General features: G+C 32.9%; 2 protein-coding genes across 4 annotated transcripts; one reads left to right on the forward strand and one right to left on the reverse strand.

Moving 5' to 3' along the window:
* Positions 1–11,086: 11,086 nt before the first annotated feature.
* LOC130640798 (adenosine receptor A2b-like) lies at positions 11,087–22,749 on the reverse strand. 2 transcript variants are annotated; one of them, XM_057447355.1, is made up of 4 exons: positions 21,227–22,749; positions 13,963–14,351; positions 12,803–12,968; positions 11,087–12,234 (listed from the first exon to the last, which is right to left on the reverse strand). In XM_057447355.1, the coding sequence occupies exons 2-4, from the start codon at positions 14,279–14,281 to the stop codon at positions 11,268–11,270; spliced, it is 1,452 nt and encodes a 483-aa protein (XP_057303338.1). In that variant the 5' UTR covers positions 14,282–14,351; positions 21,227–22,749; the 3' UTR covers positions 11,087–11,267. The 2 variants fall into 2 exon arrangements, with proteins under 2 accessions (XP_057303338.1, XP_057303337.1); XM_057447354.1 differs by lacking the exon at positions 21,227–22,749 and adding an exon at positions 18,163–18,967.
* Positions 22,750–33,213: 10,464 nt separating this feature from the next.
* On the forward strand, positions 33,214–55,464 carry LOC130640799 (putative leucine-rich repeat-containing protein DDB_G0290503). 2 transcript variants are annotated; one of them, XM_057447356.1, is made up of 18 exons: positions 33,214–33,851; positions 33,987–34,099; positions 34,281–34,567; positions 34,647–34,893; positions 37,239–37,354; positions 39,595–39,912; positions 40,355–40,744; positions 43,592–43,732; positions 44,395–44,693; positions 45,074–45,167; positions 46,740–46,909; positions 47,034–47,118; positions 47,257–47,328; positions 47,489–47,557; positions 47,922–48,019; positions 48,098–48,155; positions 48,999–49,109; positions 49,688–55,464. In XM_057447356.1, exons 1-18 carry the CDS (start codon positions 33,709–33,711, stop codon positions 49,751–49,753), a joined length of 2,877 nt encoding a protein of 958 aa, XP_057303339.1. In that variant the 5' UTR covers positions 33,214–33,708; the 3' UTR covers positions 49,754–55,464. The 2 variants fall into 2 exon arrangements, with proteins under 2 accessions (XP_057303339.1, XP_057303340.1); XM_057447357.1 differs by lacking the exon at positions 47,257–47,328.
* The last annotated feature ends 16,625 nt before the right edge of the window (positions 55,465–72,089 follow it).

The raw sequence follows: 72,089 nt of genomic DNA on the forward strand, positions 1-72,089 counted from the left end.
GCTCATAGGATTAAACCTTTTTAATCCAGTTAGGAGTTCTTTGCTATTCTTTTTCTTTTGCTTCTGTGAACATTCTAACTTCCTCCAAAAAAATCCTTTCACTGCGTAGCACTGTTGTATTTTTTATAGAGCCATGTTTTTTCGCGAACAATATCAGGAAGAATATTCTTCCTGATATTGTTCACGAAAAATTGGAACTTTATTCAGCTTTACATGGTACACTTATACTACGTCTTCTAAGGAAAAAAATGGCAGCAGTTTTTCTGTAACAGTTTAAAATTTGCAAAATTCCTCCCCTCTTCCTTCGAACGAAACATTTGTTTTGGTAATCGTTACATTAACCTGCGTAAGTAAAGGCTCGTTTCCTTTTGTTTTAAGAACTTGACATTTTGAATGTCTTTTTTAATTATCCAAAGTTATTAAATCTGGACGTTTGAGAAATTTTCTTTTTAATCTCATCTGGATCTAGAGTTTGTTGCTAGGCAGCACGCGCAACCTTTTTGCTATGTCACAATTCTTGATTAAAGTGAGGTGTATTTGTCATCTAGGATACTAATTATTATTATTTAAGTTTACAGAACTTTGATTAGTCTAATAAACTGAACTCGTCATTTTTTCCTTTTTGATATTTAAGTAGCTAAAATAGCTTAAATTAACAAAGACACAAATGCTTTCTTTAGTCCAAGAAAATGCTTAAGATATCAATTCACAATCAAACAATTCTGTGACTGAAAAACCTTGTTGTTCACAAGCTACGCATCCTGGATACACAGTCTATTATTACCCAGTCATAGCTGAAATTGTAGAGCATCCTCCAATACAGGTGTGTAAAAAGCTAGCTACGTTTAAACCGAAATTTGAGTATTGGCTCTTAAAAAGACTATGTAGAAGGTTAAAAAAGATATACTAAAAAGTTACTTTCTACAGATTAAGCGAATTAGGTTAAGGACTCCCTTTTCCAAATGTCATTTGCTAAGGATACCGATCTGTATAAACAATTTCCAAAAGCTTCAGATCTGCCAAGTGAGCACACAACTGGAACTTTTAATCATGTTTGTTACACAAAACCCCATTACAAACAACAGCAAGAATAATAGGTGGCTTTACTATTGTTTTATTGACGCGAAAAAAATCTGGCATTTATTGCTATTGCCTTCACAACACAAATCAAAGGAGATACTAAACTAAAATTCCCGTTTAAGAACTTTTTATCCATCTTTTCCCTATAATTAATTAATCCAAACAGGAACTTCTGATTTCTCAAAATCTTTTTACTGAAATGATGTCGCTTTAACAAAAAAGATTACTTTACTAAAGTTATAACAAATAATTGTGACCGAATTATTATGTAGACGAGGCAATGACACGCGAATATAGAACAATGCAGTTTTATAATGATGCAATTGCATTATATGAGAATGAACTATCTGAAGTAAAGGGAGTGAATACTGAAGTGAATATTACTTCTTACTGCATCCCCAAAATTTGTTTTTTTTACGAGACAAAAAATTCGAGAAAAATAAGATTCAGTTCGATCGAATAATCTATATAAAAATCTCTATAATAATAAGCCAGTTCCGTGTGTCTGTAACAGGCAAAGTTGATATCGTCATTTTCCTTTGATGTCGCCGAAAAAAATCTTTGATGTTGCCGAAAAATGCATGTCTAATATGTTATATTTTCTGACGTTACGGCGCAACGTCAATAACACTACTTTAACGTCAATATCTTATATTAAATTATGAAGCCGTTACAGTGCACTTAAAACTTTGAGGCCAAATAACTTGGAAACGAGGTGGTGACGTCAATGATTTTTCACCGCGTGGGTAACTAGGGACCACCTGGGACCAATTTGGGTAAGTTTCCCAAACCTTGGTCCCTGAATCCATTTCGGAATGGACGGGTTGATGACGTCATCACAAAACCTTCAAACCCCAATATCTCTGCAACTGTTTGTCAAAAGTTCATGTTTCTATACATTTTCTTGATCAGCATTTCAAGATCTATACGATGAATGCAACGGGTGTACGAATTTGTAAAGAAAGTTTTTTTGGAACTTTTGGTAGGGACTTCGCTGACGTCAGCAAAGTTTTTAAGCCCTTATATCTTCTTAGGCGTTTGTCAAAAACATACGATACTATGCATTATTTTGACCAGCGTTTCAACTCTACACATTACAGACAACGAATGACTAAATTTCACCAATTTTCCTTCTGTATATGCACTGCTGATGTCAGCAAAAAATCTAAAGCAACCTATTTTTCCATTGTTCTTCTGCCTTAGTGGATTTTTCCACGGGCTTTATCGACTAGTCTCTTATAATAATACGGAGCTTCTGTCTGTGACTTTTGCAAAGTGGATAAAATTTCTTTGATAAAGTCTATAAAACATCGCCTATAAATTTGTTCTGTAAATTAGCAAACTTTGACGTTAGAGCAATATTGACGTCAAAGGAAAGCATATTAAGATTAGTGAAGCCATTGCATTGTACTTTTAAATTTAAGGCTAAATAACTTGGAAACGGATGGAAATAACTGACGTCATCTCCTGCGTGGGTAACTAGGGACTACCTGGGACCAATTTGGGTAAGTTTCCGAAACCTGGATTCCCAAATCTGTTTCGGGAATGGACGGGTTGATGACGTCACCAAAAAACTTGCAAACCCTAATATCTCTGCAACCATTTGTCAAAAATACGCGATCCTATACATTTTCTTGATCAGCGTTTCAAGACCTATACAATTAAGGCAGCAGGTATACAAATTTCTAAAAAAAATTTTTGGGGGGTTGACTGGCCATTGTTGACGTCAGCAAAATTTTAAAACCCTCATATCTCATTAACCGCTTATCAAAAAGACATGATCGTATACATTTTCTTGGTCAGCGTGTTAACCTCTGCACAGTACAACGAATAAACTAAATTTCGCCAAAAATTTTTGTAATTGCACTGCTGACGTCAGCAAAAAATCTAAAACAACCTATTGTTCCATTGTCCTGCTGCCTAAGTGGATTTTTCCACGGGCCTTATCGACTAGTCTATTATAATGATACAGAGACTGTGTCTGTCCGTAACAGGCTAAGTGGATATCGTCATTTTCCCTTGATGTCGCCGAAAAACCTATGTCTAATATGTTAAATTTTCTAACTTTACGGCGCCACGTCAATAACACTACTTTAACGTCAATATCCTATATTAAATTAATGAAGCCATTGCAGTGCACATAAAACCTTGAGGCCAAATAACTTGGAAACGAGGTGGTGACGTCAATGATTTTTACTGCATGGGTAACTAGGGACCGCCTAGGACCATTTTGGGTAATTTTCCCAAGCCTGGGTCCCCGAATCCGTTTCGGAATGCACGGGTTGATAACGTCATCAAAAAATCTTTGTTTGTCAAAAGTACATGATCCTATACATTTTCTTGATCAGAGTTTTAAGATCTATTAGATGAAAGCAACAGGTATACAAATTTACAAAAAAAAATTAATTTTTGACGGGCCAATGCTGACGTCAGCAAAGTTTTTAAACCCTTATATCTCATTAACCGCTCATCAAAAGCACATGATCATATACAGTTTTTTGATCAGCACTTTAAGCTCTACACAATAGAGGCAACGTGAAAACAAGCGCCGGAATTATGTTTTTTGTGTATGGGTTGCTGACGTTATCAAAATTCAAATAGCGCTTCGTTTTTTCATTTTTATCCTGCCTCAGTGGATTCTTTCACGGGCTCTATCGACTCGTATAATAATAATAATAATATAATAAAAATGCAAATGTCCAACAAGATTAACAAAAGTTACTTAAAATATACTTGCTATATACTTGCTTGCTAGAAGTACACCAACAAAAGCATACCAGATATTAAAAAACTCCCACATCGTCAATTAGTTTTGACAATCTGCAGTTTGTAACACATCATGCCAAACTCAGCTATTCAATCTATTGCATACAGTAACCCTTCCAAATATTTACATAAAATGTAAGAAATCAACAGTCCACGACGCAGAATGAAAATTGAAAAACTTGAATCATTTTAGCATGCTTCCCTTTACCGCAATATTTTAACCCAAAATATTAAAAAGAACGGTTCGCCTTACAGGCCCAAACTCAAATGAAAGGAAAATGTAAAAAACAACGTAATTTCGGTCATATGTCAACCTCTCCCATAAAAGCTCATACAAAATGTACCTTGCAAGCTTAAAATTCTAATTATACCCAAAATAGTTTTTTCAAAAATATTGCATGTTGTCTTCCATAACAAATTTTCAATACAAGTTGTGTTATTACTAAATTAAATTATTTCTACCTTTTATCCCAAAATTTTAAATCTCACAATAAAATGTAAGTGAACTAAAATGAGTTATGTCTGTCTATTGCATACCGGCCTCTGATACAGACGTTTACACAGAATAAAAACAAACATATAGCCCGTGAAAAAATCCCACTTAATTAGGGAGACAAACAGTGACAATTTTTATGACGCAGTTTCTTCCATTGTGTTTAAGTTGAAAGGCTGATCAGAATAAAGCATAGGATTACGTACTTTCCACAAAATGGTAAATAAATATTATGATTGAAAAAATTTTTGATGATATCACGAGGTCTTTCATATACAATTTTTTCTTCCTGTTTTTTATTTGTTTAAAGTTAAAAGAACAATTCCGCGAAACTCTTGTATAATTTAGTGGGTATAAGCACACTTTCCAGCATGTAAAAAGTCAAGCTTGACACCATGCAGAAAATCTTTCAATTATTGTCATACGGAACAGAAATAAAGGTATACTAAGCAATGAACATAGTCACATTTCAGAGCATAACAGGTCAGATGATTGTCGCCTCTTTAACCTTGTGAAGAAAACAGCGCAAATGTTCCATGCGCGATAACAATGTATATTTTTTGAATTTACAAATCAAATGCATTTTAAACGATCGTAAGGTAACATATGTACACATTGATTTAGGTTTGTTTACATTTTGGTATGTTTATAATAACGTCAACAACACTGAATCACTCAACCAGTAGTGTTAAAAACAGTAACAACAACACTAATAACTTTTTATATAAATTCTTCTCTAGGAGAAACACACTGTTTTATGTAAGAATTGAAAAGACTCTTATAAAAGAGTGCGTAAAAAAGCATATTCAGGTTCAGATCTTAAAGTTGAAATGGCTAAAATCTCGTTACACATCTTAATTCATCTTTCTGCCAGTAAACAATAGTGGATCATCTTCTTAATGTTACACCTCCTTTTCTTTGGCTTTCTTAGTAGATAGGTAGCTAGCATTTTCTTGATGAAAGTCTAATCGATTTTCTACTTCGATTACTAAACTTCGCATCTTCCCAAATAAAACGGATTGGAAATGTACACATTTATCTTGGAGAATTTTATATTATTTCCAAAATTTCTCTTTGTGACATTACAACATCGTACGTTTTATTTCTTTAGAAGAGATACTTCTAACCAATACCAAGATTTATACTGGACAACAACAGGTTGTTTTTTTGCAACATTTTATGTCTGAACTATATTTGAATGCGAGTAGCAACCTCGTTCCCGGAACACAAAACTGAAAGATAAAGAACAAAAAAATTAAACTAACCTGGCGATGGGAAACATTGACATGCTTTGTTTAATAGTTTAATTTGAGAACATGAGCACAAAAGATATAAAAAAGAGACTGCCTTCTTTGCTTTGATTTTCTCTTTTTAATCGATAACCAACTTGTTTCCGTGAGATACGGCATGCGGGTAATAACGGCCCCGTACGGCTTTAAAAGAAGCAACAGATTAATCTCCCGTTTTGCGATATTATTAAGTAAGTAAATGTTAGCTTAATGCCACGCTTTGGAGAGACAATGCATGAGCCATAAGAAAGTAACTTGTGATTTTAGTGCCGTGAGCTCACATAGTCCCTTGCCAAAGCGTATTATCACATACACATACTATCAAGTGTGGTACAATATGTAATTATAACCTGTACTGAACTGAATATTACTTATTACTGGATCCCGAATATTAGTTATTTAACGAAACAAGGATAGGATTCGCTTCGATCGGAATATATATTAATACAAGTCGTACATATTTGACACATACCTATATTCTCAAGTCTTGACTGTCATGTGAAGGTTGTAAGATACTTGATTCGTGTGGCTAGCTATCATATTAATACAATAGCAGAACACTCACTAAATTATATGGCTAAACACAAGGCTAAACATTATCACAGAGAAATAAAGTATTTAATAAGATCAAAAAAATGTACCTCTAAGAGCCCTGAAATTGTATTAAATAGCTAAAAATCGCAGAAGGAATGATCATCCTGCATAATCGAAAAGGGTTTCGGTTCTGTCATTTTGACCGCAAACGCAAGTAAATTCAAACCTTTTGATATATTGCGTCAACTTTTGTTTGCTCTTATATTTGCGTCAAAAGTGTTCACACCATCTTTTTCTCGTGTTTTCGTTTGCGTTTCTTACACTTGTGTGAACCAGACAATAAAGTTTAAATGATGCCAGAGCCCGTTAAAAGTCCAACAACATATTTTCATTTCCTAAGCACAACGATGCCGATCTTCTCATCTATCAAAGTGAACACAAAATCCCAACTAGAATTTTTAAACATGCTTGTTGCACATTATCTATTTTTTTCAATGATTAATAATTTCAAACAGGAAGTTCTGTTCTCTTAAAATCTTTTTACAAAACTGGTCTGTGTGGGATGCTCACCCGCGAAGGAACGTTTATATCCTTTTTCAATGATTAATTAATCCAAACAGAAACTTTTGATATTTCCAAACAGGAACTTCTGTTCTCCTAAAATCTTTATAAAAAACTGGCCGTGTGGGATGCTCTCCCGCGAGAGAGTCTCCATTACTTTTAAACAAATTAACTTTTTATGGCAGCGTCTTATATGTTAGATATTAAATTGGCAAAACGGAAAATTCTGTCAGTCAATGTAGCTAAAAATGTTTACTTTTTAAAATTACAATAAGTAATCGAGACCGAATTTTTATGTAGACGAGGCAATGGCTCACGAATGTACCACAATGCAGTTTCTATAATGCTGTAATTACATTATATAAAAACTAACCATATTTCCGTGAAAGAATCCACTTTATCTCTCATTGAATCCACGTGCGGGATATCACATAAAAACAAAGAACACAGTAATTTGGATTTTTTCAATCTGTATTATTCTATATTTTTACCTGCTGAAACAAAGCGTTTAAAAAATATAAGCAGGTACAACAACAAAATAAAAATAAAATAAAATGCCAGTCTGTAATGCATCATGGCCAATCAGCTATTTACTTTATTACATACAGCAACCCTCCCAATGTTTTACTCAAAATATAAGAAATCAATAGTTAACCGCACACAAAAGAGAAATATAAAAACTATCATTTCGGTATATTGTATATCTCCCGTAATATTCTAATCCAAAATATTAAAAAAACAGTTTGCCTTACAGATCCAAACTCATAATCAAGAGAATAAATTATTTTGTTTTTATGTATCAAGAAAACAGCACAACTGTGCTGCGCATGATAACAATGCAGCGTTTTCAAATTTCAAGAATCGAATATATTTCAAACGATCGTAACGTTAAAGTTGTTTACATTTAGATTTATTATCACAACATCAACACTGAATCACCTACTTTGGGTCCATTTTTTTCAACTTAGGAAACAGTTACAAATACTACATGTACCAACGACATAAATTATACAATAATTATTTTAAATATGGTAACTTTTTGCGAATAAATTACTACGATTGCCGCGTTTTATCAGAATAAAATGGCTGAAAGTTGGTAGTCGGAACATAAAGGTGACACTGGAAGTTTAGGTTAGTTCAGCTATGAGTACCACCACTACTACGTTTTCCTTGCTTCCGGAGGAAGGCAAAGAAATTCAGATACAAGTACCACAAAAGACTGAAAAAATGCAAAAATTTCTGAAAATGGTGGGATTTGTGGTACTTGTAGCCAGATATTTTGTTGAAAAAAATACTTCGTAGCGTTAAAAATAGTAACAACGAAAAAAATACTTTTTATATTCTATATAAAGTCTTTTTTAGGATATACACGCTGTACAAATCCTATCATCATTATTCTTAGCATGGTTATGGACTGAAAATATAATAATACCAGAAAAAACAACTTGCTATAAGTTGTTATAAGTTTAACCCGGAAATGTCACCATCCCTCCCCTTTTCCTAATTTATGTTTTTCATTATAAGACCAAATAAAAGTAGTTAGAAAAAGTCACAAAAGTACAACACTTAATTACATGCTGGACAAAAATTATCCCAGTCAAAGAGGCCGTTGCTAACTAGCAATCTTTAAATATAATTGACAATCCTTGTTTGTTCGCGTAAGTCCAAGCTTGATGGATTTAAGGATTTTATGAAGTTTGGAATTTTCAAGATGTGCAAGCTTTTTTCTCTGCGATTATAGTCGTATTTTGTGTGTTCAAAATGGTAGCGCACAGCTTCATCATAGAAAAAAAATTTCTATCTGCGCGAAATACCAATTATAATGTCCGGCTTTTTTGAAAAAACAATCTCAGATTTTTTCGCGGCTTCGACATGCCAACGAAGGAACTTGTAAAACCACGTAAACCATTTTGATTTTGAAAGTAGTCGTGTTCAGCAATAGGTTGGTAGGTTACTATTTGACTTTTTTGTCTTTTTAAGGCTTTTTATTTATGTCATTTATTGTCATGGTTTTTAGCCACTTGTAAATTTTTAACCACGCTAAATTTTTTTATGAAAAAGGTATTACGGTATATACATGTGCGACACGGTTTACCTGTCCCTAACCCTAACCCTAACCCTAACCGGTTTACCTCAATCCAGTTAATTTTTGAACATTCAGGGAATCCTATTTCGCAAAATAAAAGATGTTGGCCGACGGGTTGTAAACTGTGTTTTTATATCTAGTTTTGGGAAAGCCATTTTTTTTAAAAAATATATTACACTCGGAGCACTATAACCTTGTATATGCTTTACTTGATTTACGACGTACTGGACACTGGTACAAAGCGCTCCACCTGGATGTGTGGCACAATTTACGGCTCTTATTAACTGCTCAACCAAACGTTCAACGGTGGGTCACACAGTTACTTGTGGCTTAACCTGCCATATCGACGCCGGTTCCCCAGGCCAGTCTCTATAATAACACCCATCTGTCTGTTTAAAATGTATTTCGGACCCCTGCAATTTGGGTTCTTCATATTTACTGGAGAGCTGAGGCACACATAACACCGATACTGAAAATATGTAATCCCTTGCGTTCTCCCCATTTATAATGGTAGCGGACTCACCTACGAAGGCACGAGAGGGAGATGTCTGTGATTTGATCTAATGATTAAAATAAGTATATCAACAAACTGTGGCAATTTCATCGGCTTGCGATTGGATTTATATATTACCCGTAAGGAGTACCCGAAAATTAAATGTGAATTTATAAATTAAATGCAAAATTCAAAACGCAGAAAAAATGTTAACGTATTCTGGAAACGCAAAACAACGTTCTCTGTTATAATAAATAACAAACAGGAAGGTAATGCTTAGAATAAACATGGTTTTTCTCTTCCATCGCATTGTTTCGGTGCTTAATTTTAGCTAGAAAAAACTATTGGCTCTAATTTTGATCTCTAAGGGAAATTTTTAATTAGTATATTTGCTCTCAGATAATATTTAGATTGATCGCATAAACTATGCACGGCTCCTTCGTTTTATAGCCAAGGTTATATCTGAGATAGACTTAAATTAATTTCACATAGCCTAAAACTTGTAACCTAATTTGCCTAGATAAAAACTTTTGGCGTATAGTGTCAAGTCTTATAAAGAAGATTACACTAAATTTTACTCAGAAAATAGCAAATAACGTTCATATTTTTTGGTTTAGCAGTAACAAGACTTTTGATGACCTTAATAATCAAACATGGACGAAATCGATTTAGTTTCTCATAATCCTGTCTATTTAAAAGTCAATATAATTTTTCCCAGCATGGATTGTTTCACAATATCTATGAACACAATGAAAGTTATTGCAAGTAATACAGTCGTACTCTCTTTTCTAGCTCTCTTTCTCTCAGTTTGGAAGGCAAATCTTTCCCCTTTACAAACTGTACATGAATTTACACAGACTTTGATTTCTAAGAAGGGAGTTAAACTCTTGTAATAATGTGAACCTTATATTTCGTGCAACAAAAGGCCAGAAAAACACAGCTAAGGTACCTAACAGCAATGCTAGCAATACGCCTGGATTATCTGACCTCTAGTTATTATTCTAACTGGCTTGCATTACAAAAGAGTTAAAATATCAACAAATGGATAATTTTTTATTTGGGTCCGCAAGATTCTGATGGCACCTTATAACAAACAAACGTTATAAAAGTTGCGGTGCCTTCAGATATAATAAATAAGTTTGTAGCCACCATACACATACTAAAATAATTAAGATTTTTTGCTGTTCTTGCACGAGAGAACATAGAGAACAATCAATCATGTTGCAAGACAACACCTACACATATAATATGAATACCAATAACATTTATGAATTCACCAATGTACAAATAAAACATTTAAAAGGCAACACCTTCTAATTAAGATTAATAGACAATACCGCGAAATTTTAAAAGCTATAGATGTCTCAGATGTTGATTGTAGATGTTGGTGTTGATACTGAAGCATAAGATATTACTGCAGAGTCAATACTTGACGGTTGTGGCCTTGCGTGCACCGGAAGAGCGGTTGCGGCATTCGCTCGTTAAATGGAGAGAAATGAACGAAGTAGTGAGCAGCGTAAAAGTGAACGCCACGAGATCGGTTGGGCGCTTGTTGTCAACAAAAGACTATGAAATAGCATTAACAGTATTAACGAAACTTTGTTGTGTCATTAGAGAACAGCGTATTACAAGGGGACTTTGCCTCTCCTCCTTTTATCCCTTTGCATATATAACCCTTCCTTCTTCGCTAGCTTAGTACGAAAATAACAAATCATTATTGTTTTGTTAAAATCTATTTACAAAATACAATTTAATGTCTGCATTACTGAAAAACAACGACAGTCTTTTGAATTGATTTAATTCTGTTAAAAAAGAACCTCGAATCTTGTTACCTTGCAAAGATATGGCGATCGATAAACTTCCTTGATTTGCCCACTCTACATGTATAGACTACTAAGTATAAAAGTTGTTTCCTAAAATCTCTTTGCCAGTAGACAAATTAGAAGGAATTAGAAGCATCTAGTGTCAATCAGGGGACCAAATAATAACTGTATTCGCCAAAGAATTTTTTATAGTTCCACGATCAATATTGTTATTCAGAAAAGTTCCTTTAAAATTTTTTTGGTCAAGACTCGTTTTCTTTAGCAAAACCGGAGAAGCACGACTTTGCTTTCGACTGCTGGACGAGTCCGAACATTGCGAACTACCAGTTTGTTGAGAAAATGATCCAAGACTAGATCCGCGAGTGTTGCGGCGAGTGGATTCAAATGATACCGTTGGTACGTCTATCTTTCGCATGAATTTGTTATAAACTGTTCTAAAGCCATGCCGAAATTGTTTATTTGCGAAGCTGTATATAATTGGGTTCACCATTGTATTTACAATTGGTAAAATTTGAATAAAGCAATAGTATAAAAACAAAAATAATGTCTCATTTTTTTGTCTCAGTTTAGGGAAATACGAAGTATTAAACATGATAATAACGTTAACAACACAACTTGGTAACCAACATACAAGAAAAGCAAAGTACACAATCGCTACAGATTTCGTCGCTTTTAATTCTCTTCGGCGTTTCCGTTTTTGCGATTTTTTATAGCGAGCATTTTCGGTATTTGGTACGTTTAAATGTTGCATCAACTCTGGAGATGGAATGGTATGTTCGTTTCGTTGTAAATCTATATGCGTTGCCTCGATCTCCCGAATTTGTACAAGCGCTACATGCAGGATAATAAGATAGGTGACAGTCATAATTACTAATGATAGCAGGTATATACCGATGAAAGATGCAGCGTAGAAATAATAATTTTTATTCAAGCAATATGCCGACAGATGGACGCTCAAGAATGTATTATTAGTTTCATCCTGGCGCCATGTAAATAATCCGCTTATGCTCCAAATTGCAGAAAAAACCCACACTCCTGCAATTAATTTCTTTGCACGACTTTTTGATAACATCGAAGTGTATCGAAATGGCATTCTGATAGCAATGAATCTAAATAAAAATATTACAATTTGATAAAATATAGTCGACATTATCAGAACGATTACGTTGACGTTTGCTACCAAAATACTTGTATTATTCTGGTTAATCAAATTTCCTTTGAAAATGGAAGCCGTTCACATGAGTGCCAGAAATAGACACGAACTTATGTGTGTTTAACGGCAGCAGTAATAACGACGGCAGCAGTAATAACGACGGCAACAGTGACAACAACAGCAATAACAACAACAACAACAACAACAACAACAACATCATCATTAACAACAACAATGAAACAACGACAACGACAACAACAACGCTGACAACGACAACCATGACAACAACAACAACAACAACAACAACAACAACAACAACAGCAACAACAAAATGAATAACAACAACAACATTATAACAACAACAACAACACCAGCAACGACAATGACGACGACGACGACAACAGCAAAAGAACATCATCAACAAAAACAATCAAACAACGATCACGACAATGACAAAGCCGACGACGAAAAAAAAAAATATCAAAGAGAAAATAAAAGTTAATACAAAAAAATAATTTTGTTACCTGTCCACAGCAATAAGGAACAAATTGAGAATGCTTGCTACGTTGCAAAATGAATCACTGATAACCATGAGATAACATGCTGGCATATCATGACAAAATCTCATATAAAGCTTCATGGAGATGTTGAATGGTATTAGGAAGATTGCATATGCCATGTCGGAGCAGGCTAGAAACAAATAGTAAGAAACGTTTTGTGACTAAATACGATAGTTTTTAGTTTGGTTATGTTTTGAATAGGCACAAAGTTAAATAACCAGGGAGTAGGGTTAACAATAGAAAATTTTAGTCTATTTTGTATGAGATGGTGTGCATTCGTAACCCCCATCAAAACCATAGTAGATAGATAGATGTGCATATTTTACATGGCTAGCCTCACAAATATCGAGGGATATACCCTGTCTATTATTTCCAGGAGGGGCCATGGCGTAGATGGAGAGTCCTAGAGTATTTAATGCTCAATTTGAGCTACGCAGACCCAATTAGAGCCCGCGCTCTACTAGACAACTCCCGGCAACATCCAACGGCCCACACAGTGTGCCATCTTTCCAATTTCCCTTACATGGCTTGGGTTAACCCGAGGCTATGGTAACATTCACTCGCCCATGTTGAATCGCCGTCAAGAGGAATCGAACCCCGGTCTCCCGCACAGAGTACGAGAGCTATAACCACTAATCTACGGCGCCACAATTTGGGTACAAGTGTGAATAAGAAGACAAATGCTGCATGTAGAGCGCAAGGAAGTGTTATCCTTTACAATATACACTTAAAGGAAGGGGTTAGATAAGCGTAGTGGAAGGATTTTAGTCTATTTTGTACCCAAATTGTGTAAAGTCATAAAAAATCAAGTTCTTATGAACAACGCATAATTCACAATTAATGGTTAGGCGGGTAGCATAATTTTTTTCCAACGTTTCCTGTGTGCTTGATTGGGCAGTTTTTAAATATTTAATTTTATAAAATGAGCAAGGAGGCCTGTTTACGTGTTCCTCTCCACCTAATAATTGGGACCACATGTTTTTTATTTTAAGTTCATATGTGCTAACAATATAAGATACACATATTTTGCACATTTTACTATTCAGGACACATTCGAGAAAAACCTTAAGCTAGAAAAAGGTTAGTACTGTAAATTATTGACGAGTAAAAAATGCTTTATTTACCTAAACTGACTATGAAATATACAGTCACACGATTTCGTAGTTGCTTAGACAACGCAAACGCCATTATGACCAGTGAATTTCCAAAGATACTTGCAATCAAAACCAGCACCATAAAAATAGCATATGATATATTCTCAGTTGTTCCGGTCCTCGAAATATCACATCCATCTATCATAATGGGAGGCATAAATGTTGTTGTAGTTGTATTATAAAATGTCTCATTTGGTTCAACGTGGCTAAAAAGCATACTTTGTTTACCAAATATTCCTTTTCCATTAGTATTGGCGCCGTCATCGATGATAAAAAGTATGTTGTCCATTTTCACAATTGGATTAAGAAACTAGCATGAATTCTGATTTTCTTTTTTCTTCTTAAATATATTTAACAACCTGTAAATAAATAACAAATATTTATAAACCTCTAGAAACAGAAAAATACGGTTTTTATAAGAATTTTGAGGCGTAGATTTTGCCAGAAACTAAAAACATACTAGGAAAGTGCTCAGCCTGAAAAACATGTATATTATAGACGGTATAAAGAGAAGGTAGGTTACTTTTTCCCTATATTGAAGTCAAAACTTGAAGTGTGGAAGAAACAAACCAATTGCGTTTTTATATTAACGAATTCTTAAGTTAACAATTTTAACAATAAGTGTTGTTGTGGAAAAATGAAACCTTCATTTCTTTATAACAACATTTCATTTTTATCTCACAAATAAATTTTTCCCGCCTACAATGTAAATAAATGTCTACAGAAATAAAATGATGGGAGGTTCAACAGGCGGTATAAATTGAGAAAAAGTAATTGACGTACAGAGCCTAGAATAAAAGTAAGAAACCATTAGAATTTACCTCAACGCAAGGAAAAGTAAAATTTAATTACCATACTTTATTAGTATTATGTCTTTGCAATGAGGTATAGCTAATTACACTGGCCCATTCTCTACCACAGAGCTCTTTGAGATACATCCCAAAAGTACTTTAAGGTCTTGATCTCAAAGAACTCTGGGGACGAAAATGACACTGGCCCTAAAAACACAGTCTAGTGGCTGGTAAAGAAACTTGATTAATTATCACAACATCAACCTGTGGTTTACTGCACATGCTTCCACACATATACAGTAATTATTTTTAAAATAAATATTAACACTATTAAATTATATTCCCGCCAATATTTTTCTAACCATTCTGCAGTTGATCTTGACATAACTGAGTTATTGGACATGTACTTCGCAGTTATAAACAACCACAACTAACTATTAAGTGTCTCGAAAGATACGGATTAGAGATAAATAATAAAGGCACGCATGTGAAAATGACGTAAGCGACACAAGATTATTTTTTTATCCGCCATCTTTATTTTGGTTCGCACATTCATTTGTTGTAATGACCTGCGAAAGTTCCGAGGAGTTGTGTGGTAAATTAGTCAGAGAATCAGAAAATATGTTCTTTCTTATGAAAGACAATTCAGTCAGACTGTAAATGGAAATGTTCCTACTGATTTCTTTTTAGTTGTTATATTACCTAATGAATTGGATGATTACAAATGAGGAAAAATTAACAAGAAAGAACATTTCTTTATATACCTCATATACAAATTATGCATTGATGACTAAAATATCCCCCGACTATTAATTTCTCCCTTCCTCCCTTTACTACTATTAATTTTCCCCGACTAACCTAAGATATGCCTTAGTTTGTGAGTATTCACAGATTTTTTATATATAAATTAGAATGCTAGACCGTGTTTTCCTGCGACTGAAGGCGACATCTTGTGACAAATTTAATGTCGTAAAATAAGTACATATCTGACAATGGTACGAAGACCTTTTTTAATGACTGTTATCATCTTATCGTTCATGCACTGGAGATTGCGCATGTGTTTTGGTTATACGCCATCTTGTTTTTAATGACGTAATCGTAAATAACTGTACACAATAAAACTGCTTAAATAAGATATCATTTAAAGACTAAATAAATATTGCGTTTAAAAATATTTCACGAATTTTGACAATGGTTATCATACTCGAGAAAGTTGTTGAAACACTCAGACATTATTCTACTATCCTTCTTACTTAATTTTAACTCAAAGTGCGTTTGAGTACATAAAAAGGCCTACTTGTGTTCTGTTCTTGTAAAATGAACTGAAAATGTTCTAAATTTGCATAATTGGAAAAAATTTGCATAACATTAGCATAATTAACAACCATAACTAATCATTCTGCTAAGAAAAATTTCGTTGTAATCAGCCACATTATGTACTGTTCACTGAGAATTCCTGACTTTGAATCTGCCCTAGATATTAGAAAATGAACAGGAACATGCGTACACTCCTTGTTGTCCCTGATTGCAAAACAAAAAGGAAAAGTTGGGATAAAGTTTGGCGTCAGTTAAATGACAAGTTTGAAATAAAAAAAACTTCGAATGCACTTACCCTAACTTCACTGCGCAATATTTTTGGTGTACAGTATTTATTGTAATGAGCTGCATCCTCCCCTCGGATGAGCACCTTTTCTATTTTCAAAAATGCACTTATTCAATTAGATGGTATTCGAAGAGTGTGGTTGGTTTTTTTAAAGTATTCATTAAAGCCAAGATAGTACAACAAAATTGATTGATTTTTGGATTACGCGAAGTCCTATAGTTTATATTTTTTTTCTTCAGTTTACTTGAAAATGTTAAAATCATTTTATTACCTTTCCAGACTATTCCTCATAGTAACAAAATTAGCTGATAACACCGGGTATTCGTTTGAATAAATACGGTATAATAGGAGAAAATCTTGTTTCCCTTAGCTGATTTACCCAAAAATTATCAAAGAATACCAAAAGAGACAAAAGCAAAGTTTGAAACGTGCTTTAAGCATTAAGACTACTGCAAAGTAAAAAGCATCGAAACTATATTCTGTTCTGTCTCTAAAAAATATATGTCAGAATTTGCAGATCATGTTACATCTGTTTTCACAAAATGTGTGTTTGCTCAAAAATGTCATTATTTTAGAATTTCCCACAACGAATTATTAAATGTTTTTTTCAGATGGTCCCGGCTTTATTGGTCAATAATCGGATTGGAAGAAGTACACGTTACCACAAACATTTTTTACATGCTTTTGGTTGAATCTACCAGTGTATAGAATTTTCATTATAATTTCACATTTAGCTCCTGCAAATTTATTTTGATAAAAACAATGAAACACAACTTAATATCATGAATTATAACCTATCGACCATACTCGTCAACAATTTTACGCATTGTTTGGGTTAAAATTGTAGAGGAATTTAATTTTGGATGAGATTCACACGTGTAAACGCGGTAGAAAGGAACCTCCCTATTCCACCCGCGAAGCATCATTGGGCGCTAGTGTTTTTTACAGTAAAACATTTACAGACAGTTTTTAACGCTGTTTCTTTTTGTGTCGTGTCGCAAAAAATTAGCCCATTTAAGGGAGAGCTCAAAAACAGACGGACAAATACTTTTGCATTTTTTTTATTTTCCTTATTTTATAATGTAATCCCTGCCAAATTCCTGATAGGAAAGTTGGTTAAAAGCCTTATTAAAGAGAGAAACTGCTTTGCTTTTTTATTCCAGATAATTGAGGACATAGCTTCTATCTCATTAGGCAGAGACTTAACAATCCAATTTCAGTGGCGCTCTTCATTGCAAATGTGATTGTTAAACAAGCAGAACTTAAAATATCACGGGCCTTGAGGCGTTAAAGAATGTCTGTTTTCACGATAGGATTAGTGTTGCAACAGTTGAACGAAAGTATTAAGTAGCGTGTTATTAACATTTTCCAAACTGTCAAAATAAACATACAAATAAAGTTTGAAGAGAAAAATAAACACATACAAGGTATTAAAATAGTTCACTTGTTTCGGTCGTATGGTATCAAAGAGAACGAAAAAGTGTAAGATATTTTTACATAAAATCAAATGTGTATTGTTTTCTTTGCACAACTCGTTGTTGAAAAAAACAAACATTGCGTTAACGCTCAAGCTACAATTTTTAACATCTTATATTTTGTGTAATTTTATGTTATATCTTTAATTTTTTATACCAAAACATGCTTTTTTTATCTACGCCCCAAAGGTATGTCGAAGTAATACGCCAAATTTGACGTTATTACAACTTTTTAAGTCTGTTCAAAATTATTTTGTCGTGATTTGAAGTCCATATTATGGGTTGTAAATAAAAAACTTACCTTTCCACATTGAGAAAAATCAGTTCTACTTCTGTATTCATGTTGATTTCTATACATCTTCCTTGCGTATGTAAGGCTCGATTTCATGGAATGACGTTTTAGCTATGCTCTGTTATCTTTTGCGTTGTTCTTGCTTTCAGTAGGATATACACACATAAAACTTTCTTTATTTGTTTTTCTCATTATTTGGACATGTTAGATCATGTTTTATTACGCAACGAGGAGTTTTTAATATACAACAAAACGGTTAATATTTATAAAAGAAAAATGCACATTAAAAATACATGTTTAAATAAAACAAAATCATAAACAAAGAAGGAATTTAAAAGTACCATATTTTTTTTGTTAGCGCCTTCAACTGCAGTGTTTACATTTTCAGTGCTGCTGTACATTGTCAACTAAAAAGTGAACTTTAAAGGGAAAAAGTTTTTTAAATTTTTTTTTCAAGAATGAAAACACATCTTGACGTGAATACTAGCTGGTAAATGCTTTTAACACTAAAAATCGTGGTATGATTTTGATTAATTAATATTAAGTATAAACTTACCGCTGTCGCAAGAACTTTTTGTCTTGTAATGTAGATAATTAAACATCATAAATTTATTTTAATGATTTAATTATTTATGTATTTAGGCTATTGCATCTTTGCGTCTACGTCATTTAAAACCTATGCCTTAATACTGTTAAATCCTCCTGCTTTGTTGTTCCAAAAGTAAGTGTAAAAAGTGATAAAGTTTTGGTATATGTTGCCATTGCGCGCTTAAATTAATTTTTAAAATGGTTGACAGAATTAGCAAGAGAGAAACAACATTATTTTTAATTGTTGCAAAAAAAAAAAGTGAATATTTATTAAATACAAACAAATGGTTTCATGATAAAAGTAAATCAAAATACTCGTTGGTAGCGTGTTAATATGGCTTTACTCTTGGGGTAGATATTTTTTAGTAAAATTTATTTAATTTTATTGATAATTAAACAAAAATTTTTTCAGTGTCTGTTGAATGTCCTATCCCAATTTTTGTGAACTTTAAAAAATAATGAAGCAAGTAAGCAAGCACCAATAATAGGTAAAAAAAAGTATCGAAAAACAAACAGAGAATTTCAAATGATCTCACTGAAATTGTCTGTATTTCAATACATATCGACAGAGTTATGCCTGCTGCAGCTCCTTTCAGATTTTTAGGACCACTTGTACTACGATATACTTATGCTTACCAAATTCAGTCCAAGAAATTGACAATATTGCTTTGTAGCATAGATCCTTAGCATAAATCCTCTATACTACAAAGCAGAAGTAAGGGCAGCCTCACAATTGATAAAGATCATAGAGCCACAACTGGCACGTCCAGTGGTAGTAAAACTCTCCACCCATTACTCAAACAAATTAGTGAAAATACAAATTATATCAGAAATTCATATGTCGTTCCTAAACTTACATAATTGCTGATTCCATCAAGAATTGTCAAAGAAATCTATTAATCAATGACGCCTTGAATATAGCCTATAATATAGTTTCCTCTGAGTTTATTTTGCGTAAGTAACAATTTCTTTAAACTTACACCTTTTTATATATATATATATCTTTCTTTTTATATAGCTGTCTGGTTTTTGTAATTCTCTTTTGTTTACTTTAGACATTAATTGCAAAATTTTAATGAAAGATTTTGAAATATCTCAAGCCAGAAAAACAGAACCTCTATTCAAACTTAATTTGACCTTCCCTTCTATATAAGCAAAGATTTTCATGAACACGCAAATTTCAAAAAAGAATATAAAATAAGAAAAAAATATATATATATACAATAACAATAAGGAATGATTACGCAAAGCAGAAAAAAATAAAGTTAGCTAGCCTTATTTCTTTTTATCCATACTTCTTTTGGCGGGAATTTGCTCAAAATGGTAATTTCGAAATATAATGTTAGAAAATAATTATTAAACAAAAAAAGTTGTTGGTGAATAATTACCCTATTCTTGTACCAAGACTTCTCCTATTTTATCATACGTAATTGAATATAGTGAACTTTTCAATAGAGCCTTCTAAATTATCCTTCATTAAATTACACCGCGTCGGATTTTCTTTAAAATTTTGCAACAATATAAACAATACTCCAACGCTTTGCAAGGAAACGGGTGCAAAGAAAGAAAGAGACCTCTGGAGGCACAGTTTTAACTAATTATAAGTAATATTTCTCCATTAGAGGCCCCTGTTGTTTTTTTAATAATTTTACATGCATTTTATTACACCTGTTTTTTCAATTATTGTCAGTATAAACCTAATTATAGATCGATAAATTTTGATTGATTAAAGACGGCTATAAAATACTCTTTGTGCGGCTGATATTCATGATTCATAATCCTTGTTTTTTCGATTTTTCTGATCGTTTTTCGGTTTGCAAAACTATCAAAACTTTATAGTATTTTTTATCATAGTTTGTGCCCCCCTTACAAGGATGTATTTATTTATTTACTCGAAATTCTATACCAAGGTTAGACTCTTTAGTTTTTATTGGTACTGCTATCAACGAGGGTCGTGCGAAGGAAGGCCTATTGCATTTAAAGCATCCCATTTGAACTCCAAAACTTGTGGAAGCACAGCAATCGCTTAACTTGACAACCGCCTAAGATATTAATCCTATTCTCATGCTAAATGCTAAGCAAAAAGGATAGATTCACACTTTTAAAATCTCTGAGGTCAGCACTGCTCTGTTTAATTTTTATTTTTATTTTCATCCACAAACAAGTTACTGTAATTTACAGGGAAGAAGTGATTAGTAAGAGGTGCCAATCTCGGAACAACTACATGTGCCAAACAGGTTGTTCAATATAAATACGTCTTATAAGTATCTTGTTTTCTTCAAAAATCAAAAACAAGCTTTTCGACATTTTAAAAAATGGATAATTTTTGATAAAATTAATTTTAGTATTTGCGCTTGTCACTTCTTTGATAAAATTCGGTACTGTTTCTCATGGATCCTCTTACAAAAAAGAAACATGTGGTGCAGTTTTGAATCGCGTATAATTTTTTTTAAAAAAATGATAGCTAAACAAAGAAATTACTTACTTTCATAGAAAACAGAGACTGCTCAATACTTTTTGTTCACAGCAGATGAAATGAATTATCATCAGTCAGGCTTTTACAAAATCTTTAAGAGAAAAAGAAAAACACAACCAGACTACCGTCTTTTAACATATCTTTAACAACGTTACTGGTGTTTCTAATATCATTAGCTACTTATAAAGAAAGATGAGAATATATTGCAAAATATAAAACGTGCTAAAACGGTTAACGTAACAATGTTAATCATCGAAACAGAATGATTACATTTTTAATTGCCAGTTTCGTGCACTATGGCAAAACTAAATCTTTCTTGAGATTTGATACTTTCTCAGCTTGCTGGTACCTTTAAGACTAGAATATTTAGCAGACGATTATTTAATGTTATTTAAGTTAAATATTTGGCAGTTAAGTCAATTTTAACAATGTCTTAGTTTTATCGGGTGGTTTTATATAAACAATTTACGATTGTTTTTGTGTTGTTCAGAGTGCTACTTTCAAGGCTGATCTGCAGTTGCACCAAAGAATTATCATTTGAAAATACAATGCAGTAAATAAAAATAGTTATATTTTTAAGCAAGATCTTTTTGATACGTTTATAAAAAACAACATCCACTGAAAAGAAGAAAAACTTGTATTTTGAATAAAAACCCACCACAATCCCTAGTTTGAAATTTTAGGTGAGGAAAATTGTTAATTAAAGGGTTGGCATATACTTATTATTATTTACCCAAACCAAAGAGGTTTCTGTGAAGGGGGTTCTAGTGTATTTGAGCTGCAGAAGCAGTGAAAGCAACAGCCGCTGAAATAGTCAGCCTCCTCAAGTTATTAACCCTATTCTTAAGGTAAACGCTAAGCAGAGAGGGCCTATTCGTACTTTATAGTCTCTGGAATGAGTCGATTGGGGATTAAACTCACCACTTTCCGCACAATGCTGTACTACAAGGGTGCCCTGCAAGTCGGAAATAGGAATTGGAAAATAGCTTAACTTCCCATCGAAAACTTTGTCTTTGAATATAGGTAGAGGCCACAAAAATGCTGCTTTTTAATTTTTGCTTGTGGTATAAACTTGATAACTGTATATAGTGGGTTAGCTACAGTGGTTAATTCATTCGGTATTAAAAAGTCATTCGGTTAAATACATAAGTAAACAAACAAATAGATAAATAGATAAAAAAAATGATAAACAGTGTGTTTTAAAACTTTACTCACAACCTTGTAGTGTTTAGTTGAGAAAACAACTTTTCGTTCGTGTCATAAAATATTATATCTTTAATTAATGTTATGACTTTTATACAATTTTCATTTTTTCTTTATAATTCTTTTTTTAACGAAATTCTTCAAAAAAGCGCATTGTTCTAGCTACTTTATTGATATTGTAGAATTCTTTACAGAGTCTAGGTGTTAGATGGTTCCATCCCAGTTTGAAAAACCTAAACTACATCACACTTTCATCTTGAAATAGCTACGTATCTACTCTATTTTTATTTACATGTCGATTTTACCATTATTACAACATATTAATATTTTCGTTTTCTTTAGGTTGTGTTACATTTCGAGATTTCAGGAGATTTAAACTTACAAAGAAACGAAACCACCATATTTTTAGCACCCATGACGACGGGATAAACTACTTTAAAACAAGACAGGGAAGGTAGACAGCTCAACTCTAGAAGCTATATGTATTTTTTATCCTCAACAATAAATATACCTGTTATTTTCTCATTTTAACGTAATTCTTAGGCTATGCTTACACAAGCAAATTTTAAGTTGTATCCTTGCCGCTATAAGCAACTTAATATCAAAATTTTCAGAAGAGGGAAATTTTCGACTTTTGCAAAGGACAAGATTGTAAATAATATTCCGTTGCACGGTTATTGCTACTAAAAAGAAATTTAACAAAAGCTTTTGCAGAGTTTTCCGTTTAAAAATTAATTTATAAATCTTTCTATTAGAATCTTTAAAAGCCCTGTTTAACAATATTTTCAAAATAACAATAGACACGAAAAATGTGTTTGTAAACTCAACAGGCCAAATATCATAGAAAATTTGTTTTTGGATAGAAATTAATGTTATGCAGAATGTCATAGAATGGTATTGGTCTTTTTGATTGGCCACACCTTATTGAGCGAGAATTAGCACGAAAATAACAAACATTTGAAATTTTCTGTTCTCAATTTTTACTTATTCAGCATCTTTTTTTGGTAACTCAAAATATTAACATATCTATCTACTAACCGTTTACCGTCCACAATTCACATGCGCGGGTAGAGCGTAAACATGAGTAACTAATAGTGCTAGAAGATTTTACAGTTTCTCGAAGTAGAACCTATACTATATAGAACCTATACTATATAGAACCTAAACTATATAAAACCTATACTATATAGAACCTTTAGATGGTGTAGTGGTAGCGCATTCGGTTTGTAATCATAAAATTCCAGGTTTGAGTCCCCACTCCGGTGCACTTTAAATGTAGTGTTGACAGTCCATTTGGCGCCATCTACTGACCGCTAACCGGCTTGTGTTGCAGGCAAGCAAGTTAGGGCAATGCTATAGGTGGCAGTGGTAATGTAACAAAGTTGCAGTCAGAAGATAAGAAGAGCCAACCGTTAGAATAAAATCCCCAAGGACATCAAAAATTCTCGTTACTTACTTATTACTTTCTTACTTTAAACTTAAACACTCTTTTTTACTCGAACAATAACCAGCCAAACCTTCACTTCTTAAGATAATGTTGCACCGGTATTTGCAAATTAAATCTTTTACATTACTTCTTTTGATGGACGGCTTTGCCGAATCCACAATAGTAAAAGTAAAAGGTAAAAAAAAGAAAACTACACTTGTAGAGTACTATTTACTCAGAAGGTATCTGTTATTGCAAAAGATGCGAGACTAAATGCAAATACTTTTACAAAGAACCAGCTGTGTAAACAATGCTACCCCTCCCGCCTCCGATCTGTGTAAATGAAGTTATTTCTGTATACACCTAATATTGGGAAATTCGTCTTAAATAATGTCGTCTGTTGGTAATTGACGTAAGTTTGATTTGACTTTAAAGAAAAGGAATTTTCGTAAAACAACGAAAATAAACCACAAGTACTTTCTACACAACTTAAAGTCCTAAAACTGTCCTTCCGTCGCTTTTCATTATTTTTGTAGCAGACTCTATAATTACATGCTATGTTCTGCCTGTTTTGTTGATTTCCAAGGCCGCTACGCGGGGAGGAATCTTCAAAATAACCTGATGGAAGATAGATAGATATACATACATATTTATAGAGAGAGAGGGAGAGGGTACGGAGTCCTGACGCTCCTAAGTTCTTAGTATCCAAGCTAAGCATCCAGGCTGAAACATTTGACCCCGGAAACTTCCATTTTTTCAGAAGCCAATGAGGATGCTTCATTTTAATCTCAGGCAATTTAATAAATAGTCAGAACACAGATTGTGTATAGATCCTCATGGACCACTTACGACCAGAGTGTATTCTTTGTTCGGCCTGAACATTTCCATGGCCAAATAACTGCCATGATCAAGTATTTAATTTTGGCCGATCGCTTTGCTGTTTGTTGGTCTTAGCTTGTCAGCTTTATTGATGAAGCTAATGTAGAACAAAGCTTTATATTATTTTTTAAATTTTTTATTTTATCAAGCAAGAATTCTTTAAGTAAAAGTGAGAAACTTATGCTGGCCCATCTTACTTGCCTTCCTTAGCTAGTTGGGTCTACTTTTCTTTGGTGCTTAGTCGTAGCTAGCTGCACAAAATAGCTTCGTATTGTTTATTGTCCCTTTTTTTCAAGGGACTGACAACAAAAAACAGCTTTGTCACGTTTTGCATAATTTTTCCACGGGGGTAGGAACACCCCCTTCTTTTGCGGAAAAAAATAGGGTTAAAAATAATGTCCAAACGATACCTTGTGTGACTACTTCTACCGTATTAAAATACATTCGTCACATAACAATAATCTCTGCGATGAAAAATTACAATTTTCTTTTAAAAAAATTTGTTTCCCTCTTTTAAAATGTGTAATGAAAATGTTTATCAAATCCAATAAAATCCATTTCTATTTGTTTCAACTTGTTATGTGCAATTGTTGAATTTGAGATTTCAAGTTAGATATATTCGACTCTTTGGATTTGATCTTTGGAAATGTATTTTTTATTATGTGTGTTTTTAGTTGCGTGTGACCTTGTGGTTATAAAGTACACGCTTTGTAATCACAAGGTCCGTGGTTTGGTCCACAGCGCGGGAATTGTTAGTAAGTGGTCAACCCAGGTCATGGGAGGGAAATTGGGTGTGGAATGCCTGTAAATATTTAATGTATATATTTAGAACACAGGACCAACCTAAACTGAAGTGGCCATATCCTGTATAAACATTTGGAATTATAATAACAATAATCACTATCAGTATTTTCCAACCATTTTTCTAGTGGGTAGAGATGATGAAATGGTGCTCTACCACGACCAGTGTCGACATTAACTGCATAAGAATTAAATTAAAGGAAATTTCCAGCTATTTTTTTCTTAATTAATACTATGCGATTATGAATGACATTTTTGAGCGTCCCCAGTTTAGCAAAATTATGCATTTACGATATGCCCTCGGAGGTGATCTCTGTTGCCATGTGAATTAGACTGTGCATTAGAATTAAATTGGACATTACATGGCTGGCAGTTTAAAATAGAGTTGTCGTGTCACGTCAGTTGATTAGTAAGTCGATCCTGTAGAAATAATCTTTAAAATTATCGCCGCTTAACTGTTGCAACCTAGTAAGCTTTCGAAAATCAGTTCGCAAAAATCGTTAACAACAGTATTTTCTGTGCGCTAAAATAGGCATATTCCATTGCTTATGGCCTGAGAAAAGTATTCAGGAGTTATATTTAGCTGCATTGACTGTGCATCGCTTTGCCTTTATATCAAAGATAACTTTTTGGTTTAAGCGTTAATTCCAGGACAATTATTTTGATCGAAAAATTCCTGCTAGGAAAAATGTCTACTAGAAAATAACTTGTATGATAAATTTCACAAAAAGTGGGCTCATTTTTTATTCACAAATAAAAAACCAAACAGATTTAAATTTGTAGACAACAAATTTTGATTCCATTTTCTAATTATCGTGGTGAAAAATAAAATGCAAAGAAGAATTTAGAAATTCTATGAATTTACTAGTCTGTCTGTTGTCTATTTTATTCCTGCTCTTTAAACGAAATTAACACAATAAGGTGGACTCTTTATAACTCGAACAGTCACGGAGAATCGAAAACCGTTCGAGTTATAGAGAGGTTCGGGTAATAAAGAGTTTGGAGTTTTTCCAAGTTTTTGTAAAAATTTTGAATAAATGGCCAATAAAAGTCCTGCAATATAAAATACAAAGTATTTTATTTTGTAGGACTTGCTTTCTGCTTTACGTTTTGTCCTAGCAGCAGACGCCATGATTGTAAAACTTCAATACTAAAGAATCGTGTTTACGTTTTGTCCGAATGACATTTAACTCATTTAAGACCCCTCACACATGTAGATATGAAACATTCAAATTAGTTAAGACTCTATTTACGTTTACAGAGCCAAAACAATATAAAAAAAAATACTTGTGGCAAAGTTCTAGATACATTTTGTGACGTTCGAGTTATAGAGAGGAAATACTCAAAGAGACATTAGAAAACGTTCGAGTATAGGGGTTCGAGTAATAGAGAGTTTTTTATGAAAGTTTATTAGGAATTTCCAACCGTGCCATGTTTAACAGTATCAACATTTTACTCATTTGAATGATTTTTTTTTCTTTTTTTGATTTCGAATAGAAGTTAAAATATTGCTACCTACTGTCCAAACATGGAAGGCAAAAAAATATTTCGAGAGGAACAATTTGCGCATGCTCAGAACGTTTTCTTCTTATTTTCTTTTTAAGCAGAGTGGGAATAAGTACTTTTACCCATCTTTGTCCCCCAGGGTTTGTTGCGTGATGGGGGCGGCACTAAGATTAGGAAGTTTCTTCGTCCCTCGCCCTTAATGTCAATCTATCAGCGCAAAACGCCTGAAGAAATTGACCCTTTTTGCTCCTCGTGGCAACTCTTAGCAGATAAATGATCGCCCTAGTTTTACAAATGCGTTCTGTATTATAATACCCTAATCAAATAAATTGGGGAAAGGGAGATCCATTGAACATAATCTACTACTTAATTTTTTGTGCGGGCGGCGCGGCGCTTGCAGGATTCGCGTGGGCTCTCATGAAAAATTCAGATTTGTTTTCACCACGTGACCGTTTAGCGGGAACTTTTCCATATAAAGATGGTATCCGTCTGTACACTACACTGCGACAGTACAGTGCAGAGGTTGTCATGTCATGACAAATGATTCGCTGTATTGTAACCTCAACAAAAATAGTAAACTTTGCTGTCATCAGCAAAACACTTTAAGTAACTGTATTTGACATTTTATCAATATCATCAGACATCAGCAGGCCCAAGACACTTCCTTTGTACGCCTGCTGGAGAACATCAACTGGTACTGATTTCTCGTTTTCAACTGCTGCCGATTGAGAATGAGCGACAAAGGAGCTTGTTAACAACTGGAGCAGTTTGCCAGAGATCCCAAGATAGATAGATAGATAGATAGATAGATAGATAGATAGATAGATAGATAGATAGATAGATAGTTAGATAGATAGATAGATAGATAGATAGATAGATAGATAGATAGATGTGCATATTTTACATGGCTAGCCTCACAAATATCGAGGGATATACCCTGTCTATTATTTCCAGGAGGGGCCATGGCTTAGATGGAGAGTCCTAGAGTATTTAATGCTCATTTTGAGCGACGCAGACCCAATTAGGGCCCGCGCTCTACTAGACAACTCCCGGCAACATCCAACGGCCCACACAGTGTGCCATCTTCCCAATTTCCCTCACATGGCTTGGGTTAACCCGGGGCTATGGTAACATTCACTCGCCCATGCTGAATCGCCGTCAAGAGGAATCAAACCCCGGTCTCCCGCACAGAGTACGAGAGCTATAACCACTAATCTACGGCGCCATAAAGTTTTTTTATTTATTTAGCACATTGTCAACTTTGTCAAAAGCTTTGGCGAAATCCAAATATAAATCTGCATTTTTTTTACCAGAATTCAAAGGCGTCGATTCCGTTCAGCTTTGTTGCCGTAGTGCTGATTGACATTTTGCTTAATTGATGAATCGCATTTGTACTATACATACGCCATCTTTAAAATTTCACTGGGTGAAAACAAATTAGTTCGTAGGGGGGAGAATGCTAAAAAATGTGGAAATAAAAGAATAAGCAGCTAACAAAAGGTAACCACAATAAAAATCTGTCTGAAATGATGCTGAGCTATCTAGATTTTACTCCAAAAAATTGTCTTTGCTCAAACTTCTTAACACTGTTCTTAAAACTCCAAATTGTGTTTAGCTAGCTCTGCACTGTCTTCACCTAAAATACGGAAACTTTTCACCTCCAAAAAAATTGTTATGACGTCAAACTGAATCGCCGAATAGCAGTTGTCAAAAGAAGAGGACCGACATTTGTGTTTGTTTTTCAAAAAGATTTTTTGCCCTGCTGAAACATTTTAGTTTGGTTTTATTGCATAGGAGCTACTTATTTATTTACCAGGTAGTATATACCTTAGTTTCTCACAACGTGTGGGCGTTGTCACATAGTAAAAGTGTGTTGTAGATCGCTTGCCTCAAAAATTTTTTACAAACACATTTCCTTCCCCCCTGTACACCACACAGTGGCTGCTGTTTTGGCGTAATGAACAAACAAAGTGCAAGTTCCCACAATGTATGGCAAGTAATTTCAACCCATATAAATCATGTTATTAGCTCCCAGCTCTAAGCAGTAACATGGGATATAGTGAAAGTTGCCACATAAAGCAGTATCTCCATGATTCACCTCATCAAAGCATTGATAGACGGCTTCCCCAACAAATGAGAGTACTTGCCACAGGACATCCAACAATACCTTCAGTACTAAGACGGACTCCATTATGTTGATGGGGTCATAATGCATGATGATCGTATCGTAACCCCACCTTCGCTGAGAGATCAAATTTTAGACTCGCTACATTCTGCACATTTCAAAATTCATGCCTGCTGTGCAGAAAGAAGAACGTGGACATCCCATCCAAGACTTAAGTTATGTCAAACCCCCACTCTCAAAGATCACCGCACCAATCATCACGATGTCCCAGACTCAACCTACATTAACGGACGAGCAACAACCTACACATGAAGTTCTACCTTTGAATCCTGACACGCCCAGTGACTCACCCATGCCAGCCCAACCGAACACGTCAGGCCCGTCCCAGAAGTTGCCCCTTGCCCTTTGACGGTTGTTAGATCATAATAAGAATAGACTGACAGAATGATCTAGCCAACCTTGACGACATGTTATTTTACCAGATCATAACAGAAAGGACTGATAGATGATCTGGCTTATTTTATTTTGTTATGGACAGTTTGAACTTAGGGGGAAGATAGAGATATATTAATCCAAATCTACCATTTCTTTCTAGTCAAACATTCTCAAAGATAATAGAAAAACTACATGGTTATGTTTACAACTTTATTTACTTCCGATCTTTTTTCACATTTTTAAAAATAATTTATAGCGCTAATATAATCTCCACATTAACCCAAACTGAACAAACAAAATAGAATATCGACGATCCCACCATTAACTCATTGTTTTCATTGGTTTGCAAAATTTGTAAGAAATAGGAAACAAATTCTTCAAAAGATAGCGGCCACTTGAGCTCCTCAAATTCTCTGATATTGTCAAATGTCACAATATTCTATTTTTACATAAACTATTTCATGAAAAATTGCCTGCTTCTATCCTTAATACATTTGCGGTTGACTTCACCCATGCTCAAGGCACTCGGGCAGAGAAAATTGGTTTGATCAATCTCCCTACCTTTAATACTATTTCTTTTGGTAAAAACTCAATTAGATTTAATGCCATTAATTCCTGGAATAAATTGCAGTCTTTAATGACTAGAAAATTTGTCTCCCTTGATTATTTTAATCTTAGAAGTGATCTGAAAAAGTACTTTGTTTCCTCTTACTAATCCTTCCTGAATTGTCAGACTTGGCCATTTGTTTCCCGCATGGTTGTTTATCATTTGACCCACTTTTATGTGTGTGTTGTTTTGTGCGTCTCGTATCGTTTACTGTAATTGTCCAAGGGTGGCCATACCCTTTGCCTTAGCTTTATGCTATTAGGTATGGTCTCCCTTCAATAGCATTATATATTTTAATTTTGTTACCCTGACTAATTATGATATTTATTTTCTTTTTCTTTATATTTATTTTCTTCTAATTTTAATTGTATATATATAACTGCTATTGATAAATAAAATATCTATCTATCTATCTATCTATCTATCACACACTAGGTCGTTAGCAACCTATATCTGTTCTGCATAATACCCCTTGGTCGGCAAATAGAAAGAGAGAAAGCAAATGGTAGCAATTAAATTCACATTATCAACATTTGGTAGACTGCTCATGTACGATCTATTGTGAGTTCAGTAGAAAAGTGTTCGTTTATTTTTAAGGTTTTGAATAAGTTTTCTTTGTTATAAATACAATAATTTTTAATTGCAGCAAAGTTTTGCGTGTGCAATGAATCGCACGCCTAAACAAATCTGCTTGTGTGTGAGGGCGAGCACGTGTGATCGCACGCCTCTCACGAAATGGCCTGACCAGTATAATTTAATATTTTTTATATAAGTCTTCAATTAAAATTAATTGTTTCAAGTTTTATCAAGTTAAAAGGTGTGATAAACGCAATTGTATTTTTACGAAATGTCATTTGTCTGTCGCGATAGAAATTCTTTTTGAGACTGCTTTTTAAAAGTTTAAGAATGAAAAGCGGCGATAGATATATATTTTTTTAGATCGCATTTTAAAAGTTTATAAACAAAAAGCAGTGATAGAAGTGTTTTTTAAGATTGAATTCTAAATTTTCTAAACAAAAAGCAGCGACAGAATTGTTTTTTGCATTACATTTTGATTCAGGAACGATTAAAATCTATTATATAGCTAGCTTTATGACAACAAATTAAAAGAAATGTAAGTAATTTATTTTTTTGCTATCAGTTTTTGATGTTTTACAATAAAGTTATCTATCGTGTACGACACGGTGTAATGTTTAATTTATGTTTGTGTAGTCCACAAACCACGATGTTAATAAACTTTTTCACAGTACTGTAGCTGTAAAAAGTCACATTAGGAATAAAGTATTTAAAATAACAATTTCTTGTGACAAGATTGCTGATTACTGAGTTAAACAGTAGGGGGATGATTACACACTTTATAACTTAATAACATAACTTAATTGTTGACAGCCCCTAATTCAGTTTTTTATGGTACAACAGCAAGAACTAACTAAACCAGACCATGAATTATAATTGTTTGGCTATCTACAAGATTTAATTTCGTGATACTACTTTAATTGGAGAAACTTTCGCGAGAAAAAAAATTCGCGAAATTTTTTGGATAAACTTTCGCGAAAAAAGAAATTCGGAAAATTTTGTGAGATTAACTTTCGCGAATTAAGAAACCTGCATATTTTTCGCGAGATAAACTTTCGCGAACAAGGATTTTTCTGTTAGAAAAAACTTCAAAATTCTTAGCATAATCGTCACTTTCTCTAGCCATAATATAAGTTTTCAGAAACTCTTATATTTTACAAAGATGTTTCGTCATCAAAATCGTCAAATAGATCGAATGCATTGGTATGATGTTCTTCAGGCTGCCATACTTCCTCCTCATCTTCGTAATCTCCGTTGATATCTCTCTGGCTGCGAAATGAATTAAACTGTTACTGGCGTAGCTGACAGACTGCGTCTAAATTTGTTGCAACAGTTGAAGGATTGTTACCCATCAACGGATCAATATCATGAAAAGGATCTATGTTTGGTAATTTTTCGGTGCCTTGCTTTAAAGCATCGTAAATGCCTGCACTTTTCCAACCATTCATGACGACTTTTTTTCCTTCGCCTGACGTTATGTAGTTGTAGAAATCCATTATCCAACCCTCGTGTAGTGGTTTGAAGGTAGAAAGATGCAGTTTGATTTCGATTTCTTCCAATGACTTGCCAGATTCGAGCTCATCGGATATTTGTTGCGAGTACCAGTTATGGAATTTCTTTGCAATAAATCTTTTGGCGCTCCCATTTACTGTAAGATCTAATGGCTGATAAAAACGGGTCATGTTTGCAGGAACATTGGTAACTAATATGTCGTTTTTCTCTAAAACTTCTTTGACTTCGGAAGTCATTTGCCCCGTGAATACGTCCATTATCACAAGTGCCTTTTGTCGTATATCAAGACCTTTTAGCTCCCGCTCTTTTTTAACATACGGAACAATTACTTCATTCAGCAATTTAATGGACTCGGTGGTGTTGGAAATGTGTTTCCTGTTTACACTTAAGGAAAAATCTTCGGGGAACTTGTAACGCGGTAAACTTTGCAATGTTTTCCCACCGTAAATTAATTGCATTGGGAGAAATTTTCCTGATAAGGTAACAGAAAAAGTGGCTGTTATAGATCTCTTATCATCAGCTCCTACAATTGTAACTGCTTTGCTGTTTTTCTTTGCAAGGGTGCTGTTTCCACATTGAACCATTTTCAATGGTGTTTGGTCGAAGTTGATTATCAAACAATCTGGAATCGTGTACTTCTCCACTTTTGATACAATTTCGTACAAGAAAAGGTACTCGATCTCTTTTCGGGCAGATTCTGGGAGATCAATTTTGGCACAAGTTTTTCGGCGACGACAAAATCCCATTCTTCGAAATAAAATCTGCGCCCAATACGAAGATTCAAGATTGATGTCTCCTATAATGTTAGGGTATTTTCTGATCAAGGCTTTAGCGGCGGCATTAGCGATAGACTAGGTGATAACAGCACCCTGATTGCTCAAAACACAGAGACTATCGTCATAGATTAATTTTTTTGTATCTTTGTATCAACACAGATATTAGTATTGAATACTGGATTCGATTGTAAATGTTATAAATTTTCTTTCTCGAAATAAGATTTCTAAGTATTTTGTGCGTTTTTGGTGAAAAATGATAAAATAGCTTACTGGATAAAATTTCGCGAATGAAGAAATTCGGAAAATTTCACGAGATAAAGTTTCCCGAATTAAGAAACTCGCAAATTTTCGCGAGATAAACTTTTGCGAAAATGTCGAAAAATCGCGAATTCACGAAACTTTGTCTCGCGAAAGTTTCTCCAATTAAAGTAATTTCCTTTTTTCTGCTTCCTACCTATTTTCTCAACCTTGTCTGTGCCACTTAATAGTCTCCTAGTATGTCTATGAAAACATGCACTGTTTCCATTTGTGTCTTTGTATTTAAGCAGCAGTATTATTTGAGCACTTTTATTTGTGAAGTTATGTAGTGATGTATTTTCATACTAGATATAAATTAAAAACAGTATATATCAAAAGTTCTTAAATATGTTGCATCAGCCACTACCATCTACTACTGCATCTAATTCTCCAGCCAATAAAACATTTGAATTACTGAAAGAACGTCTAGAACAGGCTGAATCTGAAGCACAGAAACTCTCAAGCCAACTAGTTTCTTATGGATTTAAAACGTTAGTGACAAATTTGTTTTTACACATTCTAACACAGTTTTTTATCAGCAGTTATACAATTCTTGGTTGTAGTAAACTTTCAAAAATATTTGACATGACTCTACAGTTGATAATAGATTAAGGAATATTTTTTAGATCGCCTGCAAAAAACAACAACAAAGACTCAACTGGATCACAATCAGTTTCTGATAACAGGATGATCTCTCGTGTGTGTAAAATGGAAAGTGTATTGGAGAGCCTCAGATCAGGTATGTCTTATCATTTATCAATTTATATATACTTTATTTGTGACTTACCAAATTAAAGTTTACCTGTTGATCCTCCTGTTTAAAATTTAGTGCATATAAAGCAAAAAAACTTGTATGGTAATAAAAGACAATAAGGGTAAGATAAAAAAAATTATTATTTATTACCGTCTTTCTGCCACAGGAATAAACAGTTTGGAAGCAGACAAGTCAGAAACACCATCGCAGTTACTGCTAGAGAAAAATCAAATACAAGAAACTTACAGTTTAAAAATCCAAGAACTTCAAGAGGAGGTTGATAAGCAGAAAGCAGTTATAAAATGTCATATTGATGCAAAGTTGTTGCTGGAAAAGCAAATCGCAAAACTGAAAAAAGCATCTGTAAAACGAACTGAAACACAAAAGACCCTTCTTACCAAGCTAAAAGAGAAAGATAATGAGTTGGCTTCTTTACAAAATGAGTTAAATCAGGTAATTTTTAAATTTCAAATATTTCCTTTACAATGGAAGCTTGAAGGAAAATAACTTTAAATTTCTCCTGTAAATACAGATAAAAAAGAATGTGTCTAAGGAGGTAGAATCAAGGAAACGAATTGAGGACAGTCATTCTTTGCTACATTTAAAAATATCTGAAATGGAAGCAACAGTGGAAGCAGAGCGTATGAATGTGTCAAAAGTAAATGCACAATGTGAATCGCTGACCAATGATGCTATGTTAGCTCGTAAAGAGTTTGAAAGGGAGTACACAAGGCGTCTTGATCTAGAGAATATTTTAGAAGTGCAATCCAATAACATTGGTATGCAGTATTTGTCTTCTTTAAAATTTCTGCTTAACTTTAAAGGAAAAATTTCATGAATTAGCAAAGAATCTAATGCATTTATTCCTACATATTCTTCAAAAGATCTCAATTTTTACTTGACATGGGTATATTTAGTATAGTTGAGTATATGAGTATAGTTGATCTATTTAAAATGGTTTGGGAAGTATAAAAACCTTACCCAATGGAGGAATTTGTTTCTTTTCAGATTTAGTAATAAAGTAAAATTACATGCTCAAATATGTTTCTGCCATATCCAGGTGTGGGATTTATAATTCTTTAAATAGTGACTACATTTGGATTTTGTTCTTGCAAAATCACAACAAATAGAGGGTTTTGCAACAGTATCTGCCCTGTTTTTGCATGTAATTTTGGCCAATGTATTTTGGCAGGTGTATACTGCTTCAGGCCATTTCGTAAGAATTTAGGCAGGCGTGCGGTAGATCACACGCCTTAAAAATTCTGCGCCTGCGATGTGCATGCGATCAAAAAAAATTTATTACAAAAACATTTCCTTTACCACTGTACACCGCACAGGGGCTGCTGTTTTGGCGTAAGGAACATACAAAGTGCAAGTTCCAACAATGTACGGCAAGGAATTTCAACCCGAATACGAAGAAGTCGTAAGCAGACTCGTTAATTAAACTTTATTACTTGTGGGGCAAACAGATATTTAAATTAAATTAAATTACGGAAAGTTGAACGCCCGCTAATAATAATATTTAATAAACCTTCGATGAATCATGAAAATTATTATCTAAAAGAATATTTCGTTATTAAAGAAGTTTTTTTTTCTTATTAATGATATTATCTTTTAGTTATTTTAACTTAAATAATGCTGAATTTCTTTTAAATTCTTCAAAAGGCGACCTTACAAAGATTAAAATACTGTTGCATTTTTTTATAAAATCATTAAAATAAAACTCTCAAAGCCTTAATATAGCCTGGTAGCTGGTAAATGGTAGCAATTAAATTGTGCGATCTATTGTGAGTTCAGTAAAAGAATGATTGTTTATTTTTAGAGTTCAGTAAAAGAATGATTGTTTATTTTTAAGGTTTATTTAATAAATGTTCTTGTTATAAATACAATAATTTTTAATTACAGCAACGTTTTGCGCGTGCGATTCATTGCACGCCTAAACAAATCTGCACGTGTGTGGGGGCGTGCGCGTGCGATCGCACGCCTCTCACGAAATGGCCTGCTGCTTAAATGTGACTTACACAATTTTGAGACATTGTGTAAGGACTACCTAAAAAACTTGTATTAATCTTTTATTTACAAATGAAAGTAATTGCTTGCTATTGTTATTACCATGCGCAAAATAAAACAATAAGATATATGATTTATGCTTTTAATGTAACATTTATGAAGTTTTTAAAAAGTACTAAAGATCACAAAAACTATCAAACTAGTTAAGTAGAAAATGCTTATGCGAAGAAAAAAAGTTTCCACATACTGTCTTTAAAATTTTCACAATTAAAAATAGTTACTAGTTTCAATTGTCCTATTTTCTATAACAAAATGCAGCAGAAGCATCGAGAGAACGTTTTCTCATTTGTTTTATAATGAAATATACGGCTGTTTTTAAGCTTTGAGAGGATGTGTTTTCTTCATTTTAAATTATGGCAACAATCTTTGTAGGAACATTTCCACGTTGTGTTAAAAGTCTTCACATTCTAGACTGAAATATTAAAATTTTTAAGCTTCATATAAAGTGATTTTTAACCATCGACAGTCATTTTTTCATCATTTTAAAAAACAAAATTCAAGAAAGGCAATTTTTAGGCTTTGAAGCAAAGTTTTCATGAATTTCATGAAATATAGCGATTCTAAGCACTGTACAGTCGGGTTTTTTTATTTTAGAGTTTATGTATGATAATTAAGTTTGCGTGCAAGATATAAATTCTATTGTGTTTAGCATTTTAACAATAGGTTAGCAACAAAATGCAAGGTGATAAGTATAACATAAATGTAAAGTTAAGTTCAAGCAGTACGTATATTTTGCCTAAATGTATTTATGTATATTTCCTTTATAGTGTTGTTATTGATAGTGTTGCAGTATAAATTTTGTTGCTGTATTTTCATCGGGAAAAATTATAATTATAATAATCACAATGAAGAAGAGTGTCACGACAAGCTTAGTCTGTCTTTTATTAAGTTATTTAGTAAAATCGTGATACAAGTGATATTGGATTTTATGCATGTGATTGATACCTGAAAATGACACACCCAATTCTTTTTCTGACGTGTACGTGGAGGCGCTCGAATGTGATTGTTAGAATGAGAGACTACCTTCTAATTAATTACTTTGCCTTCTTTTTAGAATGTATAAAAGAGGAAATTAACATAAAATCTGGGGAATATAATCAGGTGAAGAAACAGTGTCAGGATCTTGAAAGTCAGTGTCAACAATTCAAACGAAAGTGTGAAAAACTGCAGGTTTGTGGTTTTTTTTGTTATTGACATAAACATCAGGGAAATTAACTTTTATATAAATTGACTAATTATTATCGTTAACTCGTCGACAAGAAAGAATTAGTGGGAGAGGATGATTGACTATTGCCAAAATTGACGCCATTCAAAATTTTAATGGAGGTTCAATACAAGCCTCAAGGTTTTCACTCCAATAAAAAATAAGTTTATTTATTTTTTATATTTACTTTGTACATAATATTTACATAGTTACGTCAACTTAGGAATACTTTACAGCTTCAAAAAATTCTTCCAAGTTTAGTACATATATGTGCATCCTCTCAAATTTCTCCAACAATATCACCTGATGCCAACTTTGGTATGTAAATTCAGAACAACTTCAGGGTATATCCATACAACGCTTACTGCGGGCCAACTTTTTTTAATATAGTGACCTTGCCCATATACAGTAATTTGTGTGGTTGATTTGCTTATTCGTTTTTTTCTCGTTTTTGTCGTGAAAATACCGAATTTTCAAGTCCCGTCATGAAGACCAAACCATCATATCTGAACAAAACGCCACAAATGGTAGCTTGGTTACTTTTATAAATATAGTTTACTGGGAACCAAATAAACTTCTAAAAATCTAAACACGTGCATACAGAAAGAAAAAGAATATTTGAATAAAGTTCATTATCATTCTCAAAACCTGCAAGCAGTGCGCTTGAAGTGATCGTTACCGTGGTGATTTTACCAAAGCCATGCGGCAAGTTGTTTATCGTTAAAAATTTGACTCTTTTTCTGTGTATTTATTTTTTCATGGTGTAGTGCTTACATTTTGATAACTTTTCATAACTAGGTAACTTCTATGTAGGAGAGTTGGTTTAAAATCGAGCTGAATAATATATCCCCAATTGTTTTTTCGATTTTTTTCGCTTTAATAACTCTGACGAAAGTTATGGAGTAAGGTATGAAAAAAAATATCAGTTACAAAAAGTCGAATTTCGAAAAAAGGCAAATTTAAACAAAACGACTTAAAATTAAAAAAAAAAAAAAATCAAAAAACTATTTTAGATACATCCCTCTTGAATAAGATAATCAAAAAAAATGGGGAAAAATTTAGTCATTTTGTAAAAGAAACTTCAAACACGAAGGAGGGGGTTAAATTTTCTTACCTTATAAATCCTTGTATTTTCCATTTCAATACAAAAACTTTTATCAACCTAAGAAAATGTTCAGATATTTCCAAATATTTATAAATATATTAAACTTTCCCTTGCAGGTTTTTTGATGGCGTCATTAACCTGTCTATTCCAAAACAGATTTGGGGACCCAAGTTTAAAAACTTACACAATTTAGTCCCAGAGTGTCCCTTGACCCATGCGTGAGATGACATCAGTTATTTCCAGGTGTTTCCAATATATAAGGACTTAAACATAAAAGTGCAATGCATTGGTTTCGCAAATTAAAAAAAAGGTTTTGACATCAGTCTAAATACATTGACGTGGTGTCGTAACATCTAGGCAGTTAACAATTAAGACATGCATTTTTCAGCTCTTTCAAAGAAAATTTTGGCAACTTAAAAAAAATAAACACATCCACTTTACCTGTCACAGACAGGGACACACTCTTCATATTATTATAAGAGATGTTATTAATTTAATGGTATGCAAGGTATGTAGAAGGTTTTAAAAATAAAATGTTTTAGTTTGAATGCAATTGTGCACTTGAGTCTAAATCCCAAATTTTTCAGTGGAAAAATTTCAGCAGAATAAATTTTGGTAAAAAAACTTTAACAAAATATAATTTTTTTTTTAAAAAAGCTAAATGAATACTTTGTGTAGGAATTTGTACTATTTTAGAGGAATAAATAAAAACAATAATTATCACATTACAGTAAATCTGCAAAGAAATTTGTGATGCCAAATGACCTTTTTAAAATGACTTTGTCATTATCTTGCTACTGTTAAAGAGGCAGTCTGGTCTGTCTAATTCAATTTTTATATATAAAAAAGATATTTAAAGAGATAAAAATGGACGTTTAAAATGAAAAGTAAGAAAGAAGGTTAAATTTGGAAATTTTGGAGCAAAACAATTTTTGTAAGACTGACTGTGAATTGTAGCACTCGAATTTTCAGTGGCATTTTTGCGGAACTTTTTCCCACTCAAATTTTTTGTTTCCCTTTGTTTAAAAAAAATCCTGTAAAGCAATAGCTACTTAAATGGAAGGTACATATTTTTTTTAATTTTATTTCTCATCTGTTTAGAAAGCATTAGAAGCCTCTTCTTCAGAGAATCAGGAGCTTAAAGAACTTTTAAAAGTTGCCTCTGTTGATAATCAAGCTCTTGTTATTCAAAGCAAAGAAGTACTGCTTCGGGAGCAGGCAAAAGTAAAGAACATTGTTGCACAGCAAAATAAATTGCTTGATTCAACCAAAGCATCAATGTTGCAAGAGTTGAAAAACCAACACAAGAATACTGAAAGGACGGAATCTGAAAATCTGCTATTGAAGCGAAAAATAGTTGAATATGAAAGTAAACACGACGAAAGTGAGTTCAAGTTAAAAATGCTGGAACAAAATTATGTAAGAAAAGTAATCAAATTTGATTTGTAATTGTTGTAAATTTGAAATATGATTAATAAAAAAATTAACAACGAACAAACAAACTTCTAGAATAGGGCTGATTAAAAATGCAGTGAAAACCTATAAAAGAACGCCTTTGTTAAAATGACTTTGCAGAATGTCAGATGCTCCTATACAAGAATAACAGTTAAAATTAGATTTTTGGAAGATTAGGTTAAATCTTAATTAAGGAAAAACCATGTTGACTCAAATCAAGTATTTTTGTTAACAAAATGGCATTCGCCTTGGCAATTGCTGAGGAAACATGAACTGGAAAGGCTTGTAAATTTAAAAAATGTTCATTTTACAAAATCATTTTTTAAATAAAGTTGTGTTCCTTGATATCTAATGCACTTTCTGCCAATTCTTTGTGTGTTATGACAATTCTTTAACATGATTTTAGACCATAGAAATTTCAAGGGTGGAAGCTGCTTTGTTGTCTTCTCAAAACAAGAATGATGAATTAAGAAAGCAGCTGGAAGCAATTGAGAAAGAAGGTGTTTTAAAAAACAACAACCTGCAAAACGACAAGTTACATGCAATGCAAAGAGTTAAGGAGTTGGAAGAGGAACTAAAACAGGTGCAACTCTTTGGCCAAAGAATGGAACATGAGAAGAACGAGCTGATGGATAAATTATCGTGGATAAGCATGAGCCAGCAGTCACAAAACGATCTTGAGAAAAAAATGGTTGAAATGGTAAAAGAAAAAAATTCCTTGGCATATGAAAAGGGCATTTTGTCCTCCAAAGTCAAAACCCTTGAAGTGGATAACAAGACCAAAAAGGAAATTGAGGTTTGTATGTTTTGTGTATTTTGCCATGGACTTATTGCTCATAATTATTCTCAACTGGTGGTCTCTCGTAAGTATTATTGAAATCTTATTTTTTCGCAACTTACAAAAAATAGGCTAAAGTTCAATATTTTGTAGTGAATTTAATTAGCTCCTCTAATAAATTTAGAAATTCAGGTTAAATTTTAATTGGGAAATAGCTGTTTAACAGCTACTGAGAACCCTGGATTACACCCTGCTGATTTTATATTTAATTAAACAGAACAGACAAAAGTAACTGCTATAGGTCAAGGTGCTAAAGTAACTATGTATACATGCAAAAAAATATGCAAAACCAGTTACATCCATAAAGGGTAAATCAAAAATGTAAACAATTTTCTTAAAAAGTGTTATAAACAAGAAAAAGCCAAGTACATAAAAAGTAAAGTGACATATAAGATATTGAATGCATTACACATTACAAACTTCAGTTTAAATCACTTATTTAGTAGGATATTAAAGGGAGCCACGCAGCTGCCTCCATGTCAGTAAATTTATTTCGTCTATATTTTTTGTTTGCTGTTAAGTGTGAAGTGTTATAATTGTTTTCAGTACTCTTTTGTGCTTAATTGTAGGGGGGGGGGTCATATAAGCAGAAGGGGGTGGGTACTCGGGGGAAAATTCCTTAAAGTGGGGGGATCATAATATAAGGACCTAATAAGGTATTACGAAATTTTCTGTAAAATGGGGGTAGGGAGGGGGGACGACGACTAACTATAAATAAACTAACACTAGTGAAACAACTAAAAATAAAGATAACAATGCTTTTGATATGTTTAAGGGATTAACTGTGCTGGCATTTTGTTGATATTTGTTATTTTTAACCTGGAAATAGTATTTGTTCTTGAGATTATAAAATGATTTTAGGGGTGTAAAATTTTGAAAAAGTGCAATTTGACTCCTGCCTACAATTAAGCACGAGTACAATGTTAATAGTGAAGCGTAAATTTCTGTTCCTTGATTTGCAGTTGTTTCTATTGGTTTTCAGGATCTTTATTTACGCTTCTCGTTATTATAATCACCATCGACAAATTATCTGAACTAGTCATTGGATCTTCTTCTTTTCTGGTAAGATAGTAGGTAGAAATACTATCACATATAGAAAGTGCCTTACTTTCTTTACGAATGGCCCAAAACACAGCAGAATCACAGTCATCTTTTTCCCTGGGATATTATATTTTTCACATATCTTGATGATACTTTTTTGCCTTTTTGTTGAACTTAGTAAAAAATACTTACAGATACTCCACACAAACTTCCTTCCTTGCAGGTTACCACTTGTTATTGTTGCTATAATTCACTTTAGTTTTGACTTGTTGACTAACTTATATCAATATTTTAAGCTTTAAGTCATCTTCTAAAACCTTGAAATAACAATCAGTATGTTTGTTATCATTTACTAGGACCTACTAAGTCATTTCCATTAGCTATATATTTTATTAGGATATGCTTCTGAAAACATGGTTGGCTGGATTTTCGTCTGATTAAATGTAATGCCATTGCATAAATACATACATTAAATACGATTTGGTACAAAAATATAAAATTATATTGTTTCATTGTTTTTTTAATTAGGGGTTTTAAAGCAGATACATATATTTTATTATTGTTGAAGCTTAGTAGGTGGTGTTTTAGGAGATCCTTCTAGCATCATTGGGCAAAGTAAAACGATGTTGGACATCTGTGTATATAATTTGAGAGGACCAAAATTAAAGCAATTAACCTGTTCCAGACCTGGGAGGAAATGACTTTATACTTTTTTTGTAATGCTTTAAGAAGTCTCAGGAAGTGGATACAAGGTGTTGTTTACATGTTTGTCACATTCTACACTGTTGATTGTTTCCTTTATCTTTGTAGCTGTTGTTCTTGATTCTGTGTTAATCAGTTGAACTAATGAATTCACCCTGGATATGGTCCCGAAATTTGTTTTTCTTTACCTTTTTATTTCTTCATGCACACATGTTTCTAAACTAGCTGCATGAATCTTCCTTTCACCTATAATAACAATTTATGACATCATACTCTTTACATGGGATATTTTAAAGCAACGCTATTTGTTTTGTGTTTCCTTAAAGTTGAAAATACATTGATGTTTTTGTATTTGACAAAAGATCTTACTGGTGCCCGGATCATTTTTATCCTTTGTCCCACAACTTTCCAAAACAGATATGCATATTACCACAAAATTAAGAAATTCAATTTATTTCTTATAGACTAGTCAAAAAGTTTGTCTAAGACTTAAACCTCATTGGGCTGGTGCAATGAGTAGACTTTGTAAAAATTAATCTAGCAAATAATTGATCAATACTGAATTGGTCGAAGTATGTGTGAGACAACACAGCTAATTTTTAAGTTCACCACAACAAGTAATTGCAGAGGCTAATTCTATACCAGATTCAGACATTTTAAACTTATCAAAATTCACTTATCAATGTTTAGAGTAGAGTTCTTATGATCTTAGGTTATTTGCTTGAATCTAATTGTTATTGAAGTCAGCGTGGCTATTTTCCACAAATTTTGCAGTCTGTGCGAATCCCAACGTGGATTCTTTTGTTGTGTGGAGGATGCCACTAGCTAATTTTAAACCCTGTCTGCGTAGCATGGGCCCTTTGACCATTAAAAAAAGATGAGAAAACTAGCTTTGTCTTAATATTTTGTCCAATTTTGTCTGATGGACTTGTAGGGTAGGGTAGTATTGTATCAAAATAAAAATTATTGTTTCTTTGGAATAATTTCAATGACATAATGCCAAACATTCAGGGAAATTATCTATTTCATTATGATAACTGATAATTTCGCATTTATTGATAGGTAGAATATGAAAACTTGAAGTTAAAGTACAAAGATTTGAATACACAGTTTAAAAGATCCCAAAAGAGTGAAGATAAATTGAACATAGAAATTGAAGAAAAAGTGAATGCATTGCAAGCTATCACGACAGAACATAACTTGGTAAGTATTACTTTGGGCTGACTGATTATCAATTCTTTATAAAGACTAAGATACACTGGGAGTTTTTATTTATTATTTTAGTGTTTTAGCTTTAAGAAGTTTTTTCATCTTGCAATTTCTTTTATCGTCTGTTGTATTAATACTCTTAAGTTTGTTTGTAGTTAAACATAATGAACTGGTCCAGATTTTGGCTATCCAAGGGAGAACTCTTTTTCTTGTAAAAAATGCATAATAAAATAAGTCTTGTTTGTTTCTCGATTATTAAAACATTACGTCATTACAAGGATCGATGTCTGTAGTATTAGAGTTAGTGAAGCTATTGCAGTACACTTTTATAGGTTTAAGGCTAAATAAATTGGTAACAGGTGAATCATCTCTTGCATAGGTAAACAGGTACCTCTAGGGAACAAAATGGTATTCATATATTTCTGACATACTTTCTAACTACTTAGCAAATAAGTCAGATGTAAACCATTATTTCAAGTTATTTGCCCTTTTTAACTGACTACACTTTTAGATGTAATCAATGAATTCCAGAAAAATGTAAATCTAATGTTTGAGCACACTGGCTAGCAGTTTTCAGCATAAACTTGAAGATTGTGTTGATTATATGCACAATCTAGCCTAGTCTAGTTGATTTGTTGATTTTGCCCTGTTTTTAGTGTAAAAACATGCTCAAAAAGACAGAGAAGCATTTATCACAAGTTATATCTGCACGTGACGAAGCACTTAACGAAACAGAAAAATTAGTGCGACATGTCAAAGATATAACTACCCAGTATGATGAGCAAGTTTCGTGTTTGCAGTCTCGATTACTTGAAAATGAAAAACAGCGCAGTAATATTGGGGGAACATTTGAAACTTTGATGTCGACAAATGATCAACTGCAAAAACAGTTGCAGCTCGTTCAAGAAAATTTGGGCAAAAAAGATGCACAACTTGAGACTCTAAAAGACACAAGGTTAGAATTTAGAACTAATGTTCTACAGTTGTGTCAACCCAACTGTTTCGAAACATCAAGATACCTTTGTACCTTTGTAACCGTTCGTCAAAGGCACATGATCTTATACGTTATTCCGACCAGTGTTTCAAACTCAACACAAAAGAGGCTGTCCACTTGTCCATTTGTGATGTTATCAAAATTCATATAGAAGATCTTTTTTATTGTTGTTCTGCCTAAGCAAGTTAAGCCGAGTTAAGGACTAGTTATTTTGATTAAAATGTCTTGCATCTCCATCTGGCCATTTGTCAAGAAGAGAAATTTTGTCTGCCTTAAGTAGATTTTTCCATGAGCCTTACAACTAGTTGTACTATATTGTTTTGTTGTCGTCGTGTTTACAGAAATGTGAGTAAAGACGTGATCTCTCAATTACAAGCTGAATTGGTTTCATTGACAAACAAGTTAAACTTGATGGAAAAAGAAAACAATGAAGAGGTGTGTGGTTATTAACCTTCATTAAGAATACTGTAACATCCTTTTTTAACAAAAATACTAAAAAAACATTCGAAAAAAAATTCAATAAAAAAAAAATAAATAAAGCAATACCATGCTTCAAATGAGTATGTTTACCCAGGGCAACCTCATCAGTTCCTATTGGTACTGCTTTCCAAGAGGGTCCTGTGAAGGGGGTCTTAGTGCAAGATTTCATTTGAGCTACGAAAGTTGTGCAAGCACAACAATCGCCCAACTAGACAACCGCCTAAGATATCAATCCTATTCTCATGCTGAGTGCTAAGCAGAAAGGATATATTCACACTTTTATAGTCTTTGGCATGACTCGGCCAGGGTTTTAAACCAAGACCCTCTGCACTGGAAGCGAACACTTTACCATAAGGCTATTAGTCGGCTACTAGTAGTAAAAATATGCTAAGGTGTCAATGTTGTTAAAATTATTTAAATGTTTTTTTTCTGACTTGATTTTACTGGGAGGTTAGTCATTATATGAATTGTTTTTGCTAAAACTAATAAAGCTGCAAGGAAAAGAATTACAACATCGTGTTCCTGACACTTTGGGCTAATCATATTTGTTTATACTGAAGTTATTGTCCCCAGAGCTTAAAATTTTAAAGATAAGAAGAAGAAAAGTATGTTTCCAAGCATAAAAATTCAACTACTCATTTTTCAAAAAGAATTTGATAGCATATTTTAGGCAAGACTGTGCTGAATAAGAGGACATGAATTTGATAACTTAGTTCCCTGTACTTTTGTTATTTCAATTTAGCATTTTTCATTTATTGTATATTAAAATGAAAAAAAAACGAAAAAGGGTATTATGAGTATAGAGATATGTATGTTACAGACGATATGGTCAATTAGGAATTATTCATATTCATCAGGTATTATGTAAAGGTTTTGGTTTTGGTTTTGGTTATTGTTTTGGCATATCAACCAGTTAATATGCATATAAAATACACTGTGTTTTGATACTTTACTATTAGAAAGACCAGGGAATAAGAAAGAACCTCACTTTTTGCTGCAAAATATCCATTTATCCGCCATGTAATTCTTTAAATATAAATATAAATAGCCTAAGCAGGTTAGAACCTGTGGGAACATCACAAGAAAGAGAATGTTAGCAGGTTTTATCAACTAAAAATTCATGCTATTTCATACTGTTATAAAGCTACAAGTTGAGTTTTTAAGCAGAACGCTACGATAAAGCAGATTGTGTAACTAGCTTGTCTGTGTGGCCCTTTTAATACACCAATTTTGCTGGTTTTTAAAATTTAAATACATGTGTGATTATTGTGTTGTTTTTCTCAGGAACATGAGGTTAGGATATTGAGTCCTAATGGAAAAGTTCTTGAGAATTCACTGTGTCGTTTAAAACAATCTTACTGATAACAATCACTAGTATACGTCTTTTTTCAATACTTAGCAACGGCAAAGCCAAAAAAATTTGACTTTCACTAGAGGTCGATTTTTGTAATAATGCTTGGGAATTCCAATTAATTGCAGCAACTGTACTTTTTCTTTGCATAACTAACTGTTTTAAGTTCTATTTAGATTGTTAAAATAAAGGAATGTCTTTACAGTGAAAAGAAAGAGAAAACGAACTATCAAAATATGTTACAAGAAAAGGAAGAAGAACAGAAACATTTAAAAGAGAAAGTTATGAAGCTGAAATCAGAACTTAAGAAAAAAGATACAGACATAAAAACCTGCATTGCAGCAAAGTATGAAGTCTATAACTATTGTAACCTAAAACACACTTATAGTTTAGTGTTTATTGCAGTATAATGTAATATTTTTGTGTAGTTACAAACAAGGTTATAGTTGTGTATAATACTTCTTTGGTAGGAACAACAATATTGAGACTGCAAATGAGAAGAAAGAGATCGAAGTAGCAAAATTAAAAACTCAACATAAAAAAGAAATAAATAAGGTAAAGTATTAATTCTTTTACTTGTATCTTGTTATACTAAGATTAGTATCTTTCTGGCTTTGTCCAAGCATTGTCATAAATTTTTGTAATTCTTAGTCGATAGGAATAAATTGTTTTATTAAATATGTTCATCTATAGTTAAAATCACAATTACACGATGTGAAGTTATTGTTAAAGAAAAAGGAAAACATAAATGAAGAAAAAATTAAGGTTGGCATCCCTGTCTCTTTTTACGTTTCTCTGCCTGCCTGCCTGTCTGGTCTGTCTGCCTGCCCGGTCTGTCTGTTTGTCTGTTTGTCTGTCTGTCTGTTTCCTTGTTTGTTTTTTGTTGTCTTTTGACTGATGTTTTTCTAGCTTTACATTTTTTCAGGTTATGTCCGATGGGTTAATAAATCTAGAAAATGATAAGTCATTGTATATGGAAAAAAATAAAGAGCAGGTTAGCCACCTTCAAGTATTATCTTTTATATATTTCTGCTTTATTTCATTGACCATTAAGGAATTTCAGCTTGCAGTTGCTTCTTCAGTTCTGAGGTTTAATTTCACAACATTGAAATTCAAGTGAACTTGTTAAGTGAAGTGCTGGTGATTTGTGAATACGCGTTTCAGAATGTTTTATGAAAATTGAAACGACTAAAAAAATATATATGCATAATAGAGCTCATCTTTTCATAAGAGAAGGCAGTTAAAATGTTTCTGGTTCCCCGGCATAAACTATCTTTATGCCTTGGATATTAGCCACATACTTTGCAAATTAAGTATATTCTTTCTGACAAAACACTTTTCATTTGTTATTCTTTCAGGCGGAATTATTGAGCAAATTTATGTCTGAAATAGCAGATCTCCAAAATGAACTCACTACAATGGCAGAATCTCAAAATTGTACTTCATTTAACTTAAGGTAAGTTAGATATTTTAGCAGTTATTTTGCAATTATTTGACAAATATAAAAACCATGATATTGTCACTATTTTCTCAGAGCACACGAAACCAAGAGTGAAAGAAAAAAAAGGCAAAAGATAGAGATTAAACACAAGGTTGGTGTAGTTAGAGTTGCGTCTAAATGTTTTAGTACGAATTTTGAATGATACATTTATTAAGAAAGACTTCTTGTGATGAAGATAGCTAAAATGTTTCTTTATCATTTAATTTTTTTAAATTAAACGAAAATTTATTTTTTATGATTTTGTAGAAAAACAAATAACTACTTAGTCTCTACATATACATGGTACCCTGGGGGGTTGATACATACATGATGTATCAACCCTCAGGATTGATACATTCTGTGCAACCCTCAAGTTTACTAAAAATAGAATACTTAACAGAATAATGGTGTGTTGTACTCAAAATTATTGAAAAAAATTACCAGAAGCAAAAAATGAGGCATATTTTGCATTTGAACGTAAATTAAATTATTACAATAAATTTCTATTTCTATATATGGTAACGTATGTCAATAATTTATTGTCAAAACGGCTTTTGGAAAATTTTGGGTGCATTAACTGTTTGATTCATCAAAAGTTAACCTTTTAAGAAATGTATTTTTTATTATCAAATGGAAGCTTAAATAGACCCTATTTAAATTTTTCTCCTTTTGTGAACTTATAATCAAATTTTTGTGGAATAAAAAAAGAGTTTCAAATCTTTTTTTGTAAACATTAACTGTGTTGGTATCACAGCATATTATGTTTTTGTTACTAAAAATGTAATGAAATTCAACAGAACACAGCAATAGCTGTCACTGATAAAATTGTAAGCATGGCACTTGATAATTAATAACCTATATACAACAAGTAATAATCAGAAAATACTTCACAAGCCTAAAGATTGTAAGCTTGTGACTATTTCCTCACTTGCAACGTCCTGTATTTTCCATTTAGGATGATATGAATTCTCCTCTGAAGCATTCTCACTCTAACACTGTTGATAAATTGTTAATGGAAGAAAAAAAGCAAACACAAGATCTAATCAGAAAATGTAAAAACACAATGGTATAAAATTATTTAGTAAGAATTTTCCTGATTAACAGTGTGAGCAATGCCATCCCATTCTTTTTCTTGATTTTATTTTGAATGGTAATCAAGGGTAACATTTTTTATTTTGCTTTTTTGGCCTTTTTTTCAAAAGGGGAATAGATGTGTGTTTCATGCTATCAAGTGTTCAAGGTCTAAGAGTACATGAAACAGCGATAGTACGAAATAACTGTATTAAAATCTTTATCTGTTATAGTATTCTCTGAGCCTGTGTTTTTGTGAGGGACAGTGGTGACATGGGTTTTTTTACTTTTAAAATAAGTGATAAACTATATCTTAATTGCTAAAAAAAGCAAATTAGTTTTTTCGACGTTCTGCCAACATTTGATAAATTAGATTGATGCCAATGGTTTTAATTAATTGAAGGCATCTTTTTCCTAACTATTACTGCAAACTTAAGAAAAACGTTTTGACCAATTCAGAAGTCGTGTTTCTGTTCCCAAAGAAAATATTTTAAATATTATATAAATGGAAATTTGCCATTGGGGTTCTTAAGACTTCAATATTATTTGCTGTACTTTTATTTTTATTATTAGGAGAATGATGAAAGAAAGCTTGATAAATTATCAAAGCAGTTGGAAGATTTGCACAGAAGAACATGAGAGCATAAAATATACAGTAATTTACTTTGAGCAGTTAAATTTGTCTTGATTATTTGCTGTCAAATTAGTTGATGCTGAATTACTAATTAGAATCTTTGCACATAACCTTCCAGAAAGAAGAACAAGCTGTTTAGAGATATTTTTAAAGTGTGTATTAGTGTGTGCAAACCGTCTTGTACTAGTTTTTGACACAATTAAACAGGGTTGGATATAGGGAATCAGCTTTTATAGGTGATGGAAAGGCATTAATTTCAAATCTAAAATATTGTGACTAATCTGTTGAAAAATCTAGGGCATGCCCTGACAGTTTGGTTATAAAACATAGCATACCCATTGATTTTTGTAAAGTACAAAAAAGAAGGTGGATTATTATTATGTAGTTATACTATCAAATGTCTTATTACGGCAATCCTGTATTAGGACATATTAATCTATTTAATTGAGTTTCTGTCTTGACAAAAAGCCAGCAATATTTTGACTTATTGCCTTCAGGAGAATTCATATTGTAGAAAACTACGCCAATCTTACCAAAAACTGTAACATCAGCATGGTTATGTCAAGTTTAGGCCGTTTAATAGACTATATATCTCTGTAACACGCCAAGATAAATGAAAAAAAAGTATATTATTTTATTATTCTGCTAAATAAGGTCATCAGATTTTCTCCCTTTATACCTTTATACCTCACTGGCAAAATTCTAATTTAAAAACTTCTCATTATACCATTTTTATTGTTTATGTTGGCAACAAGACTCATTTTAGGTTATTTGTTTTTTTGAAAAAAGCGTGATGAAAAAAGTGAGTTTAAGAGTCATAAGTGTACCCTACATTGATATGACCAAGGTGGCGAAATTTGGAGCCTTCCCTCTTATGCTTTAAAACATTAACTCTTAAAAACTTAAAACTTTACTTGTGCATTGTCAATAGTAATTATACAAACTGATATTTTTTCTCTGCTTTTGCTTTAGTGAAGTGAACTGAAAATCACAAAAATATGAAAAAATTGTACCTATAGGTAACCTTTTGTTCCAACTTTATCATATTCCACTACTTTAAAACTACTGTCAGCTCAGGATAAAAGTTGTTACAGAGAAGTGCTTGTATTTTGTCTTTCACCTTAAGCCATAAAACAGATGTGTAACTATTCAGTTGTAGCTTGTAATTCTATTTATCCACCTGCTACCAAATCATATATCAATCATATACCAAAAACTAACTTCTCGTGTTGTGCGAAAACTTCAAGTTCATGTGGAGACAAATGTTAATCTGACCAACTCAATAATAGATAGATATATTTAGCTTATAATAAAAAGTCACATATGAAATAATTGTTCACAATAAAATGGCAGGAGTAAGTAGAAGGCATTGAGCCTTATCACCAAGCCCCTAGTTGTTGAGTATTATCTGCTAATAAATTTCATTGTACATTTATATTATTATTTAAAATGGCATTAAAATATGTGTTTATATAAATAAGACGTTCTAAGTGATTAAAATATTTGCGTACGTTAGTTTTACTGTCACAAATTGCTGACTTAGTCACATGTTTGAACGTATTATATGTTTCTAACATTTTCATATTCTTTGTGAAAAATGAATTCCACAGCTGGGGTCCTCCATGTTGGATTGAAAAAGAACTAGACTATAAAATAGTTTTTGAAATAGTAAAGTTACTCCTGGCTTACCTAGTACTATATATATATATACATGTTGAACAGATGAAAATTGTTTAGAAAAGATATTTGGCAGTAGTCTATGTTTACTTTTGATCATGAACAACAACACTTGATGGATGTTTAATTCAAATATATTCAGTACATCAATCTTGCGAAGCAGTGGTTCGGCAGAGCTATATCTGTCTACACCAAAAATTATTCTACATGCATGTTTTTGTTTACGGTATAATTTCTGTAATTTCCTGCTATTAGTGCTTGCCCATGCGATATTACAATACGTTAGGTAGCTATGTATGAAGTGCAACCCTCGTGGACAGGGATTAACGCACACTAAACGTGCAGTAAGTAAAAGTAAATATGGAAGAAAAAGATAAATTGCGTAAACAATGGAGGTTTAGATATGGTTTAGCTTTATAAATGAACCCAATATTTTTTGCTACTTTGTTCTCTATTACATGAATATGAGACTTCCAGGACAGTGTTTTGTCTAAGAGTAGTCCCGAAAATTTTATTGTATTTTCTCTCTAATGTAAATGCCGTTTATTTATATGGTTTAGAAAAAATAGTGTATTTTGTTTTTTTAACGGAATTCAAACCACTCTTCTACCTTTCCTAGTTCATGGTTAAAAATAGTAAAAAGAATTTTTATGTGATTGTGGGAATAAAATAGGTTGCTATCATCAGCAAGTAAAATAAAATTAAGTGTTTTGGAAAAAGAGCGAAATCATTAATATAAAGCAGAAAAAGTAGTGGCCAAAAAATAGAACCTTGAGTTACACCACACTTTACAAGTTTCAAGTGAGTATGTAATCCCTGTTATGTAATCCCTGAATACTGAAACTCTTGTAGACGGGCAGTACATGGACACAGAAGGTTACCTTGTAACTGGCGTCCACGTGCGTTGCATAGGCTGTAACTTCAGGTAAGCTTGTGACATTCTATGTGACAGGAATCGATGTGCAAGACACATTGTGACATACAGCGCATCAGCTGTCAATGAAGCTGACTTTGTGACTGTGTGTTACAATATGGGGCGCACTGAGCGTCAGCTATGACTGTTAATAATCTTGTAACGATTGTGAATCATGTTAACTGCAGCTACACATGTTACTGCAGAGGTCCATGAGTTTTTCTGCCTCATTTATTTGTCATATTAAAATTTTTTTTGAAATGTACCCGAAGGTAAATTTGTCATTGACATATTTTTAAATTTCCATTTAACAATGAATCACAGCTAACTGTAGTAAAAATTATGAAGATATTGTAAAGTACACTTTTTAATTTGCAATTTCGAAAATAAGTAACAGTATTTCAGTAACGTATATTGAAAATAATATTGGCGTAGCGCATTATTCATGATCATTTAGAAAACATATGGCAATAAAAAATACAAAGTACGTTGTTCAAAAATTTTTATTGTAATTAACTACAACTTTGTTTTAATAAATACCACATATTATCTTCTTTTAATAAATACAACGTCACTACTTTTTTGATTTCTTTTTTTTAAATTTTTTAGTAGGAGGAGTGGGAGAAAGCTCCTGATCGGAAGTGCTATAACAACCCTCCACAGTAAAATCATCCTCTTGGGACTCGTGGTTGCCTTTAATACCAGCAGAGGATGTTCTACAGTCTTCTAATTCTATGGTATGAAACACTATCAGAATAACCATTGTAAAATGATTTTTCTAACAAGGTGTCTAAATCCGGAGAATTAGAACAGGAAGCAAACTGCAAACAAAGTCCCTCAAGATAATTATCTGTAGTTGGGTTGTCATAAAATCTTCGGAATTCGGGAATACATTGTAACATATTTGCTTTTACCCATTGAGGATGCGTAAAAGCAAACCTTGCTACACTGTAATTGGTGCTTAGACTATGCAGACAAGCACCCAGCCTCCCCAAAACCTTAGCGTATCCACCACATATGCATCTTTTGTAGTAAAAAATTCTCCTAACTGTTGTATAGCATCACGGATATCTATTTTGGCACTTTTATGCTTCGAGTCAACCGTCTTCAATGCATCTTCAACACTTTCCAAATAACGCACAAGGGTTAATATGTCATAATCGGTGACGCTGTGGGAGCTTGTAGGTTCTCTGCTCTTGCGTCTTGTTCCTTGTCACAGTACCGGATTGTGTTACAATTGCCGACGCACTGAGCGTTAGCTGTGACTGTAGGAAAACTTGTGACTGGGGAAAGCTGTACGTGTGGTTTTCTCTGCTTTGTATTAGAGCAATGGGCGTATGGAGCAGTGGGCGTTTAAAGTGACGAACATATTGGGTGTTCGGTGATACGCGGTGGGTGGTAATTGGTACTTCTGATGATCCTTGCACATGGTTTGTAATATGTAATATAATCTACAAACATGGCCCAGCTTTCGATCGTATACAGAATTTAAGTTGCTGTAACTTTTTTTTAGAAAAACTTACCAAAGTAAAAAATGTTTGGTAGCGTATAAAGAATTTAAAAATATAACTATTGTTTTTACTTTTATTTTTTATAAGGTTTCCTGCCAGGTGATGTGCCAAACTTAAATAAAAACTTTTCGCATTAACATGGAAACGAGCCCAAAGATAAGTAAGATGCACTGGTTATGGTTCTTAAGTAAAATGCGTCAGAATAGTTAGTGTATATATATCAGACACATAGTTACACATCGACAAACTGTTCGTTACTGGAAACAAGACGTCATTCCTGCACTTTTATTACTTTGCAAACTGCTAAATGCAGTTCGAAGTTTTTGATGAGTCAAGTCAGATTCCTTCAGAACAGAGCCATACTGTTTTAAATAAGAATCAAATGATTTATTCCTTTCAGGAATTTTATTTGCTAGATTTGTACCAACATTTACGAAGGAATCATTTATCGCACACGCAATAGTATTTTTGTTGTAAGAAATAATCTTATCTATTATTAGTTTCTATGGCAATTTAGTTTGTGTTATTTTACATTTGCCAATGATTTCTTTCATCACATTCCAGGTCTTTTTTGCATTTCCATTAGCTAGTTGTATTTAATTTTGATTAGTTTTTCTTAAATAAATGCTTTATTTTCTAGAAAAGATTTTTATATCCTTTGTACTTTTTTTCGTTTTGGTGGGTCTATTGAAAAACTTTTCCTAAATCTTTTGTTTTTTCTTGGAAGATTTCAGTAGACCCTTGCTCATTAATGGACTTCACAATGTTTCTGTTTTAATATTAAACTTTCTTCTGGGAAATGCAGCGTTATACTCTCTTGTAAAAGGTTTTAAAAATAAATTATATGAGTCATTTGGTTTTTTGGTTTCCTTTATGAGTTCCCAGTTTGCCCCTAGCAAGAGTTGTCGAAATTTGGCTATAGAGGGTTCATCGAACACTCGTTTGTGAATAGTTGTTGTGGTAGAGTGGGTAGATGTATCAGTGCTGTCAGATATTAAAAAAGTCGGAAAATGGTCAGTTATGTCAGTTTCTATTATCACAGTTTCCATGTCAACACCGTCATAGAAATTGTTAGTATTATGTGGTCAATTGACGTTGCAGAAGTTTTAGTAATTCTGGTTGGTTTATTAATGGTAAGAATTAGATTGTTTTGCAGAGGCGCGATAAACCATTTACCCTTATTGTTTATTGGATAATCAAACAGGTTAAGGTTTAAGTCACCTGCTATGTAAATATGTTTGTTTAAATGATTTATTTTTATGTGTTATTTGAAATGATCTTAAAGATCAAAATTAGTGGCTGGTAATCTATACTGGTAATCTATACTTGGTGGTAATTAGTATATTTTTAGTATGTTTGTTAAGAATTTCTATTGTTAAGCAGTCTCAGTGTGTATGGTTTATACTCAGTGCTGTGCAATGAATAATAAGTGAGTTATGAATAAAGACACACACGCCACCACCAGAACGATCACCGGAATAACGAGTTTAAGGTATAGAAGTATAATAAGGAATTGTAAAATTCGCATCACATGATGCATTTTCGCACCACGTTGACACAAATAATATGAAAAGAAAATTTTAGCTCATGTAACATAGATTTCAGATTATTAAAGTTCACTGGACAAGTCCTCATTAACATAAATGTTTGTGCCTTTCAATTTCCTTCCCTGTGCTAAAATTTTCTCATTGTCTTTGCAGTTTAAAAGCTTTAAAACAATCATTCTTGGTTTATCTTCCCGAGCCATTCCAGTCCTATGTGCTCTTTCTATATGTTTTTCTCGTACATCCATTCTATTGCAAAAAAGAGTTCGCACCTTTTCCTCCACATCCTTCTAAGACGTATTTGCACTCTCTTGAAGTCTGTCAATTCGTAAATAATTTTTAAACGTCTGTTACCAAATCATGAAAAACCTGCTAAAATGTAGTTTTTGGTGTTATGTATGATCAGTTCCAAAATAGTGTGACATTTTTTTTTTCTTAAAAAAGGTCAAAAAATTGAAAATGTGTATAAAATTGACTTACTAGGTTATTTTAGCCTAAAATTTTTATCACTGGTAGAAATAGCCTATTTAAATTGGTGTATGGCTTAAAAATTGCGATTAGAGGTGCTATTTTTTGACTTACTACAGAAAATGACTAGGTATAGTTAAAGTAAGTCAAAAACATTCACATTACATATTTCTTTAAAATATTCATGGAAACTTAAACCTTATACCTTGACATATGTGCAAATATATAAAGGTGACCAAATTTTTGGAGGGAATTGTGCTTTTTCTTGACTTACTTTTCAACAATTATTCAAGACCCTAAAAATTAAAATACGTGCATAAAATTGACTTACTTGGTTATTTTAGCCTAAAATTTTTATCACTGGTAGAAATAGCCTATTTAAATTGGTGTATGGCTTAAAAATTGCGATTAGAGGTGCTATATTTTGACTTACTACAGAAAATGACTAGGTATAGTTAAAGTAAGTCAAAAACATTCACATTACATATTTCTTTAAAATATTCATGGAAACTTAACCTTATACCTTGAGATATGTGCAAATATATAAAGGTGACCAAATTTTTGGAGGGAATTGTGCTTTTTCTTGACTTACTTTTCAACAATTATTCAACACCCTCAAAATTAAATACGTGCATAAAATTGACTTACCTGGTTATTTTAGTTTAAAATTTTTATCACAGATAGAAGCAGCCTATACAAATTGATTGAGAAGTTTGAAAGTTGTAATAGAGGTGCTATTTTTTGACTTACCACAGAAAATAACTAGGTAAATAACTAGGTAGAAGTCAAATAAAGTCACTTGTATCTTTAAAACATTGTGTGATAGCCTTAATAGTAGACAAAGTAAGAAGTGTGCAAGAAAAAATATAACCAACCTATCAAGTATTTTGTCTGCTATGGAAAATAAAAAGTAAGTCATATTTTGACACATATAACCTTAAAAGTGAGTCAAAAATGATCACTCACTATTCACTTTAACCTGTCCAGGATAAAATGACAGAATTTTTCCCTTAAAAAAACTAAAGTAACATCTTATAATTGCCCATTCTAGCACAGCTATGTGGTAAGTCAAATCCAAAAGTAAGTCAAAAAAAGTCACTTGCATTACCTATGCATAAAATGAAGTAGAGTAAGTCAATTTTTATTGTTCCTTCACGGCCTTATAGCTAAAGGACGTGTCCTAAGTTTAACACCAACCAAAGTTTGGTAAGTCAAAAATTGTCACTTCCAGCCTACTTTAAAGGTTCCCTCCGACGTTTTAATGATGCTACCTAATTTAGTTCTATTCATATAAATATTTAAGAAAATAACATTCGTTTTTTACAGAAAAGTTTAGGACAGCAAATAATTGTAAATAAACTTTCAAATTTTGAGCTACCTCACTTCATGCGGCTTTATCATGCTCACGCTTCTTCTCGAACTTTAAAATTCATAATGGCTGCATAATTGACGTCACAAGGACCAAAGAATTATAGGATGCCTTACGGTGATATATTCTACTGACTAATTCGTGTTTGGAATGCCTTGTTGATATGTTTCGAAGTATTAAATATTTATGAGATATAGATGATTCATTAAATAAATAATATGTACAAATTACATAAAATAAAAAGCAAAACAAAATTATGCCATTCGTGAGTATTTAATTGAGTTTTCAACAATTTCCTCTCTACAGGGTCTTTCGGCAGGGGTAATGAAGGCTCGTTTTCTCTGCGAATGGCAATCCTTCTCTCTGTATACTGCACGGAAATATGCACCTAAGGCAATGTCACACAAGAAAGAATACATTTTATCCTTTTTCACCTTCTTTGCTACAAAGCGCTTTGAATATCTGTGCCAAGACACCTTAAACTTGGGAACAAAAGATCCTTCACTTTTCTTTATCTTCTTCGCCTGTTAAAAATCATTTTATAATGTAATTTAACGCTATCTTTACCTGATTACGGTTGATGTTAAGATTATGGTCTAGGGCAGCTAATTTCATCCCTGTATTCATTTTTTCCTGTTCGTAAAAAACACTTTTAGGAAGGTACCGGATTTTAAAGGCGTGAAAAACCTACAAAATCAAATAAAATTCGTTAGATGACATTTTAATTAGCATTGTGAGATCTGTACCTCCAAACAAGTAGTGAAGATATTTTCATTCAGCTTCATAAAGTACTTAGGCAGCTGTTTGTCGTCGAAAATGACACTTTTTAAAGCCTTGTGTGCTGGAGAATCAAATTTCAACCACGCAGTATCATTAATTTCTCCGTGTTCGCAAGCTTTATATAATGTATTTCCGGGAAACGTGTGACGATTGACACAGTCATGCATACAAGAGAGGAATCTTTCCTTAAGCTCCAAAGCATTACCCTTACACGTACTAATTGACCAGTATAAATGGTTGTACTCGAAGGTATCCATTGTCCTAGATCTTGACATGCTATAATTGTAGAACACAAGAGTAAATATAAAAACATTCAAATTATTACTTTCAAGAACATAACCTACATTTTTTCTTCACCAACTTTACTAATTTCTTTGATATGTTCTTAGCCAAATGCCAGGGATCAAACTGATGGATTAAGTGCTTGAATCTGTCATCCGTCTGCATCAATTTCTTTATTTGAATATGATGATCGGTTTAGATCATCTCAATCGACTGATCAAAACAGTGCCCTTCAAAATGATTTTCGCATAGAAAAACTAGCTGAGGAAGATCTTCCCGCTTTATTTTTGCTTTCCATTCTGCAGCAAGCTTTTTATCCTTTGGCAGCTTAAAAAAAGATAAGTTTTGATTTTGATTGATTACATCCTACTGATGCACACCAAACCATGTTTAGAATATGAAAAAGAAAATATTTTTAAAGCTAATTAGAATTGTGATATCGGAACAACTTCATGTCGTTTTCATGCTGCAAGACGGTCTGTGGTTTTGTCTCTTGTGACGTCAGGAGGTATGCTGATGTTTTTTTCAAGATTTTGAAGCGTTTTTTTAATGCTGCAATAATGGCGGTCGAAGCACAAGGTTTTATGAAAACATGGAATAAGTAAATCGTGTTTATGCTTCTATTTTGTAAGTTAATCATTAAATAATACTTTTTTCTATAATGTTTTAATGGTTTCTTTCGATTAAGATAAACTTGTTATAATGTCGGAGGCAACCTTTAAAGTCAGAAATTGAAAATGTCACAAAAGCCTTCTTTATTTTTGGAAGTGATCGTATATAACATGTTTACAGAGTACAGAATTTGTGTTTTTGTAACATTTCTAAAGTTTGGAATTTTTTTTCAAAAAGTGACATTTTAGCAAAAAAATTTATGTTAATAAATACACCTTTATAACATAAATGCAAATCTCTTACACCACATGACATTTTAATTAGCATTGTGAGATCTGTACCTCCAAACAAGTAGTGAAGATATTTTCATTCAGCTTCATAAAGTACTTAGGCAGCTGTTTGTCGTCGAAAATGACACTTTTTAAAGCCTTGTGTGCTGGAGAATCAAATTTCAACCACGCAGTATCATTAATTTCTCCGTGTTCGCAAGCTTTATATAATGTATTTCCGGGAAACGTGTGACGATTGACACAGTCATGCATACAAGAGAGGAATCTTTCCTTAAGCTCCAAAGCATTACCCTTACACGTACTAATTGACCAGTATAAATGGTTGTACTCGAAGGTATCCATTGTCCTAGATCTTGACATGCTATAATTGTAGAACACAAGAGTAAATATAAAAACATTCAAATTATTACTTTCAAGAACATAACCTACATTTTTTCTTCACCAACTTTACTAATTTCTTTGATATGTTCTTAGCCAAATGCCAGGGATCAAACTGATGGATTAAGTGCTTGAATCTGTCATCCGTCTGCATCAATTTCTTTATTTGAATATGATGATCGGTTTAGATCATCTCAATCGACTGATCAAAATAGTGCCCTTCAAAATGATTTTCGCATAGAAAAACTAGCTGAGGAAGATCTTCCCGCTTTATTTTTGCTTTCCATTCTGCAGCAAGCTTTTTATCCTTTGGCAGCTTAAAAAAAGATAAGTTTTGATTTTGATTGATTACATCCTACTGATGCACACCAAACCATGTTTAGAATATGAAAAAGAAAATATTTTTAAAGCTAATTAGAATTGTGATATCGGAACAACTTCATGTCGTTTTCATGCTGCATGTCTGTGGTTTTGTCTCTTGTGACGTCAGGAGGTATGCTGATGTTTTTTTCAAGATTTTGAAGCGTTTTTTTAATGCTGCAATAATGGCGGTCGAAGCACAAGGTTTTATGAAAACATGGAATAAGTAAATCGTGTTTATGCTTCTATTTTGTAAGTTAATCATTAAATAATACTTTTTTCTATAATGTTTTAATGGTTTCTTTCGATTAAGGGATCGTCCACAAATTTCGTCTAAATTCGGCTCATTTTAAATCGTCTTGTAAATTTGTTTTGTTCGTCTTAACTCTTTCATACGAGACGATTTTTTGTGATAACATTGTAGTGTCTTAACCGTCTTAATTCGTCTCATATCGTCTCCTGATAGTCACAAATTCGTCTCCGAATATCATATTTTAAAAACAAATTCGTCTCCGAATCGTCTCATTTCGTCTATGAATTTTCTTAATTCGTCTCAAATCGTCTCAATTCGTCTCTGCTATAATAAATTCGTCTCAAAAGTTGAAAAATATTTTCGAACACTTCCGTGAGTTTAACACGAAACTTTAAAAATCTTGGCCAGGAGACCCAGCGTGATTTTGTTCCGTGAAAAAGAAATTATTCCATTGTTCTAGCGGAACGGCAGTGGCATAGCCTAGTTAACTAAGCTTTCTTCTTCAGTTGATAAAATGAGTTTCTCTCAAACTAAAGCTTAGACGCGAACGAATGACTCAGCGGAAACCCCGAGTTTAAATCGAACAATGTGACTAATCGCTTCGGAGGACATTTTAATTTATCTGTGAGTTGTTTACCAAGCTTGGTCAAATCTTACTTTGGTAAAAACTTTGTAGAATACTAATGTTTGTTAGGGTGAGTGAAACCACTCGCTGGAATATTCGGGATGAAAAGGGCTTTCCCCGATAATAATCACGTGAGCAGAGAACAATAGAATTAGCCAATCAAAAAGCGCGGCCAGATTTTGGCCGCAGAAAAATCGTTTGAGACCCAGCGTAATTTTCCCACCTTAACTACTCCGATTTCCCGGTGGTAAGAAAAATTACGCTGGGTCTCCTGGCTAGCAGTGGCACAGCTACTGATTAACTTAAGCTACATTGTTTGTACTCGTTCGATTGTTGAATGTTACGGTCTGTATATTTATCAAACTTGGCAACATTTTATCACAGCAAACTTCGTCGTTCGAAGCTGGAACTATGTTGTGGAAAAGCGAAACAAATCTCACAAAAAATATTATTATTGGTCGTGACAGATGGAATCTTGAGTTATTTTCGATATTTACTGGTAAGTATATCTGAAACTGAATTTAGCCATAAATATTCTTTAAGATTAGGATTCTTTAAATATGTTGTTAGGAAGGAATATATAGATATTAAATATAGATAGTTAGATGCGAAACATAGCTCGTCTTTACTGGGAGATATATTCGAAATGGCTGGCGTTCCTCCGCAAACGTCACATCATCGAAAAACATTAAAATTAGCCAATCAAAAATCGCCGAAAATTTTCTTGAGGTAGAAAATAGCCTTAACATGGTATTCATTAACTAAACGAAACCAGTACACAGATCAGGGATAAAAGCAAAATTTATGTCAAGATGTTTGTTCTCAGGTGTATTTAGGTGTATTTAGGTGTATTCTGCCTGTAATGGTTCGTACATTTCAGTATATTAGCTCTTTTTAACTTAATACATTTAAATGTTATGTTGGGGAGCTAAGAGAAACCGTCCTTTTCGAATTTTTCAAGAAGAAAAATGTAACAATTTTTATCTTCTGCTCTGTGTTCGAATCGTGATTCATTCATTGGTTTCAGAGGGTCAGAGCACACGTGCGAGTGAGTTGTCGTTTTTTTTATCAGTTTGATTCTTTTTTTAAGTATGTTATGAGAAACATAAACATGCTGAACCTATACCCGAAGAAAAGTTAAAATAGGGAGTTAATAAATTTTAGATATTTCTATTAACTATGATAAATCATAGTTAGAAATATCTAAAATTTATTTTGTAAGACATTTTATTTTGTAAGGGAATAAAAAAAGTGCGAGAATAAAAAAGCGCGGAATAAATTAGAACAAATTCTTTTTCAAACAATATTAAAATAAAAACTTAAAATACGAAGACAAGTCAGAATAAGGAGCTAAAAAATTTTATCTGAAATTTCCACGGTTTTAGGAAATCAATCATCTCAACATTTTACGTTATGCACGTTTTTTTTATAAGAAACCAGTCCATAAATACGTAGCTAGATACGTATGCAAAAACACTTTTACTTTGACCTTTCTGTGCCTAAGGTTTTTTATAGAATGCGAGAAAAAAAAAGTTCGGAACGTGAGAATTGACCTAAATAATTTCGTCTATTTATTTTATCAATCCGTGGTGTCCCTTATTTTCTGACTTGCCTTTCGACATTTTGAGTTAATGATTTCATTTAAATTGTTTTTTATATTATTTTCAAATTCCTCCTTATGCTCCTTCCTGGCCTTCTGCAAAATTATTCCCATTCTTCGTGGTGACAACACGTTTTTATTTTTGCCACCATTCAACCTGCCACCTGCTAATTCGGCAAGGGTGAAACGCTTACCCAGCTCTTTTTTAATTAACGCGGAGCATGGGTTAATTTTGCGTAGCGGGTTTTTTTTACCAACGGGTGGTGTGGCTTGCGGAGTTGCGACTTGCGGCCGTGCTTCAACATGCGTGGTCTCCATGCCCATGTCATCATGTTCTGTGGGCAAGAAAAGTAGCGGATCAAAATTATTTTCCAGCATCTCAACATAACTATTCGGTGGCTGGGTAATTGTTGCTGGCAAGGGCAATGGTTCCTGGTAAATTTTATTTTTAGCCTCGTATAAGTTTCTTTTTTTCATGATGTAACTCTCAAGCACAGCAGTTCTTGCGCTTATAGCGTCTACTTTTGTGTCCAACTTCTGACACAGGCCCAGTATCAAATCAGTGTTTCTTTTTGTTTCGTGGATTACCTGTGCCAGATTGTTGGACTCAAAATCGATTTCATGGTCGGCAATGTTAAAATTTGGAATGTTTTGAACACAATCAGCAATGAAAGAGCTTGTGGAGACGGTAGCAGGATCATTTTTTAAAGTGGACACGATTGACGGTAATTCTGGTGTGATATTAAAAAGAAAATTTTCCGGAGTCAAAAGATTAATGGCTGGCGAAGTTTTAGAAGGTGAATGATCAGGCGATGTTTTGGATGGTAAATGGTCAGGCAAGGTTTTAGATAGTGAAAGGCCTGGCAAGGTTTTATACGGTGAAAGGCTTTTGACTGCTTTGGTTGCAAATACCAAGTCCAAGGATTTTAGTTGATCACTTGGTAGGTGGCTCTCATCCGTAATCTCTTTGCTAGAATCTGCTACGCTATCTTCCACATTACCTGTGGGCTCTTCTTCACTGGCTTCCTCTTCACTGGCTTCCTCCATGTATTCGTACATGACCGAGTTGCCGCATCGTGTGGTAACCTTCGCAAAAAGTAAGTTTTGGAAAGTTTAAAAACTGGATAAGTCTAAATAAACGGGCTTTGGGAGATATTCTTTACCGGATAAACCTTTTGCTTATTAAATATGTGTTTTTAGTCTGAAATTGTTCTTATTTTATTCTTATTTTCAACAAATATCAGCCTTATTGTTCTAATAAAAATTAAATAATTGTTTCTTAGTAATTCTAGAGTTGCAATATATCTTTAAAAAAAACATGTGTTGTCAAAATTATGCATCATTCACGCGATACAATGCAACGTCTTCTGTATGAAATCGAATTCGAACGTGATAAAAAAAAGAAAACATAGAAAACAAAAACCATTTTTGCATACACTTTTCTTAATGTGACTATGATATGACAAAAATAGAATCTATTTACCTTTGCGTTAAATTCATCGTTAACATCAACAATGAACTTTGTTTTTCGAACCCTGTCAAAAATAATATGACCCATTTGTAAATATTTAGGGTGCTTGTATAACGGGAAGTTTTTTGAATTGATGGCATTCCTTGATACCAACGACCGTTTTAGAATTGGCATCCTCACATTGTTTGTGTCAAGCCAACAGTCGTACGATTTTGCATAGCCTGTCCAAGTAACTTTCAGCCTCTCCCCACTATTCTCTACGACTACAGCATTAAGCCAATGCCTAGTTTCGGGATCTAAGGCTTGGACTGAGGACTTAACTTTGTACTCCATCTAAAAGGACGCGTAGATAGCTATTTGTATACACTCTACATAAATAAGTATTTCTGAAAGACGGACTGTCTCGCGTCCAAAAAATATAAGAATATTGCTTACTTTTTCTTTATATCGCTACCACGTAAAATTATAACTATAGCTAGCTTGCTAGCTAGTTTTTACTATATATCGACGACAATTAAGAACAAATCTTTCAGCAACGTATCCAAAAGAAAACTTTATTAATATTAAGAACTTTTCCAAAAAAATATTAAATAATGTATATCATATAGCTATAGCTAGTCTCCACTCTAAGCTAAAACCCTTGGTTTACACTGTTCGCGCCTTTTTATCGAAATAATCCTGCAATCTCGTCCCCAGATCTTTTTGCGCTTTGTCTTTTGGAAAACCGCTTGGAAAAAAACGCGGATAAAGGGCGTTTTTGGTCTATGACGCCATCGAAATTTTTCAGAAAAGTTGAATTCTGCGTTTTACTTTACATATAATATGGTGCCCAATAAATTATGCCAGATTCTTCATAACTTGAGATATTGAAAATGACCCCGAAATAAAAAAGGACTGGCCTTAAGTAGCCCGAGTAGCAAATATGTCCATTAATGGTCCATTAACCTCATGTGTCGGGTTTTGTCTGCTTCTGAAAAAAAAGCGTATCTGCAGCCATGATTGCAGACATCATATTTTGTTGTAAGGCAGGGCATGATGCGCGATGCACTAGAAATATTTCGGCATAGTTGTGACTGTACCATCTCGATGAGCGTTTTATAGTGACCTGCAAAAAAATCACTATGTTGTGGTGTTGGACACGTGCCTCCAAATTCTCTTATCACGTCTAAAAATTGGTTCTTCCGAAGTGGCAAGGATGAGCAATGGTCACAATCTGTGCTAGTACAACTGAGTGTCTAAACAAGCGGCTATCTAATTTGTCTGAAATCATTTTACGTAATGCAACCGCACGTCACACAGTTTTTTTGCGGAACATTATTTGCTTCTGACAAGCCGTTTCTGTCACATAAAATTGTTAATAATTTTTTTTTTGCAATGTGCAGCCCACCATAATCAATTGTATAAGTATAATTATACATTAAGTTAATATAACAGTGCAAGTTGACAAAAATAATAAAGCAAAAATAGTTTTTTTTCGTAATTTTCAGAAGCAATATCGCAACAAACTTCAATTGCTATTATTTACTTCTTATGCTCACACCGGCATGTGCGAAGAGAAAAGTTAAAATAGTGAGGTTTTTCGAATATTTGTGTGTTGTTGGTAAAAAAACAACAAATCTTTTAAAGATTTTGCATCATCGAGCTTTAAATTTACGAATAAAGAAAATATATAGTTTTATAATTATAGTAGTTTTTTTCTCATGACTACGGAAAAATCACAAGATAAATTGGGCAATTATATATTTTTTTGTTTTCAAGACCGTTGCTGAAAATTTTACGACGAGATAAAAATAAATATTTACCGCATTGTAAAATTTCGTTGATGTAATCTTCATTTTCATCATCGGACAAAGAATCGTCCGTAAACAACCAATCTAGGTCGCTGTCGCTATCTGAAATATCTGAATACATTAAAACCACTTTAAAAAACACTAGCTTTTTAAATAAATTTTCGTGTTTAAGAAACCCTGTCGTCTTAGTTCGTCTCAATTCGTCTCCGTGATTTTACCGCAGCGTCTTAATTCGTCTCAATTCGTCTCCGTGATTTTACCGCAGCGTCTTAATTCGTCTCAATTCGTCTCCGTGATTTTACCGCAGCGTCTCAATTCGTCTCAATTCGTCTTAAAATATTTTGTTCCACTTTTTTTATTCTGAGACGAATTGACAAAATATCGTCTCCTGATATTTATGAGACGATTTTTAAATCGTCTCAATTTCAATTAAGAACAAAACGAGACGAATTTTTTTTAACTTTTTCGTCTTATAGCGTCTCGTTAATGGGACGAAATTTGTGGACGATCCCTAAGATAAACTTGTTATAATGTCGGAGGCAACCTTTAAAGTCAGAAATTGAAAATGTCACAAAAGCCTTCTTTATTTTTGGAAGTGATCGTATATAACATGTTTACAGAGTACAGAATTTGTGTTTTTGTAACATTTCTAAAGTTTGGAATTTTTTTTCAAAAAGTGACATTTTAGCAAAAAAATTTATGTTAATAAATACACCTTTATAACATAAATGCAAATCTCTTACACCACAGTAGTTTTGAGCACTTCTAAAAGTTGGCAGAACCATCAACTCCACAACACTGATATTGAATATACCTGAGGTACTTGTCTGTTGTTTTTAGTTATATTTAAGTTTACCTTATTTGTATTAATTTAAGACGTTCTTTTTGTCCTTAATACACATAAACTTTTCCTCGCCATTAGCTTGATTCGTTTTGTAGCTCCTAAAGGGACTAAAAAGTTAAACAAAGCACAAAAAACAGTAAAGATAGATTAAAGAAAAAAGTCTAAAATCTGTGTTTCTTTAGACTGAGATTTTAATGAAATAGTGCAAGTTTTTTAAATTTTCCTGTTAAATGAAAGAAATTTAAATTTGGTGTGACCTTGGCATACGAAAAAACAGTTCAGTTAACTTAAATACAGTTTAACCTTACGATCATTGTCCTACTTGTATTAATTGTTTGAAACAGTGTCTCTCACCTGTTTTCTCTTCAGCACTGGGAAATTGATTGGATTTTCGCAGGCAAGCGAAACTTTTGCTGAACTTATTTATCTTATCGAGATGACTGAAACCTTTTTTAAAACAAATTTATACAATCTTATGTTAAATGTGAAACTTATTGCCACATTTTTAATATTATATAAGGAAAACAATAACATGAGTAAGTTATTTCTTTGTATTAATACATGCATTATTTTAAAAAAATTCTGGAAAGGCATATGCACTAAGAAATCTTCTTTGCCCGTTTTCCCCAATAAACAACACTATTTCGTTGTTGACTTTCCTATAAGGAAAGATATAGAAAAGTCTGTTGCTAGATGCAAAAAGGTATTAAAAATAGATTCAACATTATTTTAACTTTGATAACTTGTCAAAAAACAACTTTTAGGTTTTTGCTCATAAACACACTATACCCTTGAACGATTGCCTTGAGTTTGATAGATAATATCTAATATGATGCAACGGACATCACCTTAGGTTAATACAGAAGAAACATGACACATTCCATCTCATTTTTTTTTTTTTTTTTTACTGTTTTTCCCATGCTAAAAAATTATAAACAGGAAGTGCTAGGAGATACTGATTATAGTTGGTGGTTTTAAACATTTCTTGAATGATAACCCATTACAACATAAAAATAATGACCTGCAACTAAAAACTACTTATTACACAGTATATTTTCTGAGTTTGTCAAATTAACATAATCAATCACCATTTATTATTTTAATGTGAATTATATTTCTGGTTTGTTAAATTTTGAAATTTAATGTTACAATATATTTGGAAAAAATAGCCCTAGACCTCTTTGAATTTTCAAATCTTATACCAATGTTAAAAAGAAAAGCATGTCAAATTCAGCAAAATGTATCACACAAAAGTCAAATGTTTTCAGACCTCTCGAATTCGATTTTTAAAAAGTCAGACTGGTTCAAATTTTGTTAATGTTTTAAACTGCAATTATTTGTAAATCGAATGTGCTATTTGTTGAGCTAAAAACAAACTGGGTAGGATACACTTCTTAAAAAAAGAAAAAGCAGATGAATCTTTTATAAGCAGATGGATGCAGAAAGATGCTCTTTGGAAAAATATATTTGAGAAAAATCAAGAAGTTTTCCGTAAGAATAAAATACAAATCTTCAGCTATTATATCGTATAATCTAAAGATAGGATTGCATATGCTAAAAATATTAGCTAGAGAGGTAAAAAATGGCAGAAGCGAGAAGAAGGCTATAATAACCTTATCACCAACCCCCAAACCTATATAAAAGGTTAGCATTGAAGATGATGAGGAGTTGTTTTATATGTGTCGTACGTTGTAACTGTCGTGTTGTTTTAGTTTATGTTATAGTTTTCATGTCGCTATCAAGAAATGTATTCCACAATTTAGGTCCTCTGCTAGTTATAGAGAACTTTGTGATTGTATAATTAATCCTAGGTTGAAAAAAACTGTTAATTGGAAATCTGGATGGATATTTATGTTGTATCTTCTGAAGCTTATTATTAAATACTCTTGGTAATATATTGTTTTCAAGCTTAAACATAAAAATAAGAGTTTGATAAATGTTTAGTTGGTATACATTTGTTACAATGAGATACTTCATCAGAAACTGTACATAACGTGAGTGAAAGCTGTCAAATAGCACAGTAATATAACAACAGGACGCTAATCGCTTGAACGAACTCGTTAGCATCATTCGGTATGTTGTAAATAGTATATGATAGATTAGATTTAGTTAGATATAGAACGAGCTATACCGCGAACTGCTAGGTCGAGCCTTCCGGCTCGGCCCATGTCAGCAGTGAGTGGTACGCTCTGGAGGCACTGCGTAGTTATTTTGGAAAGAACAGGGATTTGTCGCAATAAATATGGTGTTTTTTCTGTATCTATAATCATATGTAACAACAAAAAAAGCACCTTTAACATTGGAGGCACTGCCCGGATACGTTAATTGGTTTAGGTCTGTATAGACTAATGATAACCAGCCGGAATCTCCTGTTATGAATTGCTGAAGCTGAAAGACGAAATTTTGATGGTGGCAGCTAATGCTAAAAAAAAGAAATAATGATGCGATAATATATGACTTTGTCGACCTTCACTGATCGTTAAGAAACACGTTTTGGGTAATATTGAATAGTTAATACTTTTCGCCGTTCCGAGGCAGATATCGGAGAATTAGCCGTCCCGAGGCAGATATCGGAGATTTAGCCGTCCCGAGGCAGATATCGGAGAATTAGCCGTCCCGAGGCAGATATCGGAGAATTAGCCGTCCCGAGGCAGATATCGGAGAACCAATTAACTATCCTATAGTGCTCAGAAGTTATTTACTTGATGTTCAGTGATAACAATGACAAGATACAAATATTATTGAAACGTTTCTTTGATATGAGGCTGGAATTAAAATCGTGATGACAGAAAAGCTGATGATAAACGACATTGAAACATTTTCGTTTAAGAGAAAAAAATGAAGCCGTGATACATAAGGATATGAACCCGTAATGTGGTTAAAGAGAAAAAGAATGCTGTACATAGACTTCAGATTTTGCGTGACGTAAATGTTTTTTATTGGAGTCTGGGGACAGACTCTTGTGACAGAGAGGGTAATGTTACAATGAGATACTTCATCAGAAACTTGACATAACGTGAGTGAAAGCTGTCAAATAGCACAGTAATATAACAACAGGACGCTAATCGCTTGAACGAACTCGTTAGCATCATTCGGTATGTTGTAAATAGTATATGATAGATTAGATTTAGTTAGATATAGAACGAGCTATACCGCGAACTGCTAGGTCGAGCCTTCCGGCTCGGCCCATGTCAGCAGTGAGTGGTACGCTCTGGAGGCACTGCGTAGTTATTTTGGAAAGAACAGGGATTTGTCGCAATAAATATGGTGTTTTTTCTGTATCTATAATCATATGTAACAACAACAAAAAGCACCTTTAACACATTCAGTACACTGATCTTTTTTAATAACTCTCTTGAGTGAGTGTACCTGTCAACATTTAAAATAATTCTGATTGCATGTTTTTGTTTATTTTGTAATTTTGTCAATTTTGTAGCGTTGGTGCTGCACCACGCAATATTTGCATAATTTAGATAGCAGTGAATGAAAGAAGAATATATGTTTTTTAAACAATTCTGGACTAGATCAAATTTTGCTTTAAATAGGATGCCATTATTCTTTGCGACCTTTTCTTCTAAAATATTTATATGTTCTCTCCAAGTAACATTTTCATCAAAATAACTCCTAAAAATTTCATGGATTGTGCTCTTTTTATACTTATATTATTAATAGATAAATCAGGAAACTTCATTGGCATATCATCTTTTTTATTTTGCCTGTGAAAAAGTGTGTACTTTGTTTTAGAAATATTTAAGGACAGTCTGTTTGCCTTAAACCATTCTGCCACCTTAAAGAGTTTATTGACTGTGCGAAATAATGTTTTTGTATATTTATGTGCATAAAACAGATTTGTATCATCTGCAAATAAAATTGAATGTAAAATAATTAAAGCTTTGTTTAAATCATTTACATATATAAGGAATAAGAGTGGTCCTAATATGGAACCTTGTGGAACTCCACAGATGATTGTTTTGTAATTTGTACTTCCACCGTTAAAGGAAATGTACTGTTTTCTATTGGATAACTAACTTTCAAACCAGCGAATGTTGGAATTGTGGATACCATAGTTTTTGATTTTTTCTAGTAGAATTTTGTGATCTACGGTGTCAAATGCTTTGCTTAGATCTATAAAAATTCATAGGACGTACTTGTTTTCGTCAAACGCTTTTGATATTTCATTAACAAGTTTAACTATTGCATGATCAGTATAATGACCTGCTTGAAAGCCAAATTGATTGTCGTATAAAATATTATTAGCAGTTAAAAAAGAGTAAAATCTATTGTACATTATGCGTTCTAGTATTTTTGAGAACCATGGAAGAACTGATATTGGTCTATGATTAGATGCATTAGTCATTTCGCCTGTTTTATATACTGGTAGAACTCTTGCAATTTTAAGTTTGTCAGGAAAATATCCTTGCGGCAGGGAAAGGTTAAATATATACGTTAGTGGGATTTTTATAGCATTTTTTGTTTGTTTTACAACGTTACTATTTACGTCATCAAAACCTGGAATTTAATTTGATTGTAGTGAGTCGATCGCTTTGAATAATTTATTTTCACTTAGTTCGTTATTTTCCATTTGTGTGTTATTACCAGTGAGAAAGGATTTAAAACTCAAATTGCTAGGTTCAATCTGAGATGCGAGATTTGAACCCACTTTTACAAAAAATTATTAAGTTCCTCAGCTATTAGACACTTGTTCTCGATTTTATTTCCATCAATATTCAACATTTTTGGAAGTTTTTCTTTGCTTAGTTTTGTTTTACCTATTACTTCATTGATTATACTCCAAGTTTTCTTCGCATCGTTTTTATGTTTATTTATCACTCCACTATAGTAAAATTTCTTGGAGTGCCTCTTAATAACTTCAAACAAATGTTTAAATGTTTATATTTTTTTTTATTCTCAAGAGTTCTGCTTTTCAAAAACTTTTCATACAAGTGCTGTTTCTTTTTAGATGATTTTAACAAACCTTTGGTTAACCAAGGATTTAACAAAGTTTTAATTTTAACAAATTTTGTTTGTTCTGGGAATGCCTGATCATATTGTTGTTGAAATGTTTGAAGAAAGATTTCATAAGCTTTATCAGCATTATTGTTCTCTAAAACAAGGCTCCAATCCACACAATACAGCAGGATATTAAAATAACTAATAGATTTATCATTCATCAATCTTTTTGTTATTTTTATTTTTTCAGAGCAATTGTGTAATTGTGTTTTTTGTGACGTAATGAAAATTGGAAAATGATCAGAAATATCTGTTTTAATTATCCCTGTTTTAATTGTTGTCTTTGTGAAATCGTTGGTAATGATATGATCTATGGCTGTAGCACTTGATCTCGTCACTCATGTTGCTTTATTAATAAGTGGGATAAACCCATTTTGAAAAAAAGTTAAAAAATTTTTAACAGATTTGTTTGTGTTAAAAATTAAGGACGTTTAGATTGAAATCACCAACGAGGTACACGTTTTTACCCGTGCCTTTGTGATCCGTAAGAATATTTTTCACATGATTCTCAAAGTTTTCTATTGATCCAGCGGGTGGCCGGTAGAGTAAATGCATGTGGATGTT

Source organism: Hydractinia symbiolongicarpus, chromosome 4 (assembly GCF_029227915.1).
Source record: "Hydractinia symbiolongicarpus strain clone_291-10 chromosome 4, HSymV2.1, whole genome shotgun sequence".
In the NCBI taxonomy this organism is placed as follows: domain Eukaryota; kingdom Metazoa; phylum Cnidaria; class Hydrozoa; order Anthoathecata; family Hydractiniidae; genus Hydractinia; species Hydractinia symbiolongicarpus.

Coding starts and splice junctions, on each gene's coding strand:
- LOC130640798 (XM_057447355.1), bottom strand. CDS start 14,281: ATGGACAACATACTTTTTATCATCGATGACGGCGCCAATACTAATGGA. Junction 12,969..13,962: donor ATATTTCATAGTCAGTTTAG/GTAAATAAAGCA, acceptor ATTTGTTTCTAG/CCTGCTCCGACATGGCATAT. Junction 12,235..12,802: donor TTCCTTATTGCTGTGGACAG/GTAACAAAATTA, acceptor ATTTTTATTTAG/ATTCATTGCTATCAGAATGC.
- LOC130640799 (XM_057447356.1), top strand. CDS start 33,709: ATGTTGCATCAGCCACTACCATCTACTACTGCATCTAATTCTCCAGCC. Junction 48,156..48,998: donor AGATAGAGATTAAACACAAG/GTTGGTGTAGTT, acceptor TTTTCCATTTAG/GATGATATGAATTCTCCTCT. Junction 49,110..49,687: donor GAAAATGTAAAAACACAATG/GTATAAAATTAT, acceptor TTTTATTATTAG/GAGAATGATGAAAGAAAGCT.